Here is a 71,791-nt window from a genome sequence, read left to right as displayed (position 1 = left end):
TTTGAGATGAAATTCACTTATTCATCCAAACTGCAGAGGTGTCACCGAATTTACAAGTGATTGTGTTTTGCATTGTGCGATTATCGCTGCTGTTAATTACATCCAGGACTGGACCATGTTTATTCGGGTGGATAGGATTTGTTTGCTGAAAAAGTCTGTGTACTGGGAAATAGTTTGACATTTTGGAAGCATAAATTATCTTTCTTTGAAGCACAGCATCTGGTCTTTGATATCTCGGTGACAGGACAATTTGGAGGATTTATGGGGTATGTGGAATCCATCTTTGAATTCAGTTACTGCATCAGAATCTGTGTTAAAACGAGAACTGGAGACAATCATATGGGAATTGGATAGAATGGAGACCAGAGTCATGGCTACAGAAAAACATGGCAGGCATTAAAAAGTTCAGAGTGTAACGTACTTAGAAAAGTTAGCTGGGGGGAAAGAGGTTGTAAGGTAGTTGTGCTGACTCAGGAGCACAATATTATCTCAATTCTGTCTATGAATCAAATTAGGAACGTATTTCCATTTCCTGAGTCCGAGCTATATTTTTAATTGATTAATAGGATGTGGATGCCTCTGTTTAGACCAGTATTTATTTCTAATCCCTCATGCCCCTTGAGAAAGTGGTGAGCTGCCTTCTTGAACGGCTGAAGTCCCTAAAGGCTAGGTACACCCCTGTGTTGTTCGGGAGGGGGTTCCAGGATATGATTTCCATCAAGTGAAAGTGAAGGAACTGCGAAGCATTTCCAAGTCAGGATGTTGCGTGATTTGGAGAGGAACCTCCAGCAGGTAGTTTTCCCATGTGTTTGCTGCACTTGTCCTTCAAGATGATAGTCGTCATGGGATGGGAAGGTGTTGCTGAAGGAGCCTTGGTGAATTTCTGCCGCGCTTCTTGTAGACGGTACACACTGCTGCGACTGCGCACTGATGGTGGATAGAGTGACTGTTTGTGGATGAGGTGCCAGTCTAGTGTCTGTTTTGTCCTGGATGGTATATGGGGTGTTTTTGGAGCTGCATTCAACCAAGAAAGTGGAGCGTATTCCATCACATTCCTGACTGGTGGACGATCTTTAATACATAATTGCATTTGGTGACCGATGTTGTCAGAGGATTTCCAGCATCACTTGAAACTGTCTCCTCTGTCTCCAAGTTAATCCGGCCCCTGCCCAATGGGCACCTTCCATCCTTTGGAAACATTGCTGATGATATGAACATGCCCAGTACCCGGAGCCAAAGGAGGGAGTGATAAATCCTGGCTGTTGTTTTGAGTTTACCTGGTGGAATGAGTTTTCATGATGTGGGTATGCCGGCGTTGGACTGGCGTAAACACAGTAAAAAGTCTGACAACACCAGGTTTTAGTCCAACCTGTTTATTTGATAATATACTCGCAAGCTTTCGGGTTAGACCCTTCGTCAGGTGAATGTGTTTTGTCAGCAGGTGGCAGCGGTGCACTACAGTAACAGTGAAAAATTGAATTCACACAGAATCTCAACTCATCCCAGAAACTTACTGCACCCGCAATGAATTAATTACTGACAAGGACAGGAGCCCCGAGTTGCCACAAATGACAGAAATTTCCATCTTTTCCTTGAGTTGAAATTAAAGTCAGTATATTCCACTGAGCACCTCAACTTGATACCCTGGAAGATCACAATATTCCCAATATCTATCCCTAGATGAGGGAGAATTCCACATTTCTCCGACACTTTGATGTGAAAAATTACTTCATGATTTGACTGCCGAAACTCCTCGCTCAGATTTTAATGATGATGGCAGAACTCTCCGTCGTGCTGCCGAGGGTGAAGGCATTTTCCAAAGCTGAGGAGAATTTAATCCGCTCAGAATGACAGAAATTCCAATTTCAATAACTTCCCAGATTTTCTCTGTGTTGAAATGAATGTTAGTAAATTCCGCTGGGCTGTGTAAGGGGTGTCCATGTCCCCCAGGACAGATTCTCTTTCCTGTTCTCCCCGCAGGAGCTGTTTAACACCCAGGCAGTAACAATAAAACCCAATGTTCAACACTGTCAGATATATGAAACATTTTACACCAGAATCACAGACAATATCTCTGCAATAAAACAAGACATTGATTTCCAATCCACATTGATCTCTCTACCTCTACCTGCCTGTTAATGAATCTGATCCATCGCCAAACTTCACAGCCTGTGGTTTTCCGTGCTGGATTAGCACGAGGATAGGAGAGATGGAGTTACTCCGAAGAATGAATGTAGATGGGTGACAGTGAGAGGGGCTGGGAGAAAGCAGTCAGTACAGGGATGCCCTGTGGTCTTTCCCCTCGGCAACACGTCTACTGCTTTGGATACTGTTGAGGGGGACGATCTACCAGTGGTAAGCCGCGGTGACCGGATCTTCAGCACTGAGTCCGTCCCTGTGGCTCAGAAGGGAAGGGGGGTGGTGGGGGGAGGGGAACAGGAGAGCAATAGTTATTGGGGACTCGAAAGTTAGAGGGACAGATAGGAGGTTCTGTGGCAACGAAAGAGACTCATGGATGGTATGTTGCCTCCCGGGTGCCAGAGTCCGTGACTTCTCAGACCGTGTTTTCAGGATCCTTAAGGGGGAGAGGGAACAGTTCACAACTCATGGTACATATCAGTACCAACGACTTGGTAAGAGAAGGGACGGGGATTTAAAACAGGAATTTAGGGAGCTCGGGTGGAAGCTGTGAGTCAGGACAAACCATGTTGTTATCTCTGGTTTGTTGCCAGTGCCACGTGCTACCAATTTGAGGAACAGGGAGAGAGTGCAGATAAACACGTGGCTACTGGGATGGTGTAGGAGGGAGGGTTTCAGTTACATGGATAATTGGAGCACATTCTGGGGAAGGTGAGACCTGCACAAGCAGGACGGTTTGCACCTGAACCAGTGGGGCACCAATATCCTGGGAGGGAATTTGCCACGGCTCTTCGGAGGGGATTTAAACTAATTTGTCAGGGGGATGGGAAAACGAGCTGTAGTCCAGAAGCCAGTGTTGAGTGTAGTGAGGTACTGAGGAGGGTATCAAGGTCGCACGAGTGTACAGGCAGACAGGAAGGTGGGTTGAAGTGTGTCTACTTCATTGCAAGGAGCACCCGGAATAAGATAGGTGAACTCGGAGCGGGGATTGGGACTTGGGACTACGATTTTGTGGCTTTTACGGAGACATGGTAAGAACAGGGACAGGAATGGTTGTTGGAAGTTCCGGGTATGGATGTTTCAGTAAGAGTAGGGAAGGTGGTAAAAGAGGTGGAGGAATAGCATTGTTAATCGAGTATAGTTTAGCGGCTGCTGAAAGGCAGTTCGAGGGGAATCTGCCTGCTGAGGTAATATGGGCTGAAGTTGGAAATAGGAAATGAGTGGTCAAGTCTTCAGGAGTTTTCTATAGGCCCCCAAATATCAATAGAGACGTGGAGGAAGAAATTTCAAAACAGATTATGGATAGGTGTGGAGGTCACAGGGTAGTTGTCGTGGGTGACTTTAACTTTCCAAATATTGATCGGAACCTTTATGGGTCGAACAGTTCGGATGGGACAGTTTTTGGACAGTGTGTGCAGGAGAGTTTCCTGACACAATATGTGGATAGGCCGACAAGAGGTGGGGCCACATTGGACTTGGTACTGGGTAACGAACCGGGCCAAGTGTTAGATTTGTTTGTGGGAGAGGGCTTTGGAGATAGTGACCACAATTCGGTGTCTTTCATGACTGCAATGGAGAGGGATAGTGCCATACGGCAGAACAACGTTTATAATTGAAGGAAGGGTAATTATGATGCGATTAGGCAAGAATTAGGGAGCATAAGATGGGAACAGAAGCTGTCAGGGAAAGGCACAAATGAAAAGTGGAGCTTGTTCGAGGAACAAATACTGCGTGTCCTTGGTCGTTATGTCCCTGTCAGGCAGGGAGGAAATGGCCGAATGAGGGAACCATGGTTCACAAAAGAGGTTGAATGTCCTCTCAAGATGAAAAAGGAAGCGTATGTAAAGATGAGAAAACAAGGTTCAGTTGGGTCGCTTGAGGGTTACAAGGTAGCAAGGAATGAGCTTAAAAAAAGGGCTTAGGAGATCCAGGAGGAGGCATGAGAAATCCTTGGTGGAGCGGATCAAGGAAAACCCCAAGGCTTTTTACTCTTATGTGAGAAATAAAAGAATGACCAGGATGAGGTTAGGGCCGGTCATGGAGTCAGAAGAGATAACAGAGGCGATGAATGAATACTTTTCTTCAATGTTCACCAAGGAGAGGGACCATGTTTCTGAGGATGAGAGTATGAGACAGGCTGATAGTCTGGAGGAGGTAGATGTTCTGAGGGAAGATGTATTAGCAATTCTGAAAGACGTGAGGGTCACTAAATCCCCTGGGCCAGATGGGATATATCCTAGGATGCTTGGAGAGGCAAGGGATGAGATTGCAGAGCCTTTGGCTTTGATCTCTGGGTCCTCAATATCCATGGGGATAGTGCCAGAGGACTGGAGAGTGGCGAATATTGTTCCTCTGTTCAAGAAAGGTAATAGGAATGACCCTGATAATTATAGGCCGGTTAGTCTTACTTTGGTGGTTGGTAAGTTCATCGAAAAGGTCCCGAGGGATAGGATTTATGACCATTTGGAAAGATGCAGCTTAATCCGGTATAGTCACCACGGATTCGTGAGGGGTAAGTCTTGCCTCAAAAATTTGATTGAGTTCTTTGAGGAGGTACCTAAGTGTGTAGATGAAGGTAGAGCAGCTGATGCTGTATACATGGATTTTAGTAAGGTGTTTGATAAGGCTCCGCATGGTTGGCTCATGAAGAAAGTAAGGAGGTGTGGGATAGAGGGAAATTTGGCTGTTAGGATAAGTAACTGTCTAAGTCATGGAAGACAGAAGGTGGTGGTGGATGGGAAAGTTTCAGACCGGAGGCCAGTTACCAGCGGCATGCCACATGGATCAGTGCTGAATCCTCTGCTATTTGTGATTTTTATCAATGACTTGGAGGAGGGGGCTAAAGGTTGGGTCAGTAAGTTTGCTGATGACACCAAGATTGGTGGAGTAGTGGGTGAGGTGGAAGGCTGTTGTCGGCTGCAAAGAGCCATTGATAGGATGCAGAGCTGGGCCGAAAAAAAAGGCAGATGACGTTTAACCCTGATAAGTGCAAGGTGATTCGTTTTGGTCGATCAAATTTGAATGTGGTTTATCAGGTCAACGACATGGTTCTGAGGAATGTGAATGAACAAAGAGATCTTGGGGTTCATATCCACAGATCCCTGAAGGGTGCCACTCAAGTGGATAGAGTCATAAAGAAGGTCTATAGTGTGTTAGTGTTTACTAATGGTGGGGGGTGGGTTGAGTTTAAGAGCAGTGGGGTTATGCTGCAACTATACAGGACCTTGGTGAGACCACATTTGGATTGTTATGTGCAGTTCTGGTCACCTCTCTATAAGAAGGATGTGGAAGCATTGGAGAGAGTGCAGAGGAGATATACCGGGATGCTGCCTGTTTTGGAGGGTAAAACTTATGAGGAAAGGTTGAGGGAGCTAGGACTTTTCTCTTTAGAATGGAGGAGGATGAGAGGCGACTTACTAAAGTTTGAGAAGATGATGAGGGGAATAGATAGAGTGGACGTTCAGAGACTATTTCCTCAGGTGGATGGAGCTGTTATTAGGGGGCATAACGACAAGTCTCATGGTGGGAGATATAGGAGGGATGTCCGAGGATTGTCTTTCATATTTCTCTTCCTTGGTTCCTCTGGGTAAGTGTCTCAAGCCATCAGCACTGTGTGTCAACGCAGTGAAGGGATCTGTCTCGTCTCGTCTGTCATTCTAGGAAGTAGTTTTTATCATCGTTTATCAGGAAGACGTAAAGATATTAGAGAGCAAATGTTAAACGGCAGATATTCTGTTTGGTGGAATTCGACTCATTAATCAAGAGGAGGGGGCTGTAGAAACTGCGAGTCTGTGCTGGATAAAGGAGGGAGTGTGGCGATCTTACTGACATATTCATGGTTCAGAATGAAAGGGAGATTGCAAACATCCAGAGTCTAGATCGAAGTAGGTGTAGCTTTAAATCTAGAATAGGGAGGGTGACAAGGCAGTTTGGATTGAGTGAGGTTGAGTTTTTGAGTGACTCCAGTGAGGCAGTGAACCAGTGAACCCACCGCTCACTCTGTGAATTTAATCAGGGACCCAATCCAGTCTCCGAGCTGATCTTAAGAACAATATCATCGTCCAGTTTCCCACTGGTTTGAAGTGTGGGAAGACGTTCCGTGGCTCCTGAGGAGGGAACAGGAGACAAGAAGTCTCCTCCCAACTCTGGTGACTCGGGGCCGTGGGATGCATGAATATTCAGTGGGGAGGAGAGAGAGCAAGGAGAGTCGAGCAGCAGTGAGAAAGACAAGTCACCTGCTGGTCACAGAGAAATCATTAAAAACTGCCTTCATTCCCACAGTGTGATGCAAATTCCTTCAGAACCAGTGAATATGTTTGCTGTAATGCAGGAAATGTAAAACTAATTTCCAAATAGCAAGCTCCCAGAAATAGCATAATGATGAAGTTTGATGATGTTGTTTCAGTGTAAATATTGGGCAAGAAACAGAGGGAACAAACTGCTTACCTAATTTCTGATGGGAATTTCCAGTGTCAATTAAGATCGCTGATTAGACCATTCTGTTCCTCTGAGTGGGACATCGCAATCCAATGGAAGGTCAAGTTTGCATTGAGTCTTCAGGTATGAGATTTCTCCCTGTGTGAGTACACTGGCTGTCTATTTTGCAGCTACTGCACAATCGCAAGGGCTTGATCTCTGCTGGTTCCGCTGATCAGCGCTGCTGTCACTCAGACTGGGAGAGGCGGGGTTCGGGTAATCCAAGAAGCCGATTGGTCGTACCCGCTGTCATTCAGTGTCACGGGATCGGGACCTCTGCCAATTGGGGAGGTGGAGTGACCGGAGCGCCTGTCACTCATCTGAAGGGAGAGGGGTTTGCGGAAATTTGGAGGTGATTGGCTGCATCTCTTGTCCCTCTGTGCGGCATATCGGCAGTGAGTTTTTGATTTGATTTGGTTCATTATTGTCACACGTATTAGCATCCAGTATAAAAATATTCTTTCTTGCGCACTATACACAAAACGCATACCGTTCACAGAAAAGGAGCGGAGAGAGTGCAGAATGTCGTGTTTCATCAGAGCTAGGGTGTGGAGAAAGCTCAACTTAATGCAAGATAAGTCCATTCAAATGTTTGATGGCATCAGGGAAGAAGCTGTTCTTGAGTCGGTTGGTTGTGATCTCAGATTCTTGTATCTTTTTTCCCGACAGATAAAGGTGGAAGAGCTGTTTTTGAAGTTACCGGCCGATACGTGGAGTGAACGGAGCAAGCCCCTATTCCATCTCCCTGCTCCAAAAATCAATTTAATATATGGTTCCCAGATACGGGACGTATCAGATGTTAAACTGATAAGAACAAAGACGGCACTTGATCTTAGCCAAAAGGCCGAAAAGCGATGCCAAAGAAAGTGTTTTACTCACAGATGTTGCCTCTTTTAAGGGAGGAATGAGCAGCAGAAGGACGGGGTGGGGTGGGTCCACCTGAGAGGGCTCACAGAGTTTCTTTCATGCAGTCCGAATGTTACTGTTGAAAAGCAGCCTGACCAGGATTCGAACCTGAATCTCCTGCTCTGGAAGCAAGTGTGCTCGTCCGCTTGGGGTCTTTAATTATGCTGGCTGCTTTTCTGAGGCAGGGGGAAGAGTCAATGGATAGGTGGGTAATTTGCAAGATGGACTGGGCTACGTTCACAACCCTTTGTCGTTACTTGCAATTTTGGTCAGAGCAGGAACCACACCAAGCTGTGATATACAGGAAAGGGTGCTTTCTGTGGTGCATCCGTAAAAATTACTGCGAGTTGCTGCGGTCATGCCAAATTTCCTTTGCCTCCTGAGAAAGTAGAGGCGTTGGCGGGTGGGGGTGAGGGGGTGGACAAAGGTCATTCAAAGGTCCGTTGACCTTGGGTGTGATTTTCTGGTTTTGGGGCTGGAAAATCCCGCCGTGTGTGTGAACTCAAACCTCTCATTCTTACAAAGCGCAGCCCTGACACCTGCTGACAGAATCTCAGTGCTGCAGGAAAGAATTCCCCATTCAAAACGGTCCAAGAAGTGGGGACAGTCTTCGAAGATTCACAGGCAGAATGAGCCGAATGGTCTCTTTCCATTGCGAGATCACATTATGATTTTTATATGATCTGACATTTAGATCGGATCAAATCCACATTTTCAAAGTTGACTTGAACTGAAGATTGTCATGTGAGATGAGAATGAATACACTCGGCCTCTTTTCCCCAAAGTGTCAATGAGAAGGAGGTTGACACAGGGTAGGTGCTGGAAGGATGGTTCCCCTGGCTTGGATCTCCAGAACCAGGGACTTTAGCAGCTTGATGTTGATATTCCTGGAGTAAGAACCCAGACTGTAACAAGTGGAGAGTTTCCCCCCGATTGCCATTGAGTTGTGTTTTGCTGGGTCTCCTTGATGCCACATTGGGTGAAATGCTGCCTTGATGTTCAGGACAGTCATTCTCACTCCACCTCTGGAATTCAGCACTTTGCTCCGGTTGGGGGAGATGTTCAGTTCGACTTCCTCCAGGAGCACTCGGCTCCACACCTCACTGCAGCCTCGGTGCAAACTCTCAGGAGGCCATGGAATGGAGTGAAACTAGGCATCCCATGAGAAAGTGTTGGACTCACATGAAAGGAGGAGTTGAATGAGCGCCCATGATGCGGCTCCGGGTGGCTGAGGGGGGAAAGCGGACGCGCGGGAGGAAAAGCTCTGCCCAGAGCGCGAGGAGCAGCCACGCGCTGACCTCCAACCCAACGTCAGAGCGCGGGAAGAAGCGCGGCTCTGATTGGAGGATCAGGTAGCGAAAGCGGGGGCAGGGGGAGGGGCTGGACTCAGCACAGCATCACGTGGTGGGAAGCGCGAGTGGGGGAGGGGAGCCCGGGAAAGGCCCCGGAGCCCCGGGTTCAGAAAGAGACAATGTCCCAAATTCAGCTGATTCAGCTTTCCAGCCACATTCTGTGATCCTGAGTGTCACTGATTCACCAGCTCCATTCACACGTCACACACACTGATTGACACCCACACTGCAACGTTACATTGCGCTCTTCATCTGGTTATTCCTCTGTTCAGATCATTCCTGCTCAAAACACAGGAAAAATCATCAGATTATCCCCAATTTGACTTGTGAGGCATGGTGACGGTGGATTAACCTGGGTTCAATTAAATACAGTCCTGGTGCTGCCCACAAAATAATTATTAAAGTAATTGTCAAAAGTTGATTTAAGCCACAGAAACAAACCTATTTACCAGATATCGAAAAACGGCGTCAATCTTAATATTTAAAGAGTATCTTAAAGGAGGGGAGAGAGGTCGGGAGGTTTTAGTGGAACCGCGGCCTTAGGGCCGGGACAGCTGAAGACACAGCCACCAATGTTGGAGCAAAGGGAATCAGGATTTACAAGAGGCAGAATTGGAGCAGCTCAGAGACCTTAAGTCAGTTATCGGGCTGGAGGAGTTTACAAAGTTATGGAACAGCGAGGCCAAGGGAGGTGATTTGAACGCAAAGATTTGTTGCGGGAACACTTCAGGCGCACCCAAACCCGTGTCCCCATCACAAATACAGACAACATTCAGAAAACACTGAAACAGACACGGAGGTGATTCTTTAATTTCACTGTCTTTCAAGGTGAAAACTGTGTTATTGACCAACAGAAAATTATCCAAAAACAGAATCACAGGCAAGGCCGGAAGGAATAAGGGAATGGGGTAAGGATTGGGGAAGGACGCCAGAGTTAGAATAATCCCCATATCTCATAACATAACAGAACCGCCACCGGAATAGAGGAAAGTCAGGAAACCGACTGACTTGTTCCGTATTGTTCACAAGTATTAGACGAATGCCGGCAGTCTTCTTTCTCAGTAAGAAGTCTCACAACACCAGGTTAAAGTCCAACAGCTGAAGGAGCAGCGCTCCGAAAGCTCGTGATCCAAATAAACCTGTTGGAGTTTAACCCGGTGTTCTGAGATTTCTTACTGTGTCCACCCCAGCCCAACGCCGGCATCTCCACATCTTAATAACAGCTGCCCACTCACCAAGGCCCTTTGTAGGATCATAGAATAGAATCACAGAATCCCTGCAGTGCAGAAGGAGGCTATTCGGCCCATCGAGCATTCACCATCAACAATTCCACGCAGGTCCTAATCAAGTATTTACCCTGTTAATCACACACTAAGGGGCCATTTAGCATGGCCAATCAACCTAACCCGCACACGTCTGGACTGTGGGAGGAAACTGGAGCATTCCCAAACAGACACGAGGAGAACGTGCAAACTCCACACAGGCAGTTACCCGAGGCTGGAATTGAACCCGGATCCCTGGCGCTGTCAGGCAGCAATACTAACCACTGTGCCACCGCGCTTCTGTCTATTTACAGTGAGAATTCTTCTTCTGAAATTCCAATTCCTTTGTAATAGACCGAAAGTCAGGAGTTAACAGTGACCCGAGTCAACTATTTAAAATATAAAGAAATATTTTAGGTGGGACACACGAGGCTTGTGATTGATTTTTTTAGTGCAGTGTCTCTGAGACGCTCTGTTGAGTCCAAGGAAGTTTGCAGAGTGAGTTGACCCTCACATCATTTTGCCCGGCAGAGGGAATCCCACTGCGATATTGGCTGGACTACCAGACAACCCGCGAACACAGGCGGGAGTAACTCTGGCTCTCTTGGGCGGGTTTCCCCGGAGAATGAATTCTGGCGAGCTGTCTCTGCGGAGTTTTCTCCTGTTTTTAGCGACCACAGCGACAGTCGCTCCTCCCCGTTGGCTCCCGCTGGTAAACTCAGTAATCCGCTACTGAGGGACTCAACGACTAGGGAAAAGTACGAGACGGCCGCGATCTGCGTGGATCAGAGACTGAGTCTCAAGATGGTATCAAGGAATGGGAATCCTGTTGTTGATGGTTCAGAGCGGCTGGGATCCGTCCCGGATAAACAACCTTCCCCGCAGTGGCGTCTGTAGCAGCGCAATGTGCAAAATGTCAATGCCACCGCCACACATGTTCCAGCTCTCCGGAGCTAGTAACAAGATCTTCCGTAACTCCAACCCAAGAGGTGATCTTGAGACCCCCGCCATTGCTACCAGCCCTGTTGGCAGCTGAGTTCGGGTCCCAGAGCAGGAGAGGCAGCCAACCCAGTGGCGGACGACACTGTTATCGAAGAGTGGACGGCCCATCCACCGGAAAATGCGAACTTTGTAACAACACAAATCTCCTTTTCGAAGAAATATCGCGTTTCCAAGAAGGGAAGGGGAACTCCGGCCAATGGAGCGGCAATTGACACAAATGGAGAAACATCCGAGACGACCACCTTCATGGAAGGGGTCACTGTCGAGCCGAATTATGACACAGTATCAGTCAGAGAGGTGATCACCCATTACCCCCATTGATCGGGTTGTTCTGCGGCTCCTGTAACACCCTCCTCCGCACAATCGGCTTCTCCGACATCCACATGACCAAAGTGCCCCAGGTTATAAACATCAGAACCAGGTGTTGGCTCTGCGGTAAAACAGGAGACTATCAATCCATTGCCTGGCACTGCCCTCAGTGTAGCGGAGAAAGGTAACCTGTAACAGTCGGGGAATACCAATGCAGCGAGTGCGAGCTCAGTTTCACCACCAGGTCTGGGCTGAGCCAGAACGACAGGCAGATACATGTCGCATTGCGCACCCAGAAGCGCCTGGAAGCTCTTCAGGTCAATTCTCAGCCGGGGATCTGTGTCTGTAAGTGAACCCCGGAGCAAGTTACACTCCTGAGGGAACTCGAGCCGAGATTTGCAGGGTGCCGGTACACAAATAAGGAAATCGCAAGCATCCTTCAAACTGAAACACCCAAATAAACCTCAGACAGATAAATAAATACAGCATTCCAAATGAAATCATCTCGTCTCATTAACAACTTACTTTTTTGAAGTAAGCTCTATCCCACAAGTTCATCCCTAACAAGGGGGAGATATCAAACGCTTTCAAATCATATCAGTGATGCGAGGCAGCAAACAAAACCATCGCCCACATTTCGGTTGTTGCCCGTTTGTAAAGAAGGCAAGAATGAAACAACACAGCAAGGGATTCCAACAACTACACCGAGATGTCAGCAAGTCCATCTTACAAGGAGCCAAGACAAGTGGCCAAGGACGGCTCCTTATGGAAACCTGACACAATACTCACGGTAGATCAGAGAGTTACAGTGGTGGGTGTCACAGTGCGGTACGAAGACGAATACAAGGCACTGAGTTGTGCGGGACTTAAAACGGCACAAATACAGCCATCTGGGATCGGAGGTGAAGGAATTGCCGGGAGGTTCTGAGCCTGAGTACATGGACTTTGTGCTGAGCGCCAGAGGGAAATGGCTGGAAATGAACAACACCTTACTCACATTCCTATTTTACTGAGTAAACAATTTCTCAGCAAGGACAGTGTCAGGGAAAAGGACGGAGAGTAACAACGGGGAAAGCTCTATGAAATGGTTGAAGACAGGAGAGGTTAAATGTCGAAAAGTGTAACGGTGCAAAGTATAAGAGAATGGGGAATGGGACTGGTGAAGAAGCATAAGGTGGTTCCAGAGCAGTGTTAATGGTTACAGCAGAATGGTAACGGTGGTTAGAATCTGAAGTTCCTGAATTCAATGCTGAGGCTGAAAGGCTGGAAAGGACAGAATGGGAATATTCCTAATTCCTGTCAGGAACAACGAACACTGCATTACCAGAGCTGTGTATAAGCGGCTGTTGGAAAGAGAGACTTGTCGATGTCCTTTTAGAAATAGTTAATCAGTTAACAGTGATCTCAGTGAATGAGGAATAATAATTGTATCAGAACGAACCTTAGATGGAACATATCGAGATCATAGTCGATTTTATTGTGTTGAGTGACTCTATGATCCTCTGGGGTGTCTGAATGAAATCCTTAGAGAATTCAGTGTCCAACATTTCATCCGGCAGAATGAATCCCATTGCAACATTCATCAGATGAACAGACAAACCGGGAGTGCAGCAGATTGGAGTTGACTTACGCAAGGCAGGGTCTTGATACCAGGCCTACAGCGATTCTGTTCAGTTCCTGAGTTCTCCAAACACTTGTGCTCCACGATTACTGTTGTTAACTCCCGGTGTCAGCGCAACGATTTATACTTAAATAGTTTTCATTGCGGGTTTCTAAGCCAACTAAATATAGCAGCATGTATTGAGTTTTTGCAGAATTTTAATGCGTAAATCCTTCTCGCTGTATGGTAAATATTAATGTGACATTCTCCTGATAATCTTTCCCACAAATAGTCAGGGGACATCTCATCAAACAATGGGATTTACTGAATGGGATTTGTTAATCTGGATTTGATCAGATCCAAGATAAATAACAATGCCAGTCTGATACAACACAGAAAGAGATTATTCGGTCCATTGAATCTGTGAACCTTCAGAGGCAGTCCCCATTTCTTGGGCCGTTTTAATGGGGAATTCTTCCCTGCAGCACTGTGATTCCGTCAGCAGGTGGCAGCGGTGCGCTTTGTAACAATGAAAGACTTGCGTTCACACAGTCTCAACCCATCCCAGAAACTGACTGCACCCGCAATGAATTATTAACAAGAACAGGTCCAGCCGTCAAGTAGAGAGATTGTCACAAATGACAGAAACTTCCCAGATTTTTCTTGGGTGGAAATGATTGTCAGTAAGTTCCACTGGGCTCCGCACCTTGTCACCCTGGAAGTTTACAATGCTCCCAATATCTATCCCCAGAGAGAATTCACATTTTCCGACACTTTAATTTAAAATTGCTGCATGATTTCACTCCTGAATGTCTCCGGTCACATTTTAACGATGAAAACAGAACTCCCCCCAATGCTGATAATGGGTGAGAGAGTTTCCCAAAATCGAGAATTCCATCCAGCGGGAGGATTGTCGCTAACAGCACAAACGTCCCAGATTTTCCACGTGTTCAAATGACTGTCAGTAAATTCCGCTGAGCTGTGTAAGGGGTGTCCAGGTCCCCCAGGAAAGATTGTCTTTCCTGTTCTCTACACAGGAGCTGTTTAACACCCAGGCAGTAACAATAAAACCCAATGTTCAACACTGTCAGATATATGAAACATTTTACATCAGAATCACAGACAATATCTCTGCAATAAAACAAGACATTGATTTCCAATCCACATTGATCTCTCTACCTCTACCTGCCATTTTCCCAACTTTACAAAAATGCCTCTTAATGAATCTAATCCATCGGAAAACTTCACAGCCTATGTTTTTTCTTGCTGGAATAGTGCGAGTGTTGGGGGAAACTCTTCAAATTCAATCCCAACAGGATGTCGTTTTACCCTCTCCCATTTCCTATGTCCCACAGTCCTTCCCCCACACCCTGTGATGTGCTTCCTCTTTATCAGGGACTGGGAGAGTAGAACTGTCAATGTATCAACTCTGTCTCCTTCACCTACTCCATGTGACAGCGAGTTTCACATTCTCCCCACTCTCTGTGTGAAGAAACTCCGCCCAATATTGGAGGAGAGATTCCACTTCAAATGTTCCCTCATCAGTTAAAAGCAAATTACTGCGGATGCTGGAACCTGACGAAGAGACATCCAGACTCGAAACGTTAGCTCTGTTCTCTCTCCACAGATGCTGTCAGGCCTGCTGAGATTTTCCAGCATTTTCTGTTTTCGCTCGGTCATCAGTTGATGTTTCTCAGGGTCGGGGTCCCCGGGAGGGATTCATAAACATTTATAAAACTGTAAGTTTCTCTTTCTAGAAAATAAACCAAACTTCACAGATGGAACCCTTTAAATATCTTCCCGATACCTGCTGTGTAAAATGTCTCCTTGAAATTTATAGTACTTGATGTTTTAATGTGAGCGGCCGCAGTCATGAACACAATTCAATTTCTGGATCTGGATCTCACACCGAGTTTCAATAGAGTGGTTTTAATCGGCTCTGGGTTCAGACTGAAGAGAAATGTAATGGAATCTCGATCCCTCCCATCTCCACCTCTTCTCCCCATTCTATCTCTCCATCTCTCTCTCTCTTTCCACTGTCAACATCCCCGGGAGCCCAACCTGCCCCCGACTGAGTCCAATGATTTCCCTCCTTTATCCTTGAGACCGCGCCAGTTGTTATCTCCAGTGTGAAAGTGGCGGGGACAGGGCCCACTCTGTAATAATAATTCCCTGAGTGCTGCAGTGATCTTCATCAGTAAATACCTGAACTGAGGATGTGCGGCAGTAACACCGAAAGTAAAAGCGGTTTGAATCAGGAAGTGCTGAGTGTGAGCATGGCTTCCAGACAACAAGCAGAGAGCTGGACCGAGGAGACAATTTGTCTCATTTGTCTCGATTTCTTCACTGATCCGGTAATACTGGATTGTGACCACAACTTCTGCCGCTCCTGTATCACCCAGTGTTGGGAAAAGAAGGAGATAAACTCCTGCCCGGAATGTAGACAGGAGTTTCCGGAAAGAAACCTCAGGGTAAATCGGGCCTTAGCGAATCTGGCCGAGAAAGCTCGACAATTAAAGCTGAATCCGAAAGAGAAGAAAAGTAAACTTCACTGTGAGAAACATCAGGAAGAACTGAAGCTGTTTTGTGAAACTGACAAGAAATTGATCTGTCTGATTTGTAGAGATTCGCGCGAACACAGAGAGCACCGCTTCCTGCCCACCGATGAAGCTGTTGAAATCTACAAGGTAAAAGGGGAATATTATTTACCTGATAGTTTTATCACATTTTCAACATCCAGCACTTTCATTCTGTGATTTTCTCTCCCAATCCCAGGATCAGCTCAAATCTTCTTCAGTTTCTCTCACAGAGAAGAAATTGGCGGTTCTAAAAACGGAAAAGAAACAGAAACGGAAGATTTCTGAAGTGAGGGTAAGGTGTCCCTGTGCTGATTTTCTGGGATCTCGGTTAGTTTTGTTCCCTTTATCGTGGAACATTAATTATGTTTCACATTTCATTGGGTAGGAACAGTCGAGCAGTCTGCAGACCCACATCACATCCGAATTCACTAAAATGCACCAGTTTCTCACTGAGAAAGAGCAGCGATTACTCAGAGATCTCAGGGAAGAAGAGGAGAGGATTCTAGAACCGATGGAGAGAAACCTTCGAGAGATTCAGGAGAATTTAAATTCTATTGAGGAGAAACTCTCAAAGTTGCGGAAACAGATGGAGCAAAAAGACCAGCTGATATTTCTGAAGGTGAGGGAATATATTGTGTCTCAGTTCAGGGAAACTTCACACAGTCACTAAATAACTGATGGTAATGGTGAAATTTGCATAAAATTTACTGAAAAACAGTAACCGAATTCAACAAATTTCTGTCTATTCCGTGGAAGTTCTGCTGTAACTCTGAACTAATGGCTCCCACACTGAAGAAGATTCCCGGGAATACCTGTAATAAGTTTCCTAGATTTTCACTGTTGGTTTGTGATTATTTTCGTGTTTCCCGAGTTTCAATTACTCCTGGAACTCCCATTGTAACTCGGTTCCAGTTCCATGTTGTGAGTGTGTGGGTGTGTCTGGTACGGTGTGTGAGAGTCACTGTGTCTGTGAGCGGGACTGATGTTCAATTCCAGTTTATTTGACTTTCCACAATCTTCCTTCCAAAATGCATCACTTTACATTTCCGTGTGAAATCTTATCTGCTCTGAGTCTGCTCATTTCACCAGCCAGTCTAACTGCTCCTGAAATCTGTTACTGTCATCCTCACTGTTCCTGATTCATTTCTTTCAGGAGGAAGCTTGTCGGGAGAGAAGGTAGGACATGTTCTTCACTGAAACTCTGCAGTTTGGTAAAATAAACTCAGTGATGTGTTATTTTGTATTTATTTATTGGTTGTTGTCACAACTTTAAACGTTCGGTCATTAGTTACCAAGACATCACACACTGCATGAAATTATAAGCTCCGCGTATACACACTGACGAGAACTTTATGATAACTCAACTCATTACAGTGATTTTACATAACTGTTCTACGATATTGTAATAAATAACAGGGAAGTGTAAATAATACAACCAGGCCGGAAGAGATTACTTGCCTGATGTTGGCTGTTAGTGTCTGTGACCTTCCCACTGACTCTCAGGGAACCGCGCAGTCCATGTTTCTAAGGAGTGGGACACCCATGTCTCTCCATGGAGCCTGACCAACCCGAGAAAGTCTCAGGTTAAAGGGAGAATAGATTCTAAGATTGTACTAAATAAAAATTGGCTCTGCGTCCTTAACAACACAACACTTGTATTCATATAGAACTTTTATTGGAAATTAATATTGTAAGGAGTTTCACAGGAGCATGACAAAGTAAATTGACACAGAGCCAAATAAGGAAAGATTAATTTGGATGATAGAGGTAGATTTGAGAGAGCGTCTTCAAGGAAGAAAAAAGTAAAAAAGATAGAGAGGATCAGGGAGAGAATTCCAGAGTTCAGGACCTCGACAGCTGAAGGTTCAGCTCCCAATGTAGGAGTGACTGAAATCAGAGATGTTCAAGGTGTCAGGAGTAGAGAAGAGCAGGATTCTGTGGGGCCAGGGATTGCAGAATTGGATATTGAGCTTTGGGATGTTTTCAGTCTTTGTCTTTGTTCTACAAACTTTGTTTATCATACTGCAAGTGGACAGGCTAAATATTTATCATTTCCTGCAGTCTGTGATGTCTGTTACCAGGTTTTGAACCTTTTTCAAGACATGGCCGTTTCCATTCTCTGCCCTTGAATTTAAAAGTTATTTATTTCTCATTTAGAGAAACAAGATTAACATTTCACTTTGTGCATTTTCTCTGTCATCAAAAATGCTGTAAACTTGACCATTTAAATAAGTTCTAAATTCTTCTAACAAATACAAATTCATAGCATCATTTTTACCATTTACAGGATTAGTAAGGAGTATATCAAACTATCAGTATCTGCTGCCGCCCTGCCTATCAGAAAGTACAAAGACCTTTTACAGTATAGAGCATGGAGAGAAATGATAAACTTCATTAACCCCGGTAAGTCTCATATTAATTGTCCTGCTTATCAATCCAGTTGTAAATATATTGAATGGGCTCCAAAGATCCAGCTTAAATACTCACATTTCCAGTTGTTAATACCTGCAGTCTCCCCATTCTCATACTTCTCTTTCTGAGGTTCCTCTGGGTTAGCATCTGAAGCCATCAGCACTGTGTGTCAAAGCAGTAAAGGGATCTGTATAACCAGAGGAATAGAGCACCAATCTCAGGATGTGAAATGGAATTGCTCCAGGATACTGGACTGGTCTCGTCTGTCATTGTGGGAAACATTTTTTTCTCATCATTTATCAGGAAGACACACAGACATTAGAGAGTAGGTGTTAAACGGCAGATAATCTGTTTGGTGGAATTCGACACCTTTATCAAGAGGATGGATGCAGAAAGTGTGAGTCTGCAGTGGATAAGGGAGGGAATGTGGTGATCTTATTGAAATGTTCAAGATCTGGAACAAAAGGGTGGTTATAAACGTCCACAGGTTTCACACAGTCACAGAGTCGAGATCAAAGCTTTACATCTAGAATAGGGAGGATGACAGGGCAGTTTGGATTGAGTGAGGTTGAGTTTTTGAGTGACTCCATTGAGGTAGTAAACCAGTGAACCCATCACTCACTCGATGAATTTGATCAGAGGCCCAATCCATTCTGAGGGCTGATCTTCAGAACAAAATCTCAGTCCAGTTTCCCGCGGGTTTGCAGTGTGGGAAAATGTTCTGTCGTTCCTGAGGAGGGAACAGGGGACAAGAAATCCTCATGAATACACAGCAGGAGTGAGAGAGAAAGAACATAAGAACATAAGAAATAGGAGCAGGAGTAGGCCATCTAGCCCCTCGAGCCTGCCCCGCCATTCAATAAGATCATGGCTGATCTGTCGTGTCTCAGTTCCACATTCCCGCCCTCTCCCCATAACCCTTAATCCCCTTGCCTATCAAAAACCTATCAACCCGCGTCTTAAAAATATTTAGCGAGGCAGCCTCCACCACTTCAACGGGCAGAGAATTCCAGAGATTCACCACCTTTTGAGTGAAGAAGTTCCTCCTCAACTCTGTTCTAAATCGCGCCCCCCCCCCCCCCTTTATCTTGAGGCTTTGCCCTCTAGTCCTACTGTCCTTTCTGAGCGGGAAGAGCCTCTCCACCTCAATCCTACCCATCCCCTTCATCATCTTATATGTCTCAATGAGATCTCCCCTCATTCTTCTAAACTCTAACGAGTACAAGCCTAGTTTATTCAGCCTCTCCTCATAGTTCAACCCCCTCAACTCCGGTATCAGCCGAGTAAACCTCCTCTGCACTCCCTCCAAGGCCAAAATATCCTTGCGTAAGTGCAGTGACCAAAACTGCACACAGTATTCCAACTGCGGCCTCACCAATGTCCTGTACAGTTGCAGCAAGACCTCCCTATTTTTATATTCAATCCCCCTCGCTATGAAGGCCAGCATCCCATTAGCCTTCCTGACCACCTGCTGCACCTGCAGGCTGGGTTTTTGCGACTCATGCACAAGGACCCCAAGGTCCCTCTGCAACGTCGCCTGCTGCAGTTTTTCACCATGTAAGTAATAGTCCTTCCTACCATTATTCCTACCAAAGTGGACAACTTCACACTTGCCAACATGAAATTCCATTTGCCAGTTCCTGGCCCATTCGCCCAGCCTATCTAGATCCTTCTGCAGACTCTCCACACCCTCCGCACAATTTGCCGTTCCACCAATCTTGGTGTCATCAGCAAATTTCGGCACCATACACTCGGTTCCCTCCTCCAGATCATCTATATAAATGGTAAATAGCTGAGGCCCCAGCACTGACCCCTGGGGCACTCCACTAGTCACCAACCGCCAATCCGAACAGCACCCATTGACCCCCACTCTCTGCCTCTTATTTGACAGCCAATCCCCTATCCACGCTAACACCCTACCCCCAACTCCATGCCCCCTGACCTTCTGTAATAACCTCTTGTGAGGCACCTTGTCAAACGCCTTCTGAAAATCAAGAAACACCACATCCACCGGCTCCTCTCTATCCACCACCCTAGACACATCCTCATAGAACTCCAATAAATTCATCAGACACGACTTCCCCTTAATGAAACTGTGCTGCGTCTGCTCTATCAAACAATTCTCCTCAAGATGCCTCGCTATTTTCTCCTTGGTCACGAATTCTAACATTTTACCTACAACAGACGTTAAACTAACCGGCCTATAATTCCCTGCCTCTTGTCTGCCACCCTTCTTAAACAACGGCGTAACATTAGCCGTTTTCCAATCTTCCGGCACTTCCCCGGAATCCAGTGACGTTTGGAAAATAATCACCTAGGCATCCACTATCACCTCCGCCATTTCTTTCAGAACCTTTGGATGCATTCCATCCGGTCCTGGGGACTTGTCCACAATCAGTCCCTCCAGTCTGTCGAGCACTGCCTCTCTAGTAACAATAATGTCATTCAGGCCCTCCACTCCTACCATCTTTCCATCGCTAACACCCGGCAAATTATTCACGTCCTCCTCCGTGAAGACCGAAACAAAAAAGTTATTCAAGGCCTCAGCCATTTCCCCATCCCCTACCACTAAGTCCCCCCTCTCATCCTCTAAGGGTCCAACGTTGACCCTACTTAGCCTCTTCCTTTTTATATATTCATAAAAACTCTTGCTATCCTTTTTTATATTAAGCGCTAGCCCAGCTTCAGAGTTTATCCTACCCTTCTTTCTCAACTTCTTTGTCATTCTTTGATGACATTTAAACCTCTCCCAATCCTCTTCTCGCCCACTACTCTTAGCTACTCTAAACGCATCCGCTTTTAATTTAACACTTGCCTTTACCTCCAGCAAGCAGGAGTAAGAAAAATAACTCACCTCCTGGTCACAGAGAAATCATCAAAAGCTCCCTTCATTCCTGCAGTGTGAGCCTAAACACTTTAGAACCAGTGGAATTATTTTGAGGAACAGTCAAATGTTTGAATGTAGAAAATGAGAAAACCAATGTCCAAGCAAGATCACAGGAACAGCATTGCAATGATGATGAAGTCTTTTGTTTTGATGTTGTCGTTTCCGATATAAATATTAGAAAGGAAACAGAGCAAATAACTCCTTATATCGTTTCTATTAGGGTTTCCAGTGGTCCCTTTAAGACCAGGGATTAATTGTATAGATTGTTCCTCTGGGTGGGACATCACCATCCAATGGAAGATCAAGATTGTATTGAGTCTCCAGTTATATCAAATGTCTCCAGTTTGTACAGACAATGTGACTTCTCCTTATGTTTAGTGTGGGAACACTGGATACCTATTTTGCTGCTGCTACATTATTGTGGGGGTTTGATCTCTGCCATTCTTTACATTCTCATCAGTCATCTGTCCTGCCATTCATCTTTGCTCAGTTATATGTTTTTCCATGAATTTGAGCCTTTCCTGAACTTCTTCAGTGAGCCACAGATGGTGGGTCCTCCCATTGGGGATTTTCTTTACAGTGGGAATATATTTATTCTGAATATTCTGAAATATCATCTTAAATATCTGCCATTGCTTCTGTGTCGATATATCCCCAAGCCTGGGGACCCAGTTCACTACAACTAGCTTAGCTTTCATGATGAGATAGTTGCCCCTATTTCAGTTTAAAATACCGAACTTAGACCCTCTCTTTTCCCTTTCAAACTGGATTTCAAATTCAATCATATTGTAGTTGCGGCGACCAAGTGCTGCCTTCACTCAGAATTCACTAATTATTCCTCTCACATTACATAAAGACAAGTCTAATATAACCTACTCTCTGGTTAATTCCAGAACATTCCGCTATGAGAAACTTCCTCAAAAGAATCCTGTGAACTCCCCATCCAGGCAACTACAGCCTGATTTTTCTGGTTTATATTTAGATGACAATCACCCATGATTATTACTGTCTCTTTATCTGTGACCCACATTGTGGCTACTGTTGCAAGGATTGTCAACGACTCCCACTATTGACTTCTTTCCCCGACTATTCCTCATCTCCAAACCGATTTTATATCCGGATCTCCTGAACCAGGATCATCTCCAGCTACTGCACAGTGAGGTCCTTGATAAACAGTGCTCCCACTCCACTTTTACCTAGCTTTCTATTCTTCTTGAATGTTAGTAAATGTTATCCTTTCCTCGTGCAGCAATGTCTCTGTAATCAGATCATATTCATTTACTTCAATATGTGTGATCAATTTGTTAACTTTATGATGAATGTTGTGTGCATTCAGATACAGAGCCTTTAGTTTCATCTTTTTATTATCTTTGTACTAATTAGTCTTGACTCTTGGTGTATTCGTAGGTTTTATCTGTTTGTCCATTCCCGTTATTCTCTGATCCCCATTTCCCATATTATTTTGATGGTTTCTTGCCTTGAATCTCCCCCTGGATTTGCCACATATATTCAAGGTAGCTTACCCTCTGAGTTCAGTTTGAAGCCCTTTTTACTTCCCGTGTTATGCAATTTCCTGGAACACTCATTCTAGCAGTTCAGGTGTAGACTGTCCCAACAATGAGGCAGCATGGGGTGGCGGGGGGAGAGTGGGGGAGGTGGCAAGATAGCACAGTGGTTAGCAGGGACTTGGGTTCGATTCCCAGCTTGGGTCACTGTCTGTGTGTAGTTTGCACATTCTCCCTGTGCTAGCTTGGGTTTCCTCTGGGTGCTCCAGTTTCCTCCCACATTCTGAAAGACATGCTGGTTAGATGCATTGACCTGAACAGGGGCCAGACTGTGGCGGCTAGGGGAATTTCACAGTAACTTCATTGCAGTGTTAATGTAAGCCTTACTTGTGACTAATAAATAAACTTTAACTTGACTACCGTCCGGTGGTTCTAACATCCACCATTATGAAATGCTTTGAAAGGTTTGTCATGGCACGAATCAATTCCAGCCTCCCAGATTGACTGGATCCACGACAGTTGGCCTATCACCGCAAAAGGTCCACAGAAGACGCCATTTCCCCGACCCGACACTCAAACCTGGATCACCTAGTTAACAAGGACACCTGTGTCAGACTCCTATTTATTGACTACAGCTCAGCCTTCAACACCATTATTCCGACAAAACTCATCTTGAAATTCCCTGGCCTATGGCTTGGCTCCTCCCTTTGCAACTGGATCCTAGAATTTTTTTCTACAGACCGCAATCAGTAAGGATAGGTAACAACATCTCCTCTGTGATCATCCTCAACTCCAGTGCTCCACAAGGCTATTTCCTCTGTCCCTGACGATACTCCTCAAACACCGATGACCATGTGGCCAAATTCCTCTCCAGCCCAATATTCAAATTTGCTGATGATACAACTGTACTGGGTCAAATCTCAAACAATGATGAGATGGGCTACAGGAATGAGATAGAGAATCTGGCAAAATGGTGTGACGACAATCTCCCTCAATGTCGTAAAATGAACGAGAGTCATCAACTTCAGGAAACGTATTGGAGGACATGCTCCTGTCTACAAGAACAGGGAGGAAGTGGAAATGGTCGAGAGCTTCAGATTTCAAGGTGTTCAGATCACTAATAGCCTGTCCTGGTCCCTCCATGCCAATACGATAGTTAAGAAAGATTATCAGTGCCTGTACTTTCTCAGGAGGCTTCGGAAATTTAGCATGACCACCACGACTCTCACCAACTTTTACAGATGCACCATAGAAAGCATTGATATGGCTCCTGCTTTGACCAAGACCGCAACAAACTACAAAGTGTAGCCTAATCCATCATGCAAACCAGCCCCCCATCCATTGACTCCATCTACACTTCCCGCTGCCTCAGGGAAAGCAGCCAGCATAATCAAGTACCCCGTGGACCCTGGACATATTCTCTTCCAACTTCTTGTATCTGTCGGGAAAAAGATACAAAAGTCTGAGAATACGTACAAACCAACTCAAGAACAGCTTCTTCCTTGCTGCCATCAGACTTTTGATTGGTGTTATCACATATTAAGCTGAGCTTTCTCTTCACCCCATCTGTAACTGTAACACTATATTCGGCATCCTATACTTTCCCTCTCTCATATGTACTCTATGAATAGTACTATTCATCTGTATAGCCTGCAAGAAACAATATTTTTCACAGTATAAATGTGACAATAATAAATCAAATCAAAACAACCCCACTATCTCCAATACTGGTGCCAATGCCCATGATCCAGACACCAGCCTTTGAACATTCATCTTTGCCATCTCATTTTCCCTCTGCCAGTTTACATGTAGCTCAGGTAATGATCCAGAGATTATTACCTTTGAGGTTCTGCTCCTTAATTTGTACCGAGCCTCTCACGGTGACTATGCCCTTTACAGACATCCCAAATACCCCTGCTTGTGTGACCACTTCCCTCCAACCTCCGTGTCCCAGCCCACAATATCACCCTGATTGACCATTAGTGGAGTGGACCAGGACAATCTTCTTTGCTTGTCCTGGCTATGTCTTTGGTACCTAAATAGTCCATGCCAACTGGATCCTCCCACTTACAGTGAAAATTCCTCTCCAGCTCAGAACTCTGGTACGATCAAGCAACTGAGTTGTCTGGGCTCTCGCTTTTGCTGCAGAGACCAGTATCTGTGTCCCACGCTATATTGTCCGCTACTGCAACCACATTCCTGTTTGTTATCCCCCACTTGATAGGCTTCCTGTATCTTAGTGCCATGGTTAGACTGCTCACTCACTTTTCAGCCTTTGTTTTCATCCACACAGATTATAAGCACCTCAAATCTTTTCAACAACTGCGAAGTCTGAGGTTCCTCCATTACTGTCTGCTCATCCCTTTCCTTGTCTCGCTCTCGATCACATCTTCCTGTCACTCACTGCTGACCAAAACAGATGACCCTATTCTAAGAGGTGTGACCATATTCCAGATCAAATTGTCCAGGGATTTCTCCCATTCCCTTTCATTGTGCAGTGTCTGCAGTTCAGCCTCTAACTCACAAATTCTGATCTGGAAGTCCTCCAGCTGCTTACACTTTCTGTAGATGTGTTAGTCATGGATTACCTGGACATCCAAAATCACACATTCCTCAACTGCAACATAACACCTATCTTGCATTGTTCCTCATGTTATCTACTTAAATTTAATTAAATTACTCACTTAATTAACATACAATAATTCCAATGATAACCACATTTCTTTCCCCCGTGCATTTCATTCCCGCATGAACCTGATTCGCCCCTCATTCAATCTCCATCCCAGTCCAGCACAGTCACCTGTCTCATGCACCTATTACTGGCCATGCATTTTGAAAGGTGTGTCTTATTTATAGACCCTCTGCTGAGTTGCTTGCTAGTTTTACTTCCTGCTGCACTGATTAACACTCATGAATGAACTGATTTCAGGTGGTTGACAGATATCTGCCACTCCAGATCGTTCTCTAGTTAACATAGAAACTAGAAGCAGGAGAAGGCCATTTGGCCCTTCAAACATGCTCTGCTTTTTAATTTGATCATGGAAGATCATCAAATTCAATATCCTGATCCCCCCTTCTCCCCATATCTCTTGACCCATTAGCCCCAAGAACTTTATCTAATTTCTTTTCGAAATCACACAACATTTTGGCCTCAACTAAATTCAGTTATTGTGAATTCCACAGATTCACCATCCTCTGGGTGAAGAAATTTCTCCTCACCTCAGTTCTAAAAGGTTTACCCCTAATCCTCAAACTATGACCCATCGTTCCAGACTCCTCCACGATTTGGAACATTCTTTACGAATCTATCCTGTCTAACTCTGTTAGAATTTTAAAGTTTCTATGAGATCCCCTTTCACCCTTCTAAACTGCAGTGACTGTAATCCTAACTGACTTAGTCTAACCGATGAAGGTCAACATATCAAACAAAGAAAATTACAGCACAGGAACACGCCCATTGGCCCTCCAAGCCTGCATCGACCATGCTATCCAATTGAACTAAAACCCCCTACCCTTCCGGGAACCATATCCCTCCATTCCCACCCTATTCATGTATTTGTCAAGACTCCCCTTAAAAGCCACTATCGTATCTCCTTCCACCTCTCTCGGCAGAGAGTCCCAGACACCTATCACCCTCTGTGTAAAAAAACGTACCTCGTACATCTCCTATAAACCTTATCCCTCACAACGTAAACTTATGTTCACTCGTAATTGACTCTTCCACCTTGGGAGAAAGCTTCTGAATATTAACTCTGTCTATGCCGCTCATAATCTATCAATTCGCCCCTCAACCTCCATCGTTCCAGTGAGAACAAAACAAGCTTCTCCAACCTCTCGTCATATCTAATGCCCTCCATATCCCCAGGGCCTGATGGGATATAGCCCAGAATACTGAGAGAGGCAAGGGAGGAAATTTCTGGGGCCTTGAGAGAAATCTTTGCATCCTCACTAGCTACAGAGAAGGTCCCAGAAGATTGGAGAATTCCTGATGTTGTTCCTATGTTTAAGAAGGGTAGCAAGAATAATCCAGGTAATTCCAATCCGATGAGCCTTACTTCAGTAGTAGGGAAATTATTGGAGAGGATTCTTCGAGACAGGATATATTCCCACTTGGAAATAAGTGGACGTATTAGTGAGAGCCAACATGGTTTTGTGAAGGGAAGGTCGTGTCTCACAAACTTGATCGAGTTTTTTGAGGAAGTGACAAAGATGACTGATGAGAGTAGGGCAGTGGATGTTGTCTACATGGACTTCAGTAAGGCCTTTGACAGGGTCCCTCATGACTGATTGGTGCAGAAGCTAAAGTTGCATGGGATCAGAGGTGAACTAGCAAAGTGGATAAAGTCAAAGAAGACAGAGCGTAGGAATGAAAGGGTGAGTTTCTGAATGGAGGGCGGAGACAAGTGGTGATCCTTAGGGATCAGTACTGGGATCTTTGCTGTTTGTAATATATATAAATGATTTGGAGGAAAATAACTGGATTGATTAGTAAGATTGCGGATGACGAAAAGGTTGGTGGATTTGCGGATAGCGATGAGGACCATCGGGGAATACAACAGTTGGAGACTTGGGCGGAGAGATGGCAGATGGAAATTGATCTGGGCAAATTTTTTACTCAGAGAGTGGGTCCCTGGAATTGGGTTGCCGGGGAAGGTAGTGGAAGCGGATACAGTAGTGACTTTTAAGGGGCGTCTTGACAAGTACATGAATTGGAGGGAACAGAGGGATATGATCCCCAAAAGGGTAGAGGGTTTTAGTTAAGTTGGGCAGCATGGTCGGTGCAGGATTGGGGGGCCGAAGGGCCTGTTCCTATGCAGTTTGTTAAACTGATTCTTTTTCTGAAATCCCGACTGTGCCCAAATTCATCATTATTTTCTCAGTGTTCAGTTATTACATCATTTGTTACAGATCCTAGCATTTTCCTTCGGACTAATGTCAGGCTTACAAGTTTTTCATTCTCCATATTCTCTCTCCCTTCTTTCTTAAACATCGGAGTTACATTTGCACCTTCCAATCTGCAGGAACAATTCCAGGGTCTGTAGAATTTTGAAAGATAACCACCAATGCATCAACTTTCTTGACAGTCACTACTTTCAGCATCTGAGAAAGAGACCACCAAGTCTGGGGAAATTTATTTACTTCAAATCTCATTCATTTCTCTATTTCTACTATTCTTTTAAGCATAAAAGCATCTTGTTGTTCTTCATTCATACCAGTCACCTGATTCTCCATTATTTATGGAAGGTTTTTAATGAATGGTGATCATCGACATTTGGACAGATTATTGAGAAAGTCTGTGTGTTCTGCCTTGGTCATGTCATCTAACGTGAGGTTTGAGGTGTGTGTGAGACCAGTGCCTGGAGCTGTGAGGTAGCAGCTGACCAATGCACCACTGTGCATTGTGTTTCTTTCAAATTATGGAATCTTATGGCTTTATCCTCTTAGTGAGTAATTAGGATTTCCTTTTAATTCATGCTTACCTCGTTCATTATTTATGGATAAGATATATAGTATTAACTGTTTGCTTTGTTGACTCTTTAATAGAAAAAATTATTCCTCACTTCCCCACTTACTCTAATTCAGGGTCCTGGCGAGTCAGAGACAATGCCGACAGGCACAGGGTGTTAAGACACCAATCCATCACAGGGCACACACTCACACACAAAAATTAAAGGGGCAATTTAACATTGCCAATCCACTTAATCCACACATCATTGATGTGGGGAGGAAACAGGAGCACCTGGAGGAAACCCATGCAGACACAGGGAGAACGTGCAAACCTCAACACAGACAGTGACCCAAGGTTGGAATTGAACCCATGTCTCTGGAGCTGTGAGGCAGCATTGCCAACCATTATGCCCTGACGCTGTCTCAAAAATTATTCTATTTCTTTCAGATTATTGAATCTCATGGCTTTATACCCTTCTTCAGTAACTGGGATTTCAAATTTGCTCTGTGCACCAAAACAAACGTTGATTGTTCCTATTCTGAACATAACCGAATATGGACCCTCATCCAATATTGTAACAAATTTGGGGTCTGGTCTGATATCGCACTGAGAAACTCAGAACTTTAGTGTAGAGAGGGATCTGGATGTCCTGGTGTAAAAATCACAAAACCTTAGTCTGCATTTACAGGAAGTAATTAGGAATATCAATGGAATGTTAGTGTTTATTGTAAGGACAATCAAATATAAAAAATTGTGCCTGCAAGCATACAAGGCCTTAGTGCGGCTGCATTTGGAGGAATGTGCAATATTTTGATGTCCTTACGTAAGATCATGAGATCATAAAACAAAGGAAGACCATTGGGCTCATTGAGTCTGCTCTTCCATTCAATGAGATCAGGACTGTCCTGACGTGATAATCCTCCAACTCCATTTTCCCACCTTATTTCCATAACCCTGATTCCATTACTGATTGAAAATCTGTCTCTCTTAGCCCCAAAGATATATTCCAGTCTTTACACCTCTCTGCGGTAAAGAGTTCCAAGGATTCACTACTCTGAGAGAAGAAATTCCTCCTCATCTCTGTCTTAAATGGATAAGCCTTTGCTCTGAGAATATGCCCTTTGGCCTTGGACTCCCCCACAAGGCGAAACAAACTATCGGCATCCAAGCTGTCAAGCCCCCTGAGACTCCTGTATATATCAATAAGGTCACCTCTCATTCTTCTCAACTCCAATGAATACAGGCCCAACCTACTTAGCCTCGATTGATAAAAATATCCTGCCATATTTGGAATCAATCAAATTAACTTTCTCTGGACTACTTTTAATGGTGGCATGTCTTTTCTGAGTTGAGGGGATGAAAACAGTATTCCAGGTGTGGTCAAACTAGTCACTTGTACAGTTCTAGCAAGACCTCCCTATTTTCATACTCCATTCCCTTTTCAATTACGGTCAATATTCCATTTGTCTTCCCTAACACTTGCTGAGCTTGCATGCCAGCATTTTTGTGATTTATGCACAAGGATCCCAAATCCCTCTGTGCTGCAGCTTTCTGCAGTATTTCTCTATTTAAATCATATTCAGCTCCTTTATTCTTCCCACCAATCTGCATAACTTCACATTTTCCTGCATTATTTTTCATCTGCCAAGCTTTCACTCACACATCTAATTTTTTTTTATCCCTCTGTAGACCCTGTCATCCTCAGCACTTGCCTTCCCACCTATTTTTGTGTCATCTCAAATTTAGCAGTAGTACATTCACTTCCCTTATCCAAATTATTAATATACATAATATAATTAATGACCATTGAATTAGAGACGGATTCCTGGGATGAAGGCAGTTATATTATCATGAAAGCCAGAGCAGATTTGGCCTATATCCATTGGAGTTGAGGAGAATGAGAGGTGATCTTATTGAAACATAGAAGACACTGAGGGGACTCGACAGGATTGATGCTGAGTGGATGTTTCCCTTGCGATGGCGTCTTGTATACTGCACATTTTGAAAATTAGCAATCTCCCATTTAATACAGAAATGAGATTTTGTTTTCTATCAGAGGGTCATTTGTGTTGGAATTCTCTACCCCAGTGAGCAGTGGAGGCCGGATCACTGACAATATTCAATCAGATCAGTCATGATCTTGTTCAGAACAGGCTCGAGGGGCCGAATGGCCTACTCCTGTTCCGAATTCTTTTGTTTTTGGAATTGAGGTTTTGTGTGATATCTTACAGACTCGGATTGTGAACAATCTGTACAGTGACATTTACACAATGTTTCACAGAGATATCACCTCCCACCCGCTGTCTCCAGCTTTCTCTCCTCTACCTCTGTCCCCTCTCCCTCTCTCCTCAGCCTTGACCGTCACCTCCCCACTCTCCTTCTCACAGCCTGTCTTCCTTCTCTCAAATTCTCCTTCCCCAACCCTGCTATCTCTCTCTCCTTCCACTCCCTGTCACTTATGCACTCCTCTGCTCACATACTCCCCCTTTCTCCCCACTAACTTCTTTCCACCTACATTCTCTCCCTCCCCTTTCTCCCTCTCTCGCTCACCTCCCATTCTTCCTTTGTCTCTCCCTCTTTAATTCATCTCTTCTTCCTACTTTGTGTGGCATGGTGGCTCAGTGGTTCGCATTGCTGCCCCACAGAGCCAGGGAGCCGCTTTCGATTCCTGGTTTGGGTCACGTCTGTGCAGAATCTACGCGTTCTCCCTCACGTCTGCGTGGGTTTCCTTCCACAGTTCGAAAGACATGCTGGTTCGCAATGCTAAATTCTCCCTCAGTGTACCCGAAAAGGCACTGAAGTGTGGTGACTAGGGGATTTTCACACTAACTTCATTACAGTGTTAATGTAAGCCTACTTGTGACACTAATTAACTTGGAAATCAATCTGTCCCGCAATCTCTCTCCCATTTCCCACAACCATCCCATCTCCCTGCCAGCCACTCATTTGTCCCTCCTGCTCCCTGACCCTGCTCCTCACCCACTCTCTCTCAGCACCTTCCTATTCTCCCCCATTGACACATAATCTCTCTCCACCTCACCTCCTATCCCCTTCCCTCATCATTCTGCAAAACTTCTCCCCCTCACTCGCTTCAGACTCTCTCCCCTTTCCCTCTCTCTCACATTCTTCCATGCCCCTCCTGCTTTATTTCCCATCCTGTCTTTACACGGAAGGGTCTGTTTATTTCTTCCTCCCACACTATCTGCCTTCCAGATGCTCTCTCTATTCTGCCCTTTCTTTCTCACCCACCATCCCAATCCCTGTCATCTGCTCTGTCGTTCTCTCTCCTGCTTCCACACTCAAAACATCCCACTCTGAATCTCCCACATCCCACTCTCAATCTCCCTCTTTACACTCCGGCTGCCTCCAGTCCCTCTCATTCCTGCCTCTTTTCTCTCTTCCCAACTGCACCCCTCCACCTATCCTCTCATCCTCCCTCCCTATCTCTCTGTCACTCACTATCTTCTCTCCGCTCTTCGCTGTCTCTCCTTTCTGGTCTATTCCCCCTCCTCTCCCCTCCCTCTGGCTCCATGTTGCCATCCCATTCCTGCTCCCACTCTCTCCTCCCCCTCATTCTCCCTGACCCCTCACAAACCTCTCTCCTCTCTTCCTCACTCCTCACACTCTCTCCCCTCCCTACCCCCTCTCTCTAAATCACTGACTGTGTTATTTTAACTTTCCCCCAGCTCCAGCCTCTCTGACTCTGGATCCGAACACAGCGCATCCCCAGCTCATCCTGTCTGAGGACCGGACCAGTGTGAGACTCGGAGACAAACAGCAGCCGCTCCCTGACACCCCGGAGAGGTTTGATTTCTGGGAATTTGTCCTGGGATCAGAGGGATTCACATCAGGGAGACATTACTGGGAGGTGGAGGTGGGGGAGAAGACATGGTGGGATCTGGGAGTGGCCCGAGAGTCTGTGAAGAGGAAAGGGAGAATCTCCCCGAGCCCTGAGTCCGGATTCTGGATGGTGAGGCTGTTTTCCGGAAGTATTTATTTAGCCCTCACCTCCCCCTCACTGACCCTCCTCACCCCGAGTGTGAATCCCCGGAAGATCGGGGTTTTCCTGGACTATGAGGGTGGACAGGTGTCATTTTACAATGCGGACAACATGTCCCATCTCCACAGTTTCACCCACACTTTCACTGAGAGAATCTTTCCCATCTTCAGCCCGGGATTGAATAACAACGGGAAAAACTCGGCGCCTCTGACAATCTGCGGGATTAAAGGTCTCTAACAGATCCATCCCATAATTTCACACCGTCTTCCTGCCTCCTGCCAGCTGTAAACTGATGGAACCTGTTCATATTGTGGTTATTATATAGAATTATAATTTACATTGGGGGCTCCATGATTACATTTGTAAAATGATTCTTCAAACAAAACAATCTGTGAACCGCTGGAACAGAAACCGTTTTTCTCAAAGATTCCCCAGTTCATCATTAAATCCAAGTAGCAGAAACTCAACATGTTGTTTGTGTCTGTCACTGAGTGAGGGAGGCGGGATTCCGGGGAATGGAGAAGCCGATTGGCCGGAGTTCCTGTCACTCAGAGTGAGGGAGGCGGGATTCAGGGGAATAGAGAAGCCGATTCGTCAGGGTGGATGTCATTTACAAGGGGGGACCGGGGTGGGACTGTCGATTGGTCGCTATAACTGTCAATCAGAGAAGAAGCGGGTGCTCGTGACACCGGGAAGACTCCGGTCACAGAGACTGAGGAGGCGGGGTTCATGAAGCTTAGAAGGCGATTGGTTCGCGCCCCTGTCGCTCTGCGCCTGAACACCGATTTTTGAAGAATCTGAAATGCGATTGGTTCAACCGCCTGTCAGTCATCGTGAGGGAGGCAGGTTTTTCGAGTGGTCAGTAAGTCAATTGGTTGTTGTGCATTCATTCAGATTAAGAGGCGGGTTTCCGCGCATTAGGTAAGCCGATTGGTCAGTATGACTTATTGACAGAAAAGGAGGCCGTCCCGGAAGATGAAGGGCGATTGGCCAGTGCTGCTGTCACTCAGACTGAGAGAGGGACGATATCAGGGAAGCCGGAAACGGATTGGCCCTATCCGCTGACACGCAGCGTTCCAGGGGCGTTGCCAATTGGGGAGCAGGATTGGCCGGAGCGCCTGTCACTCATCTGAAGGGAGGCGGGATTGCGGAACCTTGGAGGTGATTGGTTGCATCTCTTGTCCCTCAGTGCCACAGATGCCCCTCGCCCCGTTCCCCCTCCGCTTCATTGCGTTCCCCCTCCCCCTCGCCACATTCCCCTCACCATCTGCCCCTTGCCTCTACGCCCCGCCTCTATCGCTGCCCTCCCTGCAGTGTAGGTACACCCACCAGTGTGGAACTCCCACCCACCTGACGAAGGAACAGCCTATTCTGAAAGCTTGTTGCATTTGCTACAAATAAACCTGTTGGACTTTAAGCTGGTGTTGTGAGACTTCTTTCTGTGTCCGTACATCCACAGTGCTGTTAGGGAGGGAGCTACAGAATTTTGACTTCTCGGGCAGTGAAGGAACATTGATATATTTCCAAATCTGGATGCTGGGTGGCTTGGGAGGGAATTTTCAAGTGTTGGTGTTCCCATGCACCCTCTCCTTCTGGGGAGTTCTTTCGGGTTATAACCGAGCAGAGTGTACACCTTTCTCAACCCCTTGCCAACAGGCTGCTTTAGTGATTTTGATATTGATTGGATTTATTATTGTCACATGTGTTAGTATACAAAGAAAAGTATTGTTTATTGTGCGCTATACAGACAAAGCATACTGCTCGTAGAGAAGGAAAGGAGCGAGTGCACAATGTAGTGTTACAGTCATAGCTAGGATGTGGAGCGCAACTTAATATAAGGTAAGTCCTTTCAAAAGTCTGATGGCAGCATGGAAGAAGCTGTTCTTGAGTCCGTTGGTGTGTGACCTCAGACTTTTGTATCTGTTTCCTGACAGATAAAGGTGGAGGAGAGAATGTCTGGGGTCCTTAATTATGCTGGCTGCTTTTCTGAGGCAGGGGAAGAGTCAATGGAAAGGAGGGTGGTTTGCACGATGGACTGGGCCACTTTCACAACCCTTTCTATTTACTTGCAGTCTCGGTCAGAGCAGGAGCCCTACCAAGCTGTGATATATCAGGAAAAGGTGCTATGGTGCATCTGTAAAAATTGCTGAGAATTGCAGCAGATGTGCCAAATTTCCTTCACCTCCTGAGAAAGTAGCGGTGTTGGTGGGTTTCCTAAACCATAGCGCAACATGGAGGGACCAGGACAAGTTGTTGATAATCTGGACACCTGGAAACTTGAAGCTCTCAACCATGGCGGCACGGTGATACAGTGGTGAGCATTGCTGTCTCATAGCGCCTGGGACCCGGGTTCGATTCTGGCCTCAAGTCATTGTCTGTGTGGAGTCTGTACATTCTCCCCACGTCAGGAAGAACCTATTGATTCCACCTCCACCACCGCTGTTGGCAGCCGATATTTTTAATTGATTAATAGGATGTGGACGTCTCTGTTTAGACCAGTATTTATTTTTAATCCCTCATACCCCTTGAGAAAGTCGTGTGCTGCCTTCTTGAACGGCTGAAGTCCCTGAAGGCGAGGTACACCCCTGTGTTGTTCGGAAGGGGGTTCCAGGATATGATTTCCATCAAGTGAAAGTGATGGAACTGCGATGCATTTCCAAGTCAGGATGTTGAGTGATTTGGAGAGGAACCTCCAGCAGGTAGTTTTCCCATGTGTCTGCTGCACTTGTCCTTCAAGATGGTAGTCGTCATGGGATTGGAAGGTGTTGCTGAAGGAGCCTTGGTGAATTTCTGCAGCGCTTCTTGTAGATGGTACGCACTGCTGCGAAGGTGCACCGATGGTGGATGAGTGACTGTTTGTGGATGAGGTGCCAGTCTAGTGTCTGTTTTGTCCTGGATGGTATTATGGAGTGTTTTTGGAGCTGCATTCAACCAAGAAAGTGGAGCGTATTCCATCACATTCCTGACTGGTGGACTATCTTTAATACATAATTGCATTTGGTGACCGATGTTATCAGAGGATTTCCAGCGTCACTTGAAACTGTCTCCTCTGTCTCGAAGTGAATCCGACCCCTGCCCAATGGGCACCTTCCATCCTTTGGAAACATTGCTGATGATATGAACATGCCCAGTACCCGGAGCCAAAGGAGGGAGTGATGAATCCTGGCTGTTGTTTTGCGTTTACTTGGTGGAATGAGTTTTGTCAGCAGGTGGCAGCGGTGCACTTCTGTAACAGTGAAAAATTGAATTCACGCAGAATCGCAACTCATTCCAGAAACGTACTGCACCCGCAATGAATTAATTACTGACAAGGACAGGAGCCCCGAGTTGCCAAAAATGAAAGAAATTTCCACCTTTTCCTTGAGTTGAAATTAAAGTCAGTATATTCCACTGAGCACCTCAACTTGATACCCTGGAAGATCACAATATTCCCAATATCTATCCCTAGATGAGGGAGAATTCCACATTTCTCCGACACTTTGATGTGAAAAATTACTTCATGATTTGACTGCCCAAAGTCCTCGCTCAGATTTTAACGATGATGGCAGAAGTCTCCGTGGTGCTGCCGAGGGTGAGGGCATTTTCCAAAACTGAGAATTTAATCCGCTCAGAATGACAGAAATTCCAATTTCAATAACTTCCCAGATTTTCCATGTGTTGAAATGAATGTTAGTAAATTCCGCTGGGCTGTGTAAGGGGTGCCCATGTCCCCCAGGACAGATTCTCTTTCCTGTTCTCAACACAGGAGCTGTTTAACACCCAGGCAGTAACAATAAAACCCAATGTTCAACACTGTCAGATATATGAAACATTTTACACTAGAATCACAGACAATATCTCTGCAATAAAACAAGACATTGATTTCCAATCCACATTGATCTCTCTACCTCTACCTGCCTGTTAATGAATCTGATCCATCGCCAAACTTCACAGCCTGTGGTTTTCCGTGCTGGATTAGCGCGAGGATAGGAGAAATGTAGTTACTCCGAAGATGAAGATAGATGGGTGACAGTGAGAGGGGCTGGGAGGAAGCAGTCAGTACAGGGATACCCTGTGGTCTTTCCCCTCGGCAACAAGTCTACTGCTTTGGATACTGTTGAGGGGGACGATCTAAAAGTGGTAAGCCGCGGTGACCGGATCTTCAGCACTGAGTCCGTCCCTGTGGCTCACAAGGGGAGGGGGTGGGGGGCGGGGGAGGGGAGCAGGAGAGCAATAGTAATTGGGGACTCGAAAGTTAGAGGGACAGATAGGAGGTTCTGTGACAATGAAAGAGACGCATGGATGGTATGTTGCCTCCCGGGTGCCAGAGTCCGTGACTTCTCAGGCCGTGTTTTCAGGATCCTTAAGGGGGAGAGGGAACAGTTCACAACTCATGGTACATATCAGTACCAACGACTTGTTAAGAGAAGGGACGGGGATTTAAAACAGGAATTTAGGGAGCTAGGGTGGAAGCTGAGCGTCAGGACAAACCATGTTGTTATCTCTGGTTTGTTGCCAGTGCCACGTGCTACCAAGTTGAGGAACAGGGAGAGAGTGCAGATAAACACGTGGCTACAGGGATGGTGTAGGGGGGAGGGTTTCAGTTACATGGATAATTGGAGCACATTCTGGGGAAGGTGAGACCTGGACAAACAGGACGGTTTGCACCTGAACCAGTGGGGCACCAATATCCTGGGTGGGAATTTGCCACGGCTCTTCGGAAGGGATTTAAACTAATTTGTCAGGGGGATGGGAAAACGAGCTGTAGTCCAGAAGCCAGTGTTGAGTGTAGTGACGTACTGAGGAGGGTATCAATGTCGCACGAGTGTACAGGCAGACAAGAAGGTGGGTTGAAGTGTGTCTACTTCATTGCAAGGAGCACCCGGAATAAGATAGGTGAACTTGGAGCGGGGATTGGGACTTGGGACTACGATTTTGTGGCTATTAAGGAGACATGGTAAGAACAGGGACAGGAATGGTTGTTGGAAGTTCCGGGTATAGATGTTTCAGTAAGAGTAGGAAAGGTGGTAAAAGAGGTGGAGGAATAGCATTGTTAATCGAGTATAGTTTAGCGGCTGCTGAAAGGCAGTTCGAGGGGAATCTGCCTCCTGAGGTAATATGGGCTGAAGTTGGAAATAGGAAATGAGTGGTCAAGTCTTCAGGAGTTTTCTATCGGCCCCCAAATATCAATAGAGACGTGGAGGAAGAAATTTCAAAACAGATTATGGATAGGTGTGGAGGTCACAGGGAAGTTGTCGTGGGTGACTTTAACTTTCCAAATATTGATCAGAACCTTTATGGGTCGAATAGTTCGGATGGGGCGGTTTTTGGACAGTGTGTGCAGGAGAGTTTCCTGACACAATATATGGATAGGGCGACAAGAGGTGGGGCCACATTGGACTTGGTACTGGGTAACGAACCGGGCCAAGTATTAGATTTGTTTGTGGGAGAGGACTTTGGAGATAGTGACCACAATTCGGTGTCTTTCATGATTGCAGTGGAGAGGGGTAGTGCCATACGGCAGAACAACGTTTATAATTGAAGGAAGGGTAATTATGATGCGATTAGGCAAGAATTAGGGAGCATAAGATGGAAACAGAAACTGTCAGGGAAAGGCAGAAATGAAAAGTGGAGCTTGTTCAAGGAACAAATACTGCGTGTCCTTGATAGTTATGTCCCTGTCAGGCAGGGAGGAAATGGCCGAATGAGGGAACCATGGTTCACAAAAGAGGTTGAATGTCCTCTCAAGATGAAAAAGGAAGCGTATGTAAAGATGAGAAAACAAGGTTCAGTTGGGTCGCTTGAGGGTTACAAGGTAGCAAGGAATGAGCTTTAAAAAAGGGCTTAGGAGAGCCAGGAGGAGGCATGAGAAGTCCTTGGTGGAGCGGATCAAGGAAAACCCCAAGGCTTTTTACTCTTATGTGAGAAATAAAAGAATGACCAGGATGAGGTTAGGGCGGGTCATGGAGTCAGAAGAGATAACAGAGGCGATGAATGAATACTTTTCTTCAATGTTCACAAAGGAGAGGGACCATGTTTGTGAGGATGAGAGTATGATACAGGCTGATAGGCTGGAGGAGGTAGATGTTCTGAGGGAAGATGTATTAGCAATTCTGAAAAACCTGAGGGTCACAAAATCCCCTGGGCCAGATGGGATATATCCTAGGCTGCTTGGAGAGGCAAGGGATGAGATTGCAGAGCCTTTGGCTTTGATCTCTGGGTCCTCAATATCCATGGGGATAGTGCCAGAGGACTGGAGAGTGGCGAATATTGTTCCTCTGTTCAAGAAAGGTAATAGGAATGACCCTGATAATTATAGGCCGGTTAGTCTTACTTTGGTGGTTGGTAAGTTAATGGAAAAGGTCCCGAGGGATAGGATTTATGACTATTTGGAAAGATGCAGCTTAATCCGGTATAGTCACCACTGATTCGTGAGGGGTAAGTCTTGCCTCACAAATTTGATTGAGTTCTTTGAGGTGGTACCTAAGTGTGTAGATGAAGGTAGAGCAGCTGATGTTGTATACATGGATTTTAGTAAGGTGTTTGATAAGGCTCCGCATGGTTGGCTCATGAAGAAAGTGAGGAGGTGTGGGATAGAGGGAAATTTGGCCGTTAGGATAAGTAACTGTCTAAGGCATAGAAGACAGAAGGTGGTGGTGGATGGAAAAGTTTCAGACTGGAGGCCAGTTACCAGCGGCATGCCACATGGATCAGTGCTGAATCCTCTGCTATTTGTGATTTTTATCAATGACTTGGAGGAGGGGGCTAAAGGTTGGGTCAGTAAGTTTGCTGATGACACCAAGATTGGTGGAGTAGTGGATGAGGTGGAAGGCTGTCACACGTATTATTGTCACACGTATTAGCATCCAGTAAAAAATATTCTTTCTTGCGCACTATACACAAAACGCATACCGTCCACAGAAAAGGAGCGGAGAGAGTGCAGAATGTCGTGTTACATCAGAGCTGGGAAGTGGAGAAAGCTCAACTTAATGCAAAGTCAAATGTTTGATGGCATCAGGGAAGAAGCTGTTCTTGAGTCGGTTGGTTGTGATCTCCGATTGTTGTATCTTTTTTTCCCGACACATAAAGGTGGAAGAGTTGTTTCTGAAGTTACCGTTCGATACGTGGAGTGAACGGAGCAAGCCCCTATTCCATCTCCCTGTTCCAAAAATCAATTTAATATATGGTTCCCAGATACGGGACGTATCAGATATTAAACTGATCAGAACAAATACGACACTTGATCTTCGCCAAAAGGCCGAGAAGCGATGCCAAAGAAAGTGTTTTACTCACAGATGTTGCCTCTTTTAAGGAAGGAATGAGCAGCAGAAGGAGGGGGTGGGGTGGGTCCACCTGAGAGGGCTCACAGAGTTTCTTTCATGCAGTGCGAATGTTACTGCTGAAAAGCAGCCTGACCAGGATTCGAACCTGAATCTCCAGCTCTGGGAGCAAGTGTGCTCGTCCGCTTGGGGTCTTTAATTCTGCTGGCTGCTTTTCTGAGGCAGGGGGAAGAGTCAATGGATAGGAGGGAGATTTGCATGATGGACTGGGCTACGTTCACAACCCTTTGTAGTTACTTGCAGTTTTGGTCAGAGCAGGAACCATACCAAGCTGTGATATATGGGAAAGGGTGCTTTCTCTGGTGCATCTGTAAAAAATACTGAGAGTTGCTGCGGTCATGCCAAATTTCCTTTGCCTCCTGAGAAAGTAGAGGCGTTGGCGGTTGGGGGTGAGGGGGTGGACAAAGGTCATTCAAAGGTCCGTTGACCTTGGGTGTGATTTTTCTGGTTTTGGGGCTGGAAAATCCCGCCGTGTGTGTGAACTCAAATCTTTCATTCTTACAAAGCGCAGCCCTGACACCTGCTGACAGAATCTCAGTGCTGCAGGAAAGAATTCCCCATGAAAAACGGCCCAAGAAGTGGGACAGTCTTCGAAGATTCACAGGCAGGATGGGCCGAATGGCCTCTTTCCATTGCGAGATGACATTATGATTTTTATATGATCTGACATTTAGATCGGATCAAATCCACATTTTCAAAGTTAACCTGAACTGAAGATTGTCACGTGAGATGAGAACAAATACACTCGGCCTCTGTTCCCCAGAGTTTCAATGAAAGGGGGTTGACACAGGATAGGTGCTGGAAGGATGGTTCCCCTGACTGGGGTCTCCAGAGCCAGGGACTTTAGCAGCTTGATGGTGATGTTCCTGCAGTAATAATCCAGACTGTAATCAGTGGAGAGTTTCCCCCCGATTGCCATTGAGTTGTGTTTCGCTGGGGCTCCTTGATGCCACACTGGGTGAAATGCTGCCATGATGTTCAGGGCAGTCACTCTCACTCCACCTCTGGAATTCAGCTCTTTGCTCTGGCTGGGGGAGATGCTCAGTTCGGCTTCTTCCAGACGCACTGGGCTCCGCATCTCACGGCAGCCTCTTTGCAAACTCTCAGGAGGCCATGGAATGGAGTGAAACTAGACATCCCATGAGAAAGTGTTGGCCTCATATGAAAGGAGGAGTTGAATGAGCGCCCATGATGCGGCTCCGGGCGGCTGAGGGGGGAGAGCGGGCGCGTGGGAGGAAAAGCTCTGCCCAGAGCGCGAGGAGCAGCCGCGCTCTGACCTCCCACCCCAGGTCAGAGTGCGGGAAGAGGCGCGGCTCTGATTGGAAGATCAGGCAGCGTCAGCGGGGGCAGGGGGTGGGGCTGGACGCAGCACAGCATCACGTGATGGGAAGCGCGTGTTGGGGAGGGGAGCCCGGGAAAGGACCCGGAGCCCCGGATTTGGAAAGAGACAACATCCCAAATTCAGCTGATTCAGCTTTCTCACCACATTCTGTGATCCTGAGTGTCACTGATTCACCAGCTCCATTCACACGTCACACACACTGATTGACACCCACACTGCAACGTTACATTGCGCTCTTCATCTGGTTATTCCTCTGTTCAGATCATTCCTGCTCAAAACACAGGAAAAATCATCAGATTATCCCCAGTCTGACGTGTAAGGCATGGTTACAGTGGATTAACCAGGGTTCAACTAAATACAGTCCTGATGCTGCCCACAAAATAGTTACTGAAGTAATTGTCAAAAGTTGATTTGAGCCACCGAAACAAACCTATTTACCAGATATCGAAAAACGGCGTCAATCTTAATATTTAAAGAGTATCTTAAAGGAGGGGAGAGAGGTCGGGAGGTTTTAGTGGAACCGCGGCCTTAGGGCCGGGACAGCTGAAGACACAGCCACCAATGTTGGAGCAAAGGGAATCAGGGTTTAACAAGAGGCAGAATTGGAGCAGCTCAGAGATCTTAAGCCAGTTATCGGGCTGGAGGAGTTTACAAAGTTATGGAACAGCGAGGCCAAGGGAGGTGATTTGAACGCAAAGATTTGTTGCGGGAACACTTCAGGCGCACCCAAACCCGTGTCCCCATCACAAATACAGACAACATTCAGAAAACACTGAAACAGGCACGGAGGTGATTCTTTAATTTCACTGTCTTTCAAGGTGAAAACTGTGTTATTGACCAACAGAAAATTATCCAAAAACAGAATCACAGACAAGGCCGGAAGGAATAAGGGAATGGGGTAAGGATTGGGGAAGGACGCCAGAGTTAGAATAATCCCCATATCTCGTAACATAACAGAACCGCCACCGGAATAGAGGAAAGTCAGGAAACCGACTAACTTGTTCCGTTCTGTTCACAAATATTAGACGAATGCCGGAACTCTTATTTCTCAGTAAGAAGTCTCACAACACCAGGTTAAAGTCCAACAGCTGAAGGAGCAGCGCTCCGAAAGCTCGTGATTCCAAATAAACCTGTTGGAGTTTAACCCGGTGTTCTGAGACGTCTCACTGTATCCACCCCAGTCCAACTCCGGCATCTCCACATCTTAATAACAGCTGCCCACTCACCAAGGCCCTTTATAGGATCATTGAATAGAATCACAGAATCCCTGCAGTGCAGAAGGAGGCTTTTCGGCCCATCGAGCATTCGCCAGCAACAATTCCACGCAGGCCCTATCCAAGTATTTACCCTGTCAATCACACATTAAGAGGCTATTTAGCATGGCCAATCAACCTAACCCGCATACGTCTGGACTGTGGGAGGAAACTGGAGCATTCCCACGCAGATACGAGGAGAACGTGCAAACGCCACACAGGCAGTTACCCGAGGCTGGAATTGAACCCGGATCCCTGGCGCTGTGAGGCAGCAATGCTAACCACTGTGCCACCGCGCTTCTGTCTATTTACAGTGAGAATTCTTTGCTCTGAAATTCCAATTCCTTTGTAATAGACCGAAAGTCAGGAGTTAACAGTGACCCGAGTCAACGGTTTAAAATATAAAGAAATATTTTAGGTGGGAAACACGAGGCTTGTGATTGATTTTTTTAGTGCAGTGTCTCTGAGACGCTCTGTTGAGTCCAAGGAAGTTTGCAGAGTTGACCCTCACATCATTTTGCCCGGCAGAGGGAATCCCATTGCGATATTGGCTGGAATACCAGACAACCCGCGAACCCAGGCGGGAGTAACTCTGGCTCTCTTGGGCGGGTTTCCCCGGAGAATGAATTCTGGCGAGCTGTCTCTGTGGAGTTTTCTCCTGTTTTTGCGACCACAGCGACAGTCGCTCCTCCTCGTTGGCTCCCGCTGGTAAACTCAGTAATCCGCTACTGAGGGACTCAACGACTAGGGAAAAGTACGAGACGGCCGCGATCTGCGTGGATCAGAGACTGAGTCTCAAGATGGTATCAAGGAATGGGAATCCCGTTGTTGATGGTTCAGAGCGGCTGGGATCCGTCCCGGATAAACAACCTCCCGCAGTGGCGTCTGTAGCAGCGCAATGTGCAAAATGTCACAGTCACCGCCTCAAATGTTCCAGCTCTCCGGAGCGAGTAACAAGATCTTCCCGTAACTCCAACCCAAGAGGAGATCTTGAGACCCCCGCCATTGCTACCAGCCCTGTTGGCAGCTGAGTTCGGGTCCCAGAGCAGGAGAGGCAGCCAACCCAGTGGCGGACGACAATGTTACCGAAGAGTGGATGGCCCATCCACCAGAAAATGCGAACTTTGTAACAACACAAATCTCCTTTTAGAAGAAATATCGCGTTTCCAAAAAGGGAAGGGAAACTCCGACCAATGGAGCGGCAATTGACACAAATGGAGAAACATCCGAGACGACCACCTTCATGGAAGGGGTCACTGTCGAGCCGACTTATGACCCAGCAACAGTCAGAGAGGTGATCACCCATTACCCCCATTGATCGGGTTGTTCTGCAGCTCCTGTAACACCCTCCTCCGCACGATCGGCTTCTCCAACATCCACATGACCAAAGTGCCCCAGGTTATAAACACCAGAACCAGGTGTTGGCTCTGCGGTAAAACAGGAGACTATCAATCCATTGCCTGGCACTGCCCTCAGTGTAGCGGAGAAAGGTAACCTGTAACAGTCGGGGAATACCAATGCAGCGAGTGCGAGCTCAGCTTCACCACCAGGTCTGGGCTGAGCCAGCACGACAGGCAGATGCATGTCGCTTTGCGCACCCAGAAGCGCCTGGAAGCTCTTCAGGTCAATTCTAAGCCGGGGATCTGTGCCTGTAAGTGAACCCCGGAGCAAGTTACACTCCTGAGGGAACTCGAGCCGAGATTTGCAGGATGCCGGTACACCAATAAGGAAATCGCAAGCATCCTTCAAACTGAAACACCCAAATAAACCTCAGACAGATAAATAAATACAGCATTCCAAATGAAACCATCTCGTCTCATTAACAACTTACTTTTTCGAAGTAAGCTCTATCCCACAAGTTCATCCCTAACAAGGGGGAGATATCAAACGCTACCAAATCATATCAGTGATGCGAGGCAGCAAACAAAACCATCGCCCACATTTCGGTTGTTGCCCGTTTGTAAAGAACGCAAAAATTAAACACCACAGCAAGGGATTCCAACAACTACACCGAGATGTCAGGAAGTACTGCTCAACATCTTACAAGGAGCCAAGACTAGTGGCCAAGGACGGCTCCTTATGGAAACCTGACACAACACTCACGGTAGATCAGAGAGTTACAGTGGTGGGTGTCACAGTGCGGTACGAAGACGAATACAAGGCACTGAGTTGTGCGGGACTTAAAACGGCACAAATACAGCCATCTGGGATCGGAGGTGAAGGAATTACCGGGGGGTTCTGAGCCTGAGTACTTGGGCTTTGTGCTGAGCGCCAGAGGGAAATGGCTGGAAATGAACAATACCTTACTAACATTCCTATTTTACAGAGTAAACAATTTCTCAGCAAGAACAGTGTCAGGGAGAAGGGCGGAGAGTAACAATGGGTAAAACTCTATGAAATGGTGGAAGACAGGAAAGGTTAAATGTCTGAAAGTGTAACGGTGCAAAGTATAAGAGAATGGGGAATGGGACTGGTGAAGAAGCATAAGGTGGTTCCAGAGCAGTGTTAATGGTTACAGCAGAATGGTAACGGTGGTTAGAATCTGAAGTTCCTGAATTCAATGCTGAGGCTGAAAGGCTGGAAAGGACAGAATGGGAATATTCCTAATTCCTGTCAGGAACAACGAACACTGCATCACCAGAGCTGTGTATAAGCGGCTGTTGGAAAGAGAGACGTGTCGATGTCCTTTTAGAAATAGTTAATCAGTTAACAGTGATCTCAGTGAATGAGGAATAATAATTATATCAGAACGAACCTTAGATGGAACATATCGAGGTCATAGTTGATTTTATTGCGTTGAGTGACTCTGTGATCCTCTGGGGTGTCTGAATGAAATCCTTGGAGAGTTTAGCGTCCAAGATTTCGTCCGGCAGAATGAATCCCATTGCGATATTCATCAGATGAACAGACAAACCGGGAGTGCAGCAGATTGGAGTTGACTTACACAAGGCAGGGTCTTGATACCAGGCCTGCAGCGATCCTGTTCAGTTCCTGAGTTCTCCAAACACTTGTGCTCCACGATTACTGTTGTTTACTCCCGCTGTCAGCACAACAATTTATACTTAAATATGTTCATTGCGGGTTTCTAAACCAACTAAATATAGCAGCATGTATTCAGTTATTGCAGAATTTTACTGCGTAAAGCCTTCTCACAGAACTGTGAATATTAATGTGATTATCCTGATAATCTTTCTCACTAATAGTCAGGGAACATCTCATCAAACAATGGGATTTACTGAATGGGATTTGTTAATTTGGATTTGATCAGATCCAAGGTTCTGAATAAATAACAATGCCAGTCTGATACAACACAGAAAGAGGTTAACTGGTCCATTGAATCTGTGAACCTTCAGAGACAGTCCCCATTTCTTGGGCCGTTTTTAATGGGGAATGCTTCCCTGCAGCACTGTGATTCCGTCAGCAGGTGGCAGCGGTGCGCTTTGTAACAATGAAAGACTTGAGTTCACACAGAGTCTCAACCCATCCCAGAAACTGACTGCACACGCAATGAATTGCTCACAAGAACAGGAGCAGCCGTCAAGTAGAGAGATTGACACAACTGACAGAAACTTCCCAGATTTTTTTGGCCGGAAATGACAGTCAGAAAATGCCACTGGGCTCCGCACCTTGTCACCCTGGAAAGTTACAATGGTCCGAATATCTATCCCCAGAGAGAATTCACATTTTCCAACACTTTAACGTATAAAATTGTTGCATGATTTGACTCCTGATTGTCTCCGGTCAGATTTTAACGATGAAAACAGAACTACCCGCAGTGCTGATGATGGGTGAGAGAATTTCCCAAAATCGAGGAGAATTCCATCCAGCGGGAGGATTGTCGCCAATGACACAAACTTCCCAGATTTTCCATGTGTTGAAATGAATGTCAGTAAATTCCTCTGGGCTGTGTAAGGGGAGTCCATGTCCCCAGGACAGATTGTCTTTCCTGTTCTCCACACAGGAGCTGATTAACGCCCAGGCAGTAACAATAAAACCCAATGCTCAACACTGTCAGATATATGAAACATTTTACACCATAATCACAGACAATATCTCTGCAATAAAACAAGACATTGATTTCCAACCCACACTGATCTCTCTACCTCTACCTGCCATTTTCCCAACTTCACAAAAATGCCTCTCAATGAATCTGATTCATCGGAAAACTTCACAGCCTGTGTTTTTTCTTGCTGGAATAGTGCGAGTGTTGGGGGAAACTCTTCAGATTCAATCCCAACAGGATGTCGTTTTACCCTCTCCCATTTCCCATGTCCCACAGTCCTGCCCCCACACCCTGTGATGTGCTTCCACTTTATCAGGGACTGGGAGAGCAGAACTGTCAATGTATCAACTCTCTCTCCCTCAACCACTCCATGTGACAGCGAGTTCCACATTCTCCCCACTCTGTGTGAAGAAACTCCGCCCAATATTGGAGGGGAGATTCCACTTCAAATGTTCCCTTATCACCTAAAAGCAAATTACTGCGGATGTTGGAATCTGACGAAGAGACATCCAGACACGAAACGTTAGCTCTGTTGTCTCTCCACAGATGCTGTCAGACCTGCTGAGATTTTCCAGCATTTTCTGTTTTCGCTCCGTCATCAGTTGATGTTTCTCTGGGTCGGAGTCCCTGGGGGGGATTCATAAACATTTATAAAACCGCAAGTTTCTCTTTCTAGAAAACAAACCAAACTTCACAGGTGGAACCCTTTAAATATTTTCCCGATACCTGCTGTGTAAAATGTCTCCTTGACATTTATAGTACTTGATGTTTTAATGTGAGCGACTGCAGCCATGAACACAATTCAATTTCTGGATCTGGATCTCACACCGAGTTTCACCAGAGTGGTTTTAATCGGCACTGGGTTCAGACTGAAGAGAAATGTAATGGAATCTCGATCCCTCCCATCTCCACCTCTTCTCCCCATTCTATCTCTCCATCTCTCTCTCTCTCTTTCCACTGTCAACATCCCCGGGAGCCCAACCTGCCCCCGACTGAGTTCAATGATTTCCCTCCGTTATCCTTGAGACTGCGCCAGTTGTTATCTCCAGTGTGAAAGTGGCGAGGACATGGCCCACTCTGTAATAATAATTCCCTGAGCGCTGCAGTGAACTTCATCGGGAAATAGCTGAACTGAGGATGTGCGGCAGTAACACCGAAACTGAAAGCGGTTTGAATGAGGAAGTGCTGAGTGTGAGCATGGCTTCCAGACAACAGCTCCAGAGTTTGACCGAGGAGACAATTTGTCCCATTTGTCTCGATTTCTTCACTGATCCGGTAATAGTGGATTGTGGACACAACTTCTGCCGCTCCTGTATCACCCAGTGTTGGGAAAAGAAGGAGATAAACTCCTGCCCGGAATGTAGAGAGGAGTTTCCGGAAAGAAACCTCAGGGTAAATCGGGCCTTAGCGAATCTGGCCGAGAAAGCTCGACAATTAAAGCTGAATCCGAAAGAGAAGGAAAGTAAACTTCACTGTGAGGAACACCAGGAAGAACTGAAGCTGTTTTGTGAAACTGACAAGAAATTGCTCTGTCTGATTTGTAGAGATTCGCGGGAACACAAATCTCATAATTTCCTGCCCATTAAAGAAGCTGTTGAAATCTATAAGGTAAAAGGGAAATATTATTTACCTGATAGTTTTATCACATTTTCAACATCCAGCACTTTCATTCTGTGATTTTCTCTCCCAATCACAGGATCAGCTCAAATCTTCCCTCGATTCTCTCACAGAGAAGAAATCGGCGGTTCTAGAAATGGAAGAGAAACAGAAAGAGAAGGTTTCTGAAGTTAGGGTAAGGTCTCCCTGTGTTGATTTTCTGGGATCTCGATTCGGTTTGTTCGCTTTATCGCGGGACATTAATTATATTTCGCATTTCATTGGGTAGGAACAGTCGAGCAGTCTTCAGACCCATATCACATCCGAGTTCACCAAAATGCGCCAGATTCTCACTGAGAAAGAGCAGCGATTACTCAGAGACCTCAGGGAAGAAGAGGAGAGGATTCTAAAACCAATGGAGAGAAACCTTCGGGAGATTCAGGAGAATTTAAATTCTGTTGAGGAGAAACTCTCAAAGTTGCAGAAACAGATGGAGCAAAAAGACCAGCTGATATTTCTGATGGTGAGGGAATATATTGCAGCTCAGTTCAGGGAAACGTCACACAGTCACTAAATAACTGATGGTAATGGTGAAATTAATATAGCATTGACTGAAAAATACGAACTGAATTGAACAGAATTGTGTGTCCCTTCCTGAACCGTTTTCCTGTTGTCTCGGATCTAATGGCTCCCACACTATCTGCAGATTCCCGGGAATTCCTGTAACCTCCTGAGAATGAGTTTTCTTGATTTTCACACTTGCTTTGTGGTTGTTTCCATGTTTCCCGAGTTCAATGTACCCCTGGAACTCCCATTGTAATCCGGTTCCAGTTCCATGTTGTGAGTGTGTGGGTGTGTCTGGGACGGTGTGTGAGTCACTGTGTCTGTGAGCAGGACTGATGTTCAATTCCAGTTTATTTGACTCTCCACAATCTTCCTTCCAAAATGCATCACTTTACATTTCCGTGTGAAATCTCATCTGCTCTGAGTCTGCTCATTTCACCAGCCTGTCGAACTGCTCCTGAAATCTGTTACTGTCATCCTCACTGTTCCTGATTCATTTCTTTCAGGAGGAAGCTTGTCGGAAGAGAAGGTAGGACATGTTCTTTACTGAAACTCTGCAGTTTGGTAAAATAAACTCAGTGAAGTGTTATTTTGTATTTATTTATTGGTTGTTGTCACAACTTTAAATGTTCGGTCATTAGTTACCAAGACATCACACACTGCAGGAAATGATAAGCTCCGCGTATACACACTGACGAGAACTTTATGATAACTCACCTCATTACAGTGATTTTACATAACTGTTCAACGATATTGTAATAAATAACAGGGAAGTGTAATTAATACAACCAGGCCGGAAGTGATCACTTGCCCGATGTTGGCTGTTAGTGTCTGTGACCTTCCCACTGAACCTGAGAGAACCGCGCGGTCCATGTTTCTAAGGAGTGGGTCACCCATGTCCCTGCATGGAGCCTGACCAACCCGAGAAAGTCTCAGGTTAAAGGGAGAATGGATTCTAAGTTTATACTAAATAAAAATTGGCTCTGCGTCCTTAACAACACAACACTTGTATTCATATCGAACTTTTAGTGGAAATTAATACCGTAAGGAGTTTCACAGGAGCATTATAAAGTAAATTGACACAGAGCCAAATAAGGAAAGATTAATTTGGATCATAGAGGTAGATTTCAGAGAGTGTCTTCAAGGAAGAAAAAAGAAAGAAAGATAGCGAGGATCAGGGAGAGAATTCCAGAGCTCAGGACCTCGACAGCTGAAGGTCCAGCTCCCAATGTGGGAGTGACTGAAATCAGAGATGTTCAAGGTGTCGGAAGTAGAGAAGAGCAGGATTCTGGGAGAGTTGTGGGGCCAGGGATTGCAGAATTGGATATTCAGCTTTGGGGTGTTTTCAGTCTTTGTCTTTGTTCTACAAACTTTGTTTATCATACTGCAAGTGGACAGGCTAAATATTTATCATTTCCTGCAGTCTGTGATGTCTGTTATCAGGTTTTGAACCTTTTCAAGAGATGGCTGTTTCCATTCTCTGCCCTTGAATTTAAAAGTTATTTATTTCTCATTTAGAGAAACAAGATTAGCATTTCATTTTGTACATTTTCTCTGTCATCAAACATGCTGTAAATTTGACCATTTAAATAAGTTCTAAATCTTCTAACAAAGACAAATTCATAGCATCATTTTTACCATTTACAGGATTAGTGAGGAGTCTAACAAACTCTCAGTATCTGCTGCCGCCCTGCCTATCAGAAAGTACAAAGACCTTTTACAGTACAGAGCATGGAGAGAAATGATAAACTTCATTAACCCCGGTAAGTCTCATATTAATTGTCCTGCTTATCAATCCAGTTGTAAATATATTGAATGGGCTCCAAAGATCCAGCTTAAATACTCACATTTCCAGTTGTTATTACCTGCAGTCTCCCCATTCTCATATTTCTCTTTCTGAGGTTCCTCTGGGGAAGTGTCTGAAGCCATCAGCACTGTGTGTCAAAGCAGTGAAGGGATCTGTATAACCAGAGGAATAGAGCACCAATCTCAGGATGTGAAATGGAATTGCTCCAGGAGACTGGACTGGTCTCCTCTGTCATTGTGGGAAACATTTTTTTTATCATCATTTATCAAGAAGACACACAGGCATCAGACAGTAGGTGTTAAACGGCAGATAATCTGGTGGAATTCGACACCTTAATCAAGAGGATGGATGCAGAAAGTGCGAGTCTGCAGTGGATAAGGGAGGGAATGTGGTGATCTTATTGAAATGTTCACGATCTGGAATATAAGTGTGGTTATAAACATCCACAGGTTTCACACAGTCACAGAGTCGAGATCAAAGCTTTACATCTAAAATAGGGAGGATGACAGGGCAGTTTGGATTGAGTGAGGTTGAGTTTTTGAGCGACTCCATTGAGGTAGTGAACCAATGAACAAACTGCTCACTCTATGAATTCGATCAGAGGCCCAATCCATTCTGAGGGCTGATCTTCAGAACAAAATCTCTGTCCAGTTTCCTGCGGGTTTGCAGTGTGGGAAAATGTTCTGTCGTTCCTGAGGAGGGAACAGGGGACAAGAAATCCTCATGAATACACAGCAGGAGTGAGAGAGAAAGGAGCAGCAAGCAGGAGTAAGAAAAATAACTCACCTCCTGGTCACAGAGAAATCATCAAAAGCTCCCTTCATTCCTGCAGTGTGAGCCTAAACACTTTAGAACCAGAGGAATTATTCTAAGGAACAGTCAGTATTTGAATGTAGAAAATGAGAAAACCAATTTCCAAGCAAGATCACAGGAACAGCATTGTGATGATGATGAAGTGTTCTGTTTTGATGTTGTCGTTTCCGGTATAAATATTAGAAAGGAAACAGAGCAAATAACTCCTTATATCATTTCTATTAGGGTTTCCGGTGGCCCCATTAAGACCAGGGACTAATTGTATAGGTTGTTCCTCTGGGTAGGGCATCACCATCCAATGGAAGATCAAGGTTGTATTGAGTCTCCAGTTATATCAAATGTCTCCAGTTTGTACAGACAATGTGACTTCTCCTTATGTTTAGTGTGGGAACACTGGACACCTATTTTGCTGCTGCTACATTATTGTGGGGGTTTGATCTCTGCCATTCTTGACATTCTCATCAGTCATCTGTCCTGCCATTCATCTTTGCTCAGTTATATGTTTTTCCATGAATTTGAGCCTTTCCTTAACTTCTTCAGTGAGCCGCAGATGGTGGGTCCTCCCATTGGGGATTTTCTTTACAGTAGGAATATATTTATTCTGAATATTCTGAAATATCATCTTAAACATCTGCCTTTGCTTCTGTGTCGATATATCCCCAAGCCTGGGGACCCAGTTCACTACAACTAGCTTAGCTTTCATGATCAGATAGTTGCCCCTATTTAAGTCTAAAATACCGAACTTAGACCCTCTCTTTTCCCTTTCAAACAGGATTTCAAATTCAATCATATTGTAGTTGCGGTGGCCAAGTGCTGCCTTCACTCAGAATTCACTAATTATTCCTGTCACTTTACACAAAGACAAGTCTAACATAACCTACTCTCTGGTTAATTCGAGAACGTTCCGCTATGAGAAACTTCCTCAAAAGAATTCTGTGAACTCCCCATCCAGGCAACTACAGCCTGGTTTTTCTGGTTTATATTTAGATGAAAATCACCCATGATTATTACTGTCTCTTTATCTGTGACCCACATTGTGGCTACTGTTGCAAGGATTGTCGACGACTCCCGCTATTGACTTCTTTCCCCTACTATTCCTCATCTCCGAACCGATTTTATATCCGGATTTCCTGAACCAGGATCATCTCCAGCTATTGCACCAATGAGGCCCTTGATAAACAGTGCTCCCACTCCACTTTTACCAAGCTTTCTATTCTTCTTGAATATGAGTAAATGTTATCCTTTCCTCCTGGAGCAATGTCTCTGTAATCAGATCATATTCATTTACTTCAATATGTGTAATCAATTTGTTAACTTTATTATGAATGTTGTGTGCATTCAGATACAGAGCCTTTAGTTTCATATTTTTATTATCTTTGTACTAATTAGACTTGACTCTTGGTGTATTCGTAGGTTTTATCTGTTTGTCCATTCCCGTTATTCTCTGATCCCCATTTCCCATATTATTTTCATGGTTTCTTGCCTTGAATCTCCCCCTGGATTTGCCAAATGTATTCAAAGTAGCTTACCCTCTGAGTTTAGTTTGAAGCCCTTTTTACTTCCTGTGTTATGCAATTTCCTGGAACACTCATCCCAGCAGTTCAGGTGTAGACCGTCCCAGCATGGGGTGGGTGGGTGGGGGAGGTGGCAAGATAGCACAGTGGTTAACAGGGTCTTGGGTTCGATTCCCAGCTTGGGTCACTGTCTGTGTGTAGTTTGCATGTTCTCCCTGTGTGAGCTTGAGTTTCCTCCAGGTGCTCCGATTTCCTCCAACATTCTGAAAGACATGCTGGTTAGGTGCATTGACTGGAACAGGGGCCAGACTGTGGCGACTAGGGGAATTTCACAGTAACTACATTGCAGTGTTAATGTAAGCCTTAATTGTGACTAATAAATAAACTTTAACTTGACTACCGTCCGGTGGTTCTAACATCCGCCATTATGAAATGCTTTGAAAGGTTAGTCATGGCACGAATCAATTCCAGCCTCCCAGATTGACTGGATCCACGACAGTTGGCCTATCGCTGCAAAAGGTCCACAGCAGATGCCATTTCCCCGACCCGACACTCAAACCTGGATCACCTAGTTAACAAGAACACCTATGTCAGACTCCTATTTATTGACTACAGCTCAGCCTTCAACACCATTATTCCGACAAAACTCATCTTGAAATTCCCTGGCCTAAGGCTTGGCTCCTCCTTTTGCAACTGGATCCGAGATTTCTTTTCTACAGACTGCAATTCAGTAAGGACAGGTGACAACATCTCCTCTGTGATCATCCTCAACTCCAGTGCTCCACAAGGCTATTTCCTCAGTCCCTGACGATACTCCTCAAACACCTATGACCATGTGGCCAAATTCCCCTCCAGCCCAATATTCAAATTTGCTGATGATACAACCGTAGTGGGTCAAATCTCAAACAATGATGAGATGGGCTACAGGAAAGAGATAGAGAATCTGGCAAAATGGTGTGACGACAATCTCCCTCAATGTCGTAAAGTGAACGAGAGTCATCAACTTCAGGAAATGTATTGGAGGACATGCTCCTGGCTACAAGAACAGGGAGGAAGTGGAAATGGTCGAGAGCTTCAGATTTCAAGGTGTTCAGATCACTAATAGCCTGTCCTGGTCCCTCCATGCCAATACGATAGTTAAGAAAGATCAACAGTGCCTCTACTTTCTCAGGAGGCTTCGGAAATTTAGCATGACCACCATGACTCTCACCAACTTTTACAGATGCACCATAGAAAGCATTGATATGGCTCCTGCTTTGACCAAAACTGCAACAAACTACCAAGTTGTAGCCTAATCCATCATGCAAACCAGTCCCCCATCCATTGACTCCGTCTACACTTCCCGTTGCCTCAGGGAAAGCAGCCAGCATAATCAAGTACCCCGTGCACCCTGGACATATTCTCTTCCAACTTCTTGTATCTGTCGGGAAAAAGATACAAAAGTCTGAGAATACATACAAACCAACTCAAGAACAGCTTCTTCCTTGCTGCCATCAGACTTTTGATTGGTGTTATCATATATTAAGTTGGCTTTCTCTTCACCCCATCTGTAACTGTAACACTATATTCGGCATCCTATACTTTCCTTCTCTCATATGTACTCTATGAATAGTACTTTTCATCTGTATAGCCTGCAAGAAGCAATATTTTTCACAGTATAAATGTGACAATAATAAATCAAATCAAAACAACCCACTATCCCCAATACTGGTGCCAATGCCCATGACAGACACCAGCCTTTGAACATTCATCTTTGCCATCTCATTTTCCCTCTGCCAGTTTACATCTACCTCAGGTAATGATCCAGAGATTATTACCTTTGAGGTTCTGCTCCTTAATTTGTACTGAGCCTCTCATGGTGACTAAGCCCTTTACAGACATCCCAAATACCCCTGCTTGTGTGACCACTTCCCTCCAACCTCAGTGTCCCAGCCCACAATATCACCCTGATTGACCATTAGAGGAGTGGACCAGGACAATCTTCTTTGCTTGTCCTGTCTATGTCTTTGGTACCTAAATAGTCCATGCCAACTGGATCCTCCCACTTACAGTGAAAATTCCTCTCCAGCTCAGAACTCTGGTACGATCAAGCAACTGAGTTGTCTGGGCTCTCGCTTTTGCTGCAGAGATCAGTACCTGTGTCCCACACTATATTGTCCGCTACTGCAACCACATTCCTGTTTGTTATCCCCCACTTGATAGGCTTCCTGTATCATAGTGCCATGGTTAGACTGCTCACTCACTTTTCAGCCTTTGTTTTCATCCACACATATTATAAGCACCTCAACTCTTTTCAACAACTGCGAAGTCTGAGGTTCCTCCATTACTGTCTGCTCAGTCCCTTTCCTTGTCTCGCTCTCGATTACATCTTCCTGTCACTCACTGCTGACCAAAACAAATGACCCTATTCTAAGAGATGTGACCATATTCCAGATCAAATTATCCAGGGATTTCTCCCATTCCCTTTCATTGTGCAGTGTCTGCAGTTCAGCCTCTAACTCACTCATTCTGATCTGGAAGTCCTCCAGCTGCTTACACTTTCTGTAGGTGTGTTAGTCATGGATTACCTGGACATCCAAAATCACACATTCCTCAACTGCAACATAACACCTATCTTGCATTGTTCCTCATGTTATCTACTTAAATTTAATTAAATTACTCACTTAATTAACTTAGAATAATTCCAATGATAACCACATTTCTTTCCCCTGTGCATTTCATTCCTGCATGAACCTGATTCGCCCCTCATTCAGTCTCCATCCCAGCCCAGCGCAGTCACCTGTCTCATGCACCTATTACTGGCCATGCATTTTGAAAGGTGTGTCTTATTTATAGACCGTCTGCTGAGTCGCTTGCTAGTTTTACTTCCTGCTGCACTGATTAACACTCATGAATGAACTGATTTCAGGTGGTTGACAGATAACTGCCACTCCAGATAGTTCTCTCGTTAACATAGAATCTAGAAGCAGGAGTTGGCCATTTGGCCCTTCAAACATGCTCTGCTTTTTAATTTGATCATGGTGGATCATCAGATTCAATATCCTGATCCCCCCTTCTCCCCATATCTCTTGATCCATTAGCCCCAAGAACTATATCTAATTTCTTTTCGAAATCACACAACATTTTGGCCTCAACTACATTCAGTTATTGTGAATTCCACAGATTCACCATCCTCTGGGTGAAGAAATTTCTCCTCACCTCAGTTCTAAAAGGTTTACCCCTTATCCTCAAACTATGACCCCTCATTCCAGGCTCCTCCACGATTTGGAACATTCTTTACGAATCTATCCTGTCCAACTCTGTTAGAATTTTAAAGTTTCTATGAGATCCCCTTTCACCCTTCTAAACTGCAGTGACTATAATTCTAACCGACTTAGTCTCTCCTCATGTGACAGACCTGCCACCCAAGAAATCAGCCTGGTAATCCTTCGCTGTATTCCCTCTATAGCAAGGACATCCTTCCTCAGATAAGGTGGTCAAAACTGCACACAGTAGTCCAGGTGTGGCCTCACCAATGTGCTATATAATTGCAGCAAAACATCCCCATTCCAATACTCAAATCCTCTCACGATGAAGGCCAACATATCAAAGAACAAAGAAAATTACAGCACAGAAACACGCCCATAGGCCTTCCAAACCTGCATCGACCATGCTGTCCAACTGAACTAAAACCCCCTGCCCATACGGGAACCATATCCCTCCATTCCCACCCTATTCATGTATTTGTCAAGACTCCCCTTAAAAGCCACTATCGTATCTCCTTCCACCTCTCTCGACAGAGAGTCCCAGACACCTATCACCCTCTGTGTAAAAAAACTTACCTCGTACATCTCCTATAAACCTTGTCCCTCGCAACTTAAACTTATGCTCACTAGTAATTGACTCTTCCACCTTGGGAGAAAGCTTCTGAATGTCAACTCTGTCTATGCCCCTCATAATCTATCAATTCGCCCCTCAACCTCCATCGTTCCAGTGAGAACAAAACAAGCTTCTCCAACCTCTCGTCATATCTAATGCCCTCCATATCCCCAGGGCCTCATGGCATATAGCCCAGAATACTGAGAGAGGCAAGGGAAGAAATTTCTGGGGCCTTGAGAGAAATCTTTGCATCCTCACTAGCTACAGAGAAGGCCCCAGAGGATTGGAGAATACCTAATGTTGTTCCTACGTTTACGAAGGGTAGCAAGAATAATCCAGGTAATTCCAATCCGATGAGCCTTACTTCAGTAGTAGGGAAATTATTGGAGAGGATTCTTCGAGACAGGATATATTCCCTCTTGGAAATGAGTGGACATATTAGTGAGAGCCAACATGGTTTTGTGAAGAGGAGGTCGTGTCTCACGAACTTGATCGAGTTTTTCGAGGAGGTGACAAAGATGACTGATGAGAGTAGGGCAGTGGATGTTGTCTACATGGACGTCAGTAAGGCCTTTGACAAGGTCCCTCATGACAGACTGGTGCAGAAGCTAAAGTTGCATGGGATCAGAGGTGAACTAGCAAAGTGGATAAAGTCAAAGAAGACAGAGCGTCGGAATAAGAACATAAGAACATAAGAAATAGGAGCAGGAGTAGGCCATCTAGCCCTTCGAGCCTGCCCCGCCATTCAATAAGATCATGGCTGATCTGTCGTGGCTCAGTTCCACTTTCCCGCCCTCTCCCCATAACCCTTAATCCCCTCTCTTATCAAGAACCCATCAACCCGCTTCTTAAAAATATTTAGCGAGGCAGCCTCCACCACTTCAACGGGCAGAGAATTCCAGAGATTCACCACCCTTTGAGTGAAGAAGTTCCTCCTCAACTCCGTTCTAAACTGCCTCCCCTTTATCTTGAGGCTGTGCCCCCTAGTCCTACTGTCTTTTTTGAGCTGGAAGAGTCTCTCCACCTCTATCCTATCCATCCCATTCATCATCTTATACGTCTCAATGAGATCTCCCCTCATTCTTCTAAACTCTAACGAGCACAAGCCTAGTTTATTCAGCCTCTCCTCATAGCTCAATCCCCTCAACTCCGGTATCAGCCTAGTAAACCTCCTCTGCACTCCCTCCAGGGCCAAAATATCCTTGCGCAGGTGCGGCGCCCAAAACTGCACACAGTACTCCAGCTGCGGCCTCACCAATGCCCTATACAGCTGCAGCAAGACCTCCCTACTTTTATATTCAATCCCCCTCGCTATGAAGGCCAGCATCCCATTCGCCTTCCTGACCACCTGCTGCACCTGCAAGCTGGGTTTTTGCGACTCATGCACAAGGACCCCGAGGTCCCTCTGCACCGTCGCCTGCTGCAAAGGGGTGAATGAAAGGGTGTGTTTCTGAATGGAGGGCTGTGACAAGTGGTGATCCTTCGGGATCAGTACTGGGATCTTTGCTGTTTGTAATATATATGAATGATTTGGAGGAAAATGTAACTGGATTGATTACTAAGATTGCGGATGACGAAAAGATTGGTGGATTTGTGGATAGCGATGAGGACCATCAGGGGACACAGCAGTTGGTGACTTGGGCGGAGAGATGGCAGATGGAAATTGATCTGGACAAATTTTTTACTCAGAGAGTGGGTCCCTGGAACTGGGTTGCCAGGGAAGGTAGTGGAAGCGAATACCATAGTGACTTTTAAGGGGTGTCTTGACAAGTACATGAATAGGAGGGAACAGAGGGATATGGTCCCCAAAAGGGTAGAGGGTTTTAGTTAAGTTGGGCAGCGTGGTCGGTGCAGGATTGGAAGGCCAAAGGGCCTGTTCCTATGCAGTTTGTTAAACTGATTCTTTTTCAGAAATCCAGACTGTGCCCAAGTTCACCATTATTTTCTCAGTGTTCAGTTATTACATCATTTGTTACAGATCCTAGCATTTTCCTTCGGACTAATGTCAGGCTAACAAGTTTTTCATTCTCCATATTCTCTCTCCCTTCTTTCTTAAACATCAGAGTTACATTTGCACCTTCCAATCTGCAGGAACAATTGCAGGGTCTGTAGAATTTGGAAAGATAGCCACCAATGCATCAACTTTCTTGACAGTCATGACTTTCAGCATCTGAGATAGAGACCACCAAGTCTGGGGAAATTTATCTACTTCAAATCTCATTCATTTCTCTATTTCTACTATTCTTATAAGCATAAAAGCATCTTGTTGTTCCTCATTAATGCCAGTCACCTGATCCTCCATTATTTATGGAAGGTTTTTAATGAATGGTGATCATTGACATTTGGACAGATTATTGAGAAAGTCTGTGTGTTCTGCCTCGGTCATGTCATCTAACATGAGGTTTGAGGTGTGTGTGAGACCAGTGCCTGGAGCTGTGAGGTAGCAGCCGAACCAATGCACCACTGTGCGTTGTGTTTCTTTCAAATTATGGAATCTTATGGCTTTATCCTCTTAGTGAGTAATTAGGATTTCCTTTTAATTCATGGTTACCTCATTCATTATTCATGTATAAGATATATAGTATTAACTGTTTGCTTTGTTGACTCTTTAAGAGAAAAAATTATTCCTCACTTCCCCACTTACTCTAATTCAGGGTCCTGGCGAGTCAGAGACAATGCCGACAGGCACAGGGTGTTAAGACACCAATCCATCACAGGGCACACACTCACACACAAAAATTAAAGGGGCAATTTAACATTGCCAATCCACCTAATCCACACATCATTGATGTGGGGAGGAAACGGGAGCACCTGGAGGCAACCCATGCAAACACAGGGAGAACGTGCAAACCTCAACACAGACAGTGACCCAAGGTTGGAATTGAACCCATGTTTCTGGAGCTGTGAGGCAGCATTGCCAACCTGACGCTGTCTCAAAAATTATTGTATTTCTTTCAAATTATTGAATCTCATGGCTTTATACCCTTCTTCAGCAACTGGGATTTCAAAGTTGTTCTGTGCACCAAAAAAAACGTTGATTGTTCCCATTCTGAACACAACCGAATATGGAGCCTCATCCAATATTGTAACAAATTTGGGGTCTGGTCTGATATCGCACTGGGAAACTCAGAACTTTAGTGTAGAGAGGGACCTGGGTGTCCTAGTGTAAAAATCACAAAACCTTAGTCTGCATTTACAGCAAGTAATTAGGAATATAAATGGAATGTTAGTGTTTCTTGTCAGGGCAATCACATTTAAAAAATTGTGCCTGTAAGCATACAGGGACTTAGTGAGGCTGCATTTGGAGTAATGTGCAATATTTTGATCTCCTTCCGTAAGATCATGAGATCATAAGACAATGGTAGGCCATTTGGCTCATTGAGTCTGCTCTGCCATTCAATGAGATCAGGACTGGTCTGATGTGATAATCCTCCAACTCCATTTTCCCACCTTATTTCCATAACCCTGATTCCATTACTGATTAAAAATCTGTCTCTCTCAGCCCCAAAGACATGTTCCAGTCTTTACACCTCTCTGCGGTGAAGAGTTCCAAGAATTCACTACCTCTGAGAGAAGAAATTCCTCCTCATCTCTGTCTGAAATGGATAAGCCTTTGCTCTGAGAATATGCCCTTTGGTCGTGGACTCTCCCACAAGGCGAAACAAACTATCAGCATCCAAGCTGTCAAGCCCCCTGAGAATCCTGTATGTATCAATAAGGTCACCTCTCATTCTTCTCAACTCCAATGAGTACAGGCCCAACTTACTTAGCCTTGATTGTTAAAAATATCCTGCCATATTTGGAATCAATCAAATTAACTTTCTCTGGACTGCTTTTAATGGTGGCACGTCTTTTCTGAGTTCAGGGGATGAAAACAGTATTCCAGGTGCGGCCGAACTAGTCACTTGTACAGTTCTAGCAAGACCTCCCTATTTTCATACTCCATTCCCTTTTCAATTAAGGTCAATATTCCATTTGTCTTCCCTAACACTTGCTGAGCTTGCATGCCAGCTTTTTTGTGATTTATGCACAAGGATCCCAAATCCCTCTGTGCTGCAGCTTTCTGCAGTCTTTCCCTATTTAAATAATATCCAGCTCCTTTATTCTTCCCACCAATCTGCATAACTTCACATTTTCCTGCATTATTTTTCATCTGCCAAGCTTTCACCCACACACCTAATTTTTTTTATCCCTCTGTAGACCCTGTCATCGTCAGCACTTGCCTTCCCACCTATTGTTGTGTCATCTCAAATTTAGCAGCAGTACATTCACTTCCCTTATGCAAATTATTAATATACATAATATAAGAAATGACCATTGAATTAGAGACTGATTCCTGGGATGAAGGCAGTTATATTATCATGAAAGCCTGAGCAGATTTGGCCTATATCCATTGGAGTTTAGGAGAATGAGAGGTGATCTTATTGAAACGTAGAAGACACTGAGGGGACTCGACAGGATTGATGCCGAGTGGATGTTTCCCTTGTGATGGCGTCTTGTATAGTGCACGTTTTGAAAATTAGCAATCTCGCATTTAATACAGAAATGAGATTTTGTTTTCTATCAGAGGGTCATTTGTGTTGGAATTCTCTACCCCAGTGAGCAGCAGAGGCCGGATCACTGTCAATATTCAATCAGATCAGTCATGATCTTGTTCAGAACAGGCGCGAGGGGCCGAATGGCCTACTCCTGTTCTGAATTCTTTTGTTCTTGGAATTGAGGTTTTGTGTGATATCTTACAGACTCGGATTGTGAACAATCTGTACAGTGACATTTACACAATGTTTCACAGAGATATCACCTCCCACCCGCTGTCTCCAGCTTTCTCTCCTCTACCTCTGTCCCCTCTCCCTCTCTCCTCAACCTTGACCGTCACCCCCACCCCCCCACTCTCCTTCTCACAGCCTGTCTTCCCTTTCTCAAATTCTCCTTCCCCAACCCTGCTATCTCTCTCTCCTTCCACTCCCTGTCACTTATGCGCTCCTCTGCTCACATACTCCCCACTTCTCCCCACAAACTTCTTTCTACCTACATTCTCTCCCTCCCCTTTCTCCCTCTCTCACTCACCTCCCATTCTTCCTTTGTCTCTCCCTCTTTAATTCCTCTCTTCTTCCTACTTTGTGTGGCATGGTGGCTCAGTGGTTCACATTGCTGCCCCACAGAGCCAGGGAGCCGCTTTCGATTCCTGGTTTGGGTCACGTCTGTGCAGAATCCACACGTTCTCCCTCACGTCTGCGTGGATTTCCTTCCACAGTTCGAAAAACATGCTGGTTCGCGATGCTAAATTCTCCCTCAGTGTACCCGAACAGGCACTGAAGTGTGGTGACTAGGGAATTTTCACACTAACTTCATTACAGTGTTAATGTAAGCCTACTTGTGATACTAATTAACTTGGAAATCAATCTGTCCCGCAATGTCTCTCCCATTTCCCACAATCATCCCATCTTCCTGCCAGCCACTCATTTGTCCCTCCTGCTCCCTGGCCCTGCTCCTCACCCACTCACTCTCAGCACCTTCCTATTCTCCCCCATCGACACATACTCTCTCTCCACCTCACCTCCTATCCCCTTCCCTCATCATTCTGCTATACTTCTCCCCCTCACTCTCTTCTCTTCAGACTCTCTCCCCTTTCCCTCTCTCTCACATTCTTCCCTGCCCCTCCTGCTTTATTTCCCATCCTGTCTTTACACGGAAGGGTCTGTTTATTTCTTCCTCCCACACTATCTGCCTTCCAGATCCTCTCTCTACTCTGCTCTTTCTTTCTCACCCACTATCCCAATCCCTGTCATCTGCTCTGCCGTTCTCTCTCCTGCTTCCACACTCAAAACATCCCACTCTGAATCTCCCACATCCCACTCTCAATCTCCCTCTTTACACTCCGGCTCCCTCCAGTCCCTCTCATTCCTGCCTCTTTTCTCTCTTCCCAACTGCACCCCTCCACCTATCCTCTCATTCCCCCCTCCCTATCTCTCTGTCACTCACTATCCTCTCTCCGCTCTTCCCTGTCTCTCCTTCCTGGTCTATTCCCCCTCCTCTCCCCTCCCTCCGGCTCCATATTGCCATCCCATTCCTACTTCCACTCTCTCCTCCCCCTCATTTTCCCTGACCCCTCACAAACCTCTCCTCTCTTCCTCACTCCTCACACTCTCTCCCCTCTCCACCCGCTCTCTCTAAATCACTGACTGTGTTATTTTCACTTTCCCCCAGCTCCAGCCTCTCTGACTCTGGATCCGAACACAGCGAATCCCGGGCTCATCCTGTCTGAGGACCGGACCAGTGTGAGATTCGGAGACAAACAGCAGCCGCTCCCTGACACCCCGGAGAGGTTTGATTTCTGGCCCTTTGTCCTGGGATCAGAGGGATTCACAACAGGGAGACATTACTGGGAGGTGGAGGTTGGGGAGAAGACATGGTGGGATCTGGGAGTGGCCCGAGAGTCTGTGAAGAGGAAAGGGGTTATCTCCCTGAGACCTGAGACCGGATTGTGGATTGTGGAGCTGAGTCCCGGAAGTGGTTATTTTGCCCTCACCTCCCCCTCAGAGACCCCCCTCACCCCGAGTGTGAATCTCCGGAAGATCGGGGTTTCCCTGGACTATGAAGGTGGACAGGTGTCATTTTACAATGCGGACAACATGTCCCATCTCCACACTTTCACCCACACTTTCACTGAGAGAATCTTTCCCTTCTTCAGCCCGGGATCGAATCACGACGGGAAAAACTCGGCGCCGCTGACAATCTGCGGGATTAAAGGTCTCTAACAGATCCATCCCATAATTTCACACCGTCTCCCTGCCTCCTGCCAGCTGTAAACTGATGGAACCTGTTCATGTTGTGGTTATTATAAAGAATTATAATTTACATTGGGGGCTCCGTGATTACATTTGTAAAATGATTCTTCAAACAAAACAATCTGTGAACCGCTGGAATCGAAACAGTTTTTCTCAAAGATTCCACAGTTCATCATTAAATCCAAGAAGCAGAAACTCAACATGTTGTTTGTGTCTGTCACTGAGTGAGGGAGGCGGGATTCCGGGGAATGGAGAAGCCGATTGGCCGGAGTCCCTGTCACTCAGAGCGAGGGAGGCGGGATTCAGGGGAATAGAGAAGCCGATTCGTCAGGGTGGATGTCATTTACAAGGGGGGACAGGGGTGGGACTGTCGATTGGTCGCAATAACTGTCAATCAGAGAAGAAGTGGGTGCTCTTGACACCGGGAAGACTCAGGTCACAGATACTGAGGAGGCGGGGTTCATGAAGCTCAGAAGGCGATTGGTTCGCGCCACTGTCGCTCTGCGCCTGAACACCGATTTTTGGAGAGTCTGAAATGCGATTGGTTCAACCGCCTGTCAGTCATCGTGAGGGAGGCGGGTTTTGAGTTGTCCGTAAGTCAATTGGTTGTTGTGTCATTCATTCAGATTAAGAGGCGGGTTTCCGAGCGTTAGGGAAGCAGATTGGTCAGTATGACTTATTGACATAAAAGCAGGCCGTCCCCGGAAGGTGGAGGGCAATTGGTCAGGGCCGCTGTCACTCAGACTGAGAGAGGGTCGGTATCAGGGGAGCCGGAAACGGATTGGCCCTATCCGCTGACACGCAGCGTTCCAGGGGCGTTGCCAATTGGGGAGCAGGATTGGCCGGAGCGCCTGTCACTCATCTGAAGGGAGGCGGGATTGCGGAACTTTGGAGGTGATTGGCTGCATCTCTTGTCCCTCAGTGCCGGGGACTCCCCTCGCCCTGTTCCCCGTCCGCTTCATTGCATTCTCCCTCTCCCTCTCTCTCTCCCTATTCCTCTGACCTTCTGCCCCTTCCCTCTACGCCCCGCCTCTATCGCTGCTCTCCCTGCAGTGCAGGTACACCCGCCAGTGTGGAACTCCCACCCACCTGACGAAGGAACAGCCTATTCCGAAAGCTTGTTGCATTTGCTACAAATAAACCTGTTGGACTTTAAGCTGGTGTTGTGAGACGTCTTTCTGTGTACGTACATCATGATGTGAGTATGCCGGCGTTGGACTGGCGTAAACACAGTAAAAAGTCTGACAACACCAGGTTTTAGTCCAAACGATTTATTTGATAATAGACTCACAAGCTTTCGAGGTTTCCCTCAGGTGAATGGAGAGTTCTGGCCTCAGACAGAGCATATAAAGCACAGACAGTTTAGAGATTATCCACAGTGCTGCTAGGGAGGGAGCTACAGGATTTTGACTTCTCGGGCAGTGAAGGAACATTGATATATACGGTGAAGCCTTCCACTGTTTGCTGGAGCAGACAAGTGAAGGAGCAGAGAGCCAGATAAGAAATTACCTGTTAAAAACCTATTTAAATAAGTTTAAAGCACTTTTGTAGTAAGAACTTACCTTGTAGAACTGTTTAAATCATTGAAAAGCATTTTTGCGGGCTTTTTGTATTTACCACTTTAAGAATTCTAAGGGAGTGGATAGCAGGGATTTGTGGGTGAGCAGGCTTTAAAACAGCGCCAGGTTTAAAAGGAGGCCTGGTGTAGACAGCAGGCAGCGGAGTGAGAGGGAAGCAGAGTAAGATATTAGGGCTTAGGATCAAAGGGCTAGGGAGAAAAAGGGCCAGGTAAGTTCGTGTGGAAATTTTCAATATTACTACAGGGAATAATGGAGAGGCATGGGATGTGTTGTTGCTGTATGATGTGGGAGCTGGTGGACCCCAGGGTCCTTCCCAGTGACCATGTCTGCAGTAAGTGCAGGTTGCTGGAGGAGCTCCAGCTCAAGGTAGATGAGTTGGCCTCTGAGCTGCAGACACTGAGGCTCATCAGGGGGAGAGAGGGTGCCATTGTCAATGGGGTGCAAGAGACATCCACCCCCGCTAGACTGGCTAACTGGTCAGGAACAAGAGGGGGCTGCTGAGAGGAGGAAGGAGGGTGGGGACCGGAGGAAGGAAGGTGGGGACCGGAGGAAGGAAGGTGGGGACCGGAGGAAGGAGGGTGGGGACCGGATGCCTCAGCCTCTCAATCTGCATAACAGGTTTGAGGTTCTTGCTTCCAGTGTGGACAAGAACGAGGAAGGTGAGGTTAGTGAGCAAACTGCACACAGTACAGTGATGCAGACACAGGATATAGGCAAGGAGAAGGTGAAAAGGAACGTAGTAGTAATTGGGGATCGTGGGGTTAAGGGTATTGACACTGTCCTTCATCACAATGACAAAGTGCACAGAAGGGTGTGTTGTCTGCCTGGTGCTCGGGTCCGGGATGTCACATCTGGGCTGCAGAGGAACCTGGAGTGGGAGGGTGAGAATCCAGTCATAGTAGTATATGTGGGTGCCAACGACGTGGGCAAAATGCGAACTAAGGATCTGGGGAGGGAGTATGAAAAGCTGGGAATGGAATTAAAAAATACAACCGACAAGGTGGTTATCTCTGGGCTACTGCCTGAACTGAGTGCAGACGGGCGTAAGGTTGATAAGATTAAGGAAGTGAATGGGTGACTCAGGGATTGGTGTGGGAGGAATGGGTTTGAATTTATGGGGCATTGGCATCAGTATTGGGGTAGGTGGGACCTGTTCAGGTGGGATGGGGATGGCCTCAACCGTGCTGAGACCAGAGTCCTGGCGATCGTGTAAATAGGAATGTAGGTAGGGCTTTAAACTAATTAGGAGGGGGGGGGGAGGAGGGTGCGAGGGTAGGTGACATTACGGGGTCTGAAGTTAAGGAGAGGGTGCAGGTAAGGGAAGAGGCCGAGGATGTCCCAATAATAAAGGGAGGAGGGGGCGTGAGTAGGGTTGGTGGCGTTCTGGCAAATAGGGTCCAGGTGAAGGCTGGGATGAAGGCACTTTATCTGAATGCACGAAGCATTCGGAATAAAGTGGATGAGCTGGTGGCGCAGATCAGCACAAATGGATATGATCTGGTGGCCATTACAGAGACGTGGCTGCAAGGTGACAGGGACTGGGAGCTGAATGTCCAGGGGTATCAAGTGTTTAGGAAGGATAGGCGGGAGGAAAAAGTGGGGGTAGGGGGGCGTAGTTCTGCTGATTAAGGATAGCATCAGGGTGGTAGCAAGGGATGATATAGGAACCAATGAGGAGAAAGTGGAATCGTTGTGGGTGGAGATTAGGAACAGCAAAGGGAGGAAGACGCTGGTGGGTGTCGTCTATAGGCCCCCGAATAATGATCTGGAGGTGGGGCGGGCTGTTAACGTGCAAATAAGTGCGGCATGCAGGAATGGAATGGCCATAACTATGGGGGATTTCAATCTACATATTGATTGGTCAACCCATGTTGGACGCGGAGGGCTCAAGGAGGAGTTCTTGGAATGCTGCCGGGATAGTTTCCTTGAACAGTGTGTGTTGGAGCCGACGAGGGAGCGAGGTATCTTGGATCTGGTGTTATGTAATGAGGCGGGTAGAATTAGGGACCTTGTGGTGAAGGATCCTCTTGGGGAGAGTGATCATTGTATGGGGGAGTTTCTGATGCAGATGGAGGAGGAGAAAGTGGGTTCCCGGACACGCATCCTTTGTTTGAACAGAGGGAAGTACGGTAGGATGAGAGAAGAATTGGCGAATGTTGACTGGGGGAGCGCGTTGGAGGGTAGGTCTGCTGAGGAGCAGTGGAGGATCTTTAAAGAGATCTTTCTTGGTGCTCAGCAGAAATGTATTCCAATGGTTAAAAAGGACCGTAGGAGGAGAGGTAATAAGCCGTGGATAACGAAGGAGGTGAAGGAAAGTGTTAAATTAAAAGCGGAGGCGTTTAGAGTAGCAAAGGGTAGTGAGCGAGAAGAGGATTGGGAGAGGTTTAAATGTCAACAAAGAATGACAAAGAAGTTGATAAAGAAAGGTAGGATAAACTATGAAGCTGGGCTAGCGCTTAGTATAAAAAAGGATAGCAAGAGATTTTATAAATATATAAAAAGGAAGATGCTGGCTCGGGTGAACATTGGACCCTTAGAGGATGAGAGGGGGGACTTAGTTTTAGGGGATGGGGAAATGGCTGAGGTCTTGAATAACTTTTTTGTTTCGGTCTTCACGGAGGAGGACGTGAATAATTTGCCGGCTGTTAGCGATGGAAAGATGGTAGGACTGGAGGGTCTCAATGACATTATTGTTACTAGAGAGGCGGTGCTCGACAGACTGGAGGGACTGTTTGTGGACAAGTCCCCAGGACTGGATGGAATGCATCCGAGGGATCTGAAAGAAATGGTGGAGGTGAAAGTGGATGCCTTGGTTGTTATTTTCCAAACGTCGTTGGATTCCAGGGAAGTGCCGGAAGATTGGAAAACGGCTAATGTTACGCCGTTGTTTAAGAAGGGTGGCAGGCAAAAGGCAGGGAATTATACGCCGGTTAGTTTAACGTCTGTTGTAGGTAAAATGTTAGAATCCGTCATCAGGGAGGAAATAGCGAGGCATCTTGAGGGGAATTGCTTGATAGAGCAGACGCAGTACGGTTTTGTTCAGGGGAAGTCGTGTCTGACGAATTTATTGGAGTTCTGTGAGGATGTGTCCAGGGCGGTGGATAGAGGAGAGCCGGTGGATGTGGTGTTTGTTGATTTTCAGAAGGCGTTTGACAAGGTACCTCACAAGAGGTTATTGCATAAGGGAAGGAGGCATGGAGTTGGGAGTAGGGTGTTTGCGTGGATAGAGGATTGGCTGTCAAATAGGAGGCAGAGAGTGGGGGTTAATGGGTGCTATTCGGATTGGCAGTTGGTGACTAGTGGAGTGCCCCAGGGGTCGGTGCTGGGGCCTCAGCTATTTACCATTTATATAGATGATCTGGAGGAGGGAACTGAGTGTACGGTGTCGAAATTTGCTGATGACACCAAGATTGGTGGAACGGCAAATTGCGCGGAGGGTGTGGAGAGTCTGCAGAAGGATTTAGATAGGCTGGGCAAATGGGCCAGGAACTGGCAAATGGAATTTAATGTTGGCAAGTGCGAGGTGGTCCACTTTGGTAGGAATAATGGTAGGAAGGACTATTACTTACGTGGCGAAAAACTGCAGCAGGCGACGGTGCAGAGGGACCTCGGGGTCCTTGTGCATGAGTCGCAAAAACCCAGCCTGCAGGTGGTCCGGAAGGCTAATGATGCTGGCCTTCATAGCGAGGGGGATTGAATATAAAAGTAGGGAGGTCTTGCTGCAGCTGTATAGGGCACTGGTGAGGCCGCAGCTGAAGTAATGTGTACAGTTTTGGTCGCCGCACTTACGCAAGGATATTTTGGCCTTGGAGGGAGTGCAGAGCAGGTTTTCTAGGCTGATACCGGAGTTGAGGGGGTTGAGCTATGAGGAGAGGCTGAATAAACTAGGCTTGTACTCGTTAGAGTTTAGAAGAATGAGGGGAGATCTCATTGAGACATCTTAGATGATGAATGGGATGGATAGGATAGAGGTGGAGAGACTATTCCCGCTCAGAAAGGACAGTAGAACTCGGGGGCACAGCCTGAAGATAAAGTGGGGGGGCGGTTTAGAACAGAGTTGAGGAGGAACTTCTTCACTCAAAGGGTGGTGAATCTCTGGAATTCTCTGCCCGTTCAAGTGGTGGAGGCTACCTCGCTAAATATTTTTAAGACGCGGGTTGATGGGTTTTTGATAAGCGAGGGGTTAAGGGTTATGGGGATAGGGTGGGAATGTGGAACTGAGCCACGACAGATCAGCCATGATCTTATTGAATGGCGGGGCAGGCTCAAAGGGCTAGATGGCCTACTCCTGCTCCTATTTCTTGTGTTCTTATTTCCAAATCTGGATGATGGGTGGCTTGGGAGGGAACTTTCAAGTGTTAGTGTTCCCATGCACCCTTCTCCTTCTGGTGAGTTCTTTCGGGTATACACCTTTCTCAAACCCTTGCCAACAGGCTGCTTTAGCGATTTTGATATTGATTTGATTTATTATCGTCACATGTGTTAGTGTACAAAGAAAAGTATTGTTTATTGTGCGCTATACAGACAAAGCATACTGCTCGTAGAGAAGGAAAGGAGCGAGTGCACAATGTAGTGTTACAGTCATAGCTAGGATGTGGAGCGCAACTTAATATAAGGTAAGTCCTTTCAAAAGTCTGCTGGCAGCAGGGAAGAAGCTGTTCTTGAGTCCGTTGGTATGTGACCTCAGACTTTTGTATCTGTTTCCTGACAGATAAAGGTGGAGGAGAGAATGTCTGGGGTCCTTAATTATGCTGGCTGTTTTTCTGAGGCAGGGGAAGAGTCAATGGATAGGAGGGTGGTTTACATGATGGACTGGGCCACGTTCACAACCCTTTCTATTTACTTGCAGTCTCGGTCAGAGCAGGAGCCCTACCAAGCTGTGATATATCAGGAAAAGGTGCTTTCTATGGTGCATCTGGAAAAATTGCTGAGAATTGCAGCAGATGTGCCAAATTTCCTTCACGTCCTGAGAAAGTAGCGGTGTTGGTGGGTTTCCTAAATCATAGCGCAACATGGAGGGACCAGGACAAGTTGTTGATAATCTGGACACCTGGAAACTTGAAGCTCTCAACCATGGCGGCACGGTGATACAGTGGCGAGCATTGCTGTCTCATAGCGCCAGGGACCCGGGTTCGATTCTGGCCTCAGGTCACTGTCTGTGTGGAGTCTGTACATTCTCCCCATGTCTGCATGGATTTCCTCCGGGTGCTCCTGTTTTCTCCCATGGTCCAAAAGACAAGGAGCAAAGAAAATTACAACACAGGAACAGGCCCTTCAGCCCTCCAAGGCTGTCCAACTTAACTAAAACTCCTGACTTTCTGGGGACCATATCCCTCTATTCATGTACTTGTCAAAACACCCCTCAAAAGTCACTATCGTATTCGCTTCCGCTCCCTCCCCCCAGCAACAAGTTCCAGGCACCCACTACTCTGTAAAAAATCTGCCTTGTATATCTCCTTCAAACCTTTCCCCTCGCAACATCAACCTATGCACCCCAGTAATTGACTCTACCACCCTGGGAAAAAGCTTCTCACTATCCATTCTGTCCATGCCTCTCATAATCTTGAAGACTTCAATCAGGTCTCCTCTCAACCTCCGTTGCTCCAGTGAGAACAAACCAAGTTCCTCCAACCTCTCCTCATTGCTAATGTTCTCCATACCAGGCAACATCCTGGTAAATCTTTGCTGCACCCTCTCCAAAGACTCCACATACTTCTGATAGTGTGGCAAACAGCACTGAAAACTGTATTCCAAGTGCAGCCGAACTCAGGTTCTATAAAGCTGCAAAATGACTTGCCAATTTTTAAACTCAATGCGCCGGCCGATGAAGGCAAGCATGCTGTACGCCTTCTTGACTACCTTCTCCACCTGCATTGTCACTTTGAGTGACCTGTGTATCTGTACACCCAGATCCCTTTGCCTATCAATACTCTTAAGGGTTCTGCCATTTACTGTATATTTCCTATCTGTATTACATCCACAAACTTGTTAATCAATCCAGTTACATTTTCCTCCAAATCATTTATATATATTCCAGACAGCAAAAGTACCAACACCAATCCCTAAGGAACAGCACTTGTCACAGCCCTCCATTCAGAAACACACCTTCCACTGCTACTATCTGTCTTCTTTGACCGAGCCAGTTTTGTATCCACCGTGCCAGCTCACCTCTGATCCCATGCGACTTCACCTTCTGCACCAGTCTGCCATGAGGGACCTTGTCAAAGGCCTTACTCAAGTCCATGTAGACAATATCCACTGCCCTACCCTCATCAATCATCTTTGTCACTTTCTCCAAAAACTCGATCAGGTTCGTGAGACGTGACTTCCCCTTCACAAAACCATGTTGCGTCTCACTAATATAACCACTTATTTCCAAGTGGGAATAAATCCTGTCTCGAAGAATCCTCTCCAATAATTTCTGTACCACTGATGTAAGGCTCACCAGCCTGTAATTACCTGGATTATTCTTGCTACCCTTCTTAAACAGAGGAACAACATTGGCTAATCTCCAATCCACTGGAACCTCCCCTGTAGCCACTGAGGAAACACAGATTTCTCTCAAGGCCCCAGCAATTTCCTCTCTTGCCTCTCTCAGTATTCTGGAAAATGTCCCATCAGGCCCTGGGGACTTGTCTCCTTTACTGTTTCTCAAGAACCCCAATATCTCCTCCTTTTTGATCTCAACATGACTCAAATTATCTACACATCATTTCCCAGACTCAACATCCACCAAGTCCTTCTGTTTGGTGAATACTGATGCAAAGTATTCATTTAATATCTTGCCCATTTCCTCTGGCTCCAGGCATAGAAATCCTCCTTGTCCTTGAGTGGGCAACCCTCTCCCTGGCTACCCTCTTGCGCTTTATATATGTATAAAAAGCCTTGGGATTTTTCTTAATCCTGCTGGCCAATGCTTTTTCATGACCCCTTTTAGCCCTTCTTACTCCTTGCTTAAGTTTCTTTCTACTTACCTTGCATTCCACACTTGTTTTGTGTGTTCCCAGCTTCCTAGCTTTGACAAATGCTTCCTTTTTCTCTTTGACTAGGCTCACAATATCTCTCGTTATCCAACGTTCCCAAAATGTACCATATTTATCCTCCATCCTTACAAGAATGTGTCAGTCCTGAATACCTATCAACTTACACTTGAAAGACTCCCACATGCCAGATGTTGATTTGCCCTCAAACATCTGCCCTCAATCTACATTCTTCAGTTCCTGCCTAATATTATTATAATTAGCCTTCCCCCAATTTAGCACCTTAACTTAGAACATAGAACATAAAACATAGAAAAACTACAGCACAAAAAGGCCCTTCGGCCCACAAGTTGCAACGAACATATCTCTACCTACTCGGCTTACCTATAACCCTCAATCTTACTAAGTTCCATGTACTCATCCAGAAGTCTCTTCAAAAACCCTATTGATTCCACCTCCACCACCACTGTTGGTAGCCGATTCCACGCACCCACCA

General features: G+C 45.8%; 2 protein-coding genes and 2 pseudogenes across 2 annotated transcripts; 2 read left to right on the top strand and 2 right to left on the bottom strand.

The window, feature by feature from the left end:
- Nucleotides 1–7,304: 7,304 nt before the first annotated feature.
- Nucleotides 7,305–7,471, bottom strand: LOC145335776 (U2 spliceosomal RNA; annotated as a pseudogene).
- Nucleotides 7,472–15,316: 7,845 nt separating this feature from the next.
- On the top strand, nucleotides 15,317–32,115 carry LOC145335744 (zinc-binding protein A33-like). The gene is made up of 6 exons (XM_080181464.1): nucleotides 15,317–15,733; nucleotides 15,822–15,917; nucleotides 16,011–16,244; nucleotides 16,779–16,801; nucleotides 17,913–18,028; nucleotides 31,565–32,115. The coding sequence occupies exons 1-6, from the start codon at nucleotides 15,323–15,325 to the stop codon at nucleotides 32,113–32,115; spliced, it is 1,431 nt and encodes a 476-aa protein (XP_080037590.1). The 5' UTR covers nucleotides 15,317–15,322.
- A 6,835-nt stretch (nucleotides 32,116–38,950) lies between these two features.
- Nucleotides 38,951–39,127, bottom strand: LOC145335775 (U2 spliceosomal RNA; annotated as a pseudogene).
- A 7,805-nt stretch (nucleotides 39,128–46,932) lies between these two features.
- On the top strand, nucleotides 46,933–62,705 carry LOC145335760 (nuclear factor 7, brain-like). Its single transcript, XM_080181485.1, has 7 exons — nucleotides 46,933–47,403; nucleotides 47,492–47,587; nucleotides 47,681–47,914; nucleotides 48,098–48,187; nucleotides 48,462–48,484; nucleotides 49,603–49,718; nucleotides 62,155–62,705. Exons 1-7 carry the CDS (start codon nucleotides 46,933–46,935, stop codon nucleotides 62,703–62,705), a joined length of 1,581 nt encoding a protein of 526 aa, XP_080037611.1.
- The last annotated feature ends 9,086 nt before the right edge of the window (nucleotides 62,706–71,791 follow it).

This window comes from Carcharhinus amblyrhynchos, unplaced genomic scaffold (assembly GCF_965287045.1).
Source record: "Carcharhinus amblyrhynchos unplaced genomic scaffold, sCarAmb.v2.hapA scaffold_40, whole genome shotgun sequence".
Lineage (NCBI taxonomy): Eukaryota > Metazoa > Chordata > Chondrichthyes > Carcharhiniformes > Carcharhinidae > Carcharhinus > Carcharhinus amblyrhynchos.
The sequence above is the reverse complement of the archived record's forward strand: the minus strand, read 5'-3'. Positions and strand labels throughout refer to the sequence as shown.

Coding starts and splice junctions, on each gene's coding strand:
- LOC145335744 (XM_080181464.1), top strand. CDS start 15,323: ATGGCTTCCAGACAACAAGCAGAGAGCTGGACCGAGGAGACAATTTGT. Junction 16,802..17,912: donor GAAGCTTGTCGGGAGAGAAG/GTAGGACATGTT, acceptor TACCATTTACAG/GATTAGTAAGGAGTATATCA. Junction 18,029..31,564: donor GATAAACTTCATTAACCCCG/GTAAGTCTCATA, acceptor ACTTTCCCCCAG/CTCCAGCCTCTCTGACTCTG.
- LOC145335760 (XM_080181485.1), top strand. CDS start 46,933: ATGTGCGGCAGTAACACCGAAACTGAAAGCGGTTTGAATGAGGAAGTG. Junction 48,188..48,461: donor CCATGTTTCCCGAGTTCAAT/GTACCCCTGGAA, acceptor CATTTCTTTCAG/GAGGAAGCTTGTCGGAAGAG. Junction 48,485..49,602: donor GAAGCTTGTCGGAAGAGAAG/GTAGGACATGTT, acceptor TACCATTTACAG/GATTAGTGAGGAGTCTAACA.